Source organism: Nuphar pumila, chromosome 7, assembly GCF_984573655.1.
Source record: "Nuphar pumila chromosome 7, dmNupPumi1.hap1.1, whole genome shotgun sequence".
In the NCBI taxonomy this organism is placed as follows: domain Eukaryota; kingdom Viridiplantae; phylum Streptophyta; class Magnoliopsida; order Nymphaeales; family Nymphaeaceae; genus Nuphar; species Nuphar pumila.
The window spans coordinates 128,558,867-128,630,955 of record NC_143255.1 but is presented as its reverse complement, the minus strand read 5'-3'; the positions used below and the strand labels follow the sequence as shown (position 1 = coordinate 128,630,955).

Genomic DNA, 72,089 nt, shown 5'->3' with positions numbered 1-72,089 from the left:
GCCAATGAAAGAAACATGACAATTGAAGACTCATGATCATCAGAGAAAAATCGATTACTTGGGTCACGGAAATGACTGCATTTGGCGATTACTATGTTGATAAATTGTCATGTTTTTATTTTGCGTTGCTGCTGGTGCACGCGGCATTAGCATGAACACAGAAGGCTAAGTGGGAGATGCCTGCATTACACAGCATCCATGCAGTATGGCAAAAAATCTCCTCATAGATCAAATCATATTCTTGGGAAACATTTTTGCTACAAGCAGTGTCACAAGAAGCTTGAGACAAGGCAAAGCTGTAGGCTACCACAGTGGCATTGATGTGGGTTAGATAAGCATATTGTAACGTTACCTTGAGGCAATATACTTATGTTTACTTGGACTTATGTCTTCTACCTTTCTATAGCCTTTTGAAATGCTCGTAGAATTGTTGCTTTAGATTTGATCAATGTAGCCATCAACTTCAGTACTGTTTTTTCTTCTTTTGAGAACCAGTACCAACTTTATAGATTCCTATATTACGTTATGCTTAGATGCAGAAAGTACTTTTCATGTAGCTGCTGTTTTCTCACGATTCATATTAAATCACTGGATCAACTAGTAGATATTTTAATCGTTCATGAAAAGCACAGCCTTGAAGGTACTGTAACACATTGTGCATTACTGATATTTTTTCTCCAATCTGACAAGAAGTATTAGCTAGGATTATATTTTTCCCTTTACAAATTATTTTTTTGTTGGGTGAAGTTTTTATGGAAGGTACTTTTTTTTTCTTGTACTTGCAAGTGGCTCTATGCAATTTATATGCACATAGATGAATAGGAAGATTGTAGTTTTAGGATTATATTTGTCTGTCTCATCCTCATTCTTCTTCTTCTTCTCCATGGAAGCAAGGTCTGGAACTGGAGCATGAGTTAAGCCCAGGAAAGTGCAAACCAGACCCCCATGCAGACCTCCACCCTTCAACGACAAATCTGGGTATATACATGAAATGCATAAATATTTCGAAGCACATAGCCACGGAAGGCTAAAATTTAGCTTTTGGCATTATTGATGCTGTATTTTGAGCTCTTTGATGTGCTGAATGTGCTCTTCACTATAGAATGCATTATGGTTAGACTCCAACTGTATGGGGAGTCCTTGATACCAATTTCATTAGGGTGATTCTGTGTCTATAAGTTGATTCTGTTCTCCTGGTGGTGCTATAATAATTTGTGAGAAGCAAAAATTTCATCTCTTGTTACTTCATTGCTCTGATGAGCAGACATGAAGTGAAATGACAAGACCTTAATAAGAAAAAAAGGGAAAAAACTCAAGTGATTTTCTAATGAAGTTATTGTTTGGGATTTTGTTTTGTTGGTAGTGTTGGTAATCCTCTAGATGATTCTTATGTATTGTAGGAACTGTTATCTCATTAGCAACCAATTGGCACATGATTTTCTGCTCAGTCAATTATTGCATATGAACAACTTAGGTTGTTTATATAAAATAACTAACGAAAGTTGTCTGTCAGTAGGGATTCTGTTGCAAACATTATTCTATGTGCTGATTAAACTTTCACATCAATGGGGATGTTATTCCTCATAAAAAATAAAGCTGAATATCTTGACATTGCATTGTTTATAAATTTCGTGGAATCAATTGTAGATGATGGCTTAGTCATTATCTTTTTTCTGGATGCATGTGTACATGAAGACCTGCACATTTATGTCTGTGGATTTTTGTCTGGTATTGTCTTAATGCATTTGCTTATGCTCTAGTTTCTCCTAGTTTATTCATCGATATTATCTTCTTCTCCAGCATGAATGCATATTTTCAATATCACTTTCTTGGTTGGTCTCATCTTCATTCATTTACTCATTCTCAGTTTCTTCATTGATATTAGTCTTTTCCGATGTTTGTAGGTGGAGCAGCTACATAAGATCTTTAAGCTATGTGGGTCACCTTCAGAAGAATACTGGAAGAGATCAAAGTTGCCACATGCAACGATTTTTAAGCCACAGCAACCTTATAAGCGCTGCATTGCAGACACATTCAAAGCTTTTCCACCTTCTTCACTTCCTCTTATTGAAACACTTCTTGCAATCGACCCAGCTGAACGAGGCACTGCCAGTTCTGCATTGAAAAGTGAAGTTAGTTCCACAACAACATTTTGATTTCAAGGCTTTCATAAAGTGTCTTTGTCATATTCTTTTTGCAATATTTCGTATTACCAGGTTCATATTCTGCTACGGTCATCTTATCTAATTTTTGTTGGTGACTGGTTATTTTAAAGGGTTTATGTTATGTGGCATACTTTCCCACAGAAAATATTGGTAGTGGCATGAAAGGGAGTCCAACTTGCCACCTACTATGCGTGCCTAGTGTAGTTTCTGGTATAATGTAGTTCTTGTATTCATTAACTGGTAGTTCTCTTCAAAATGATTTTGCTGAATGAGTGCAGTTCTTCACTACGAAACCTTTTGCTTGCGAACCATCAAGTTTACCTAAATATCCTCCAAGCAAGGAGATGGATGCTAAATTAAGGGATGAAGCGGCTAGAAGGTGGATCTCCATTTTTTATCATATTTCAAGCAGTTCCATAGATATCTGGGATACTTTTCAGAATATCATGATATTCTCTATATTTTATTCATGAATATTGCTTCATGGATATTGTTTATATTTTCTTCATGCCATATTGCAATCATTTGAACATGTTGTGATGTTATGATTAGAACATTGTTTCATGATAATGTTCTCGTTGTGATATTATTTTTTATATAGACCAAAAAATGAAAAACTATAAAGAAATACTTAGCCAAGAAGATTTTCAAGCACAATAACATGTCTTGGGATCATGAATTTCTCCTGGTTTTACCATCAAGAAATTGGAAAAAAAGAGGCTTACTTGAGATTTTAGATTTAGAATTTATCATAAGAATTGCAAATTGTACATTAGTATCTCTTGAACAATGTTTTTGATAGTTTTTTTCCTGTAATATTTGTTTTTCAAAATGAGACTGTTTAGTTAAATTTTCCTGAGATATTTGTTTTTCAAATGAGATTATTTATTTTCCCCCTATATATTCCTTTTTCTTTTCTCAAACTTAGAAGGTATTTACCCAAGATTGTTTTGGCAAAAGGCAATTTGTTTGGATCACTCAAGAAACTCATTGCCAATTTGCCAGTGATATCTTGGGAACAAAATTTGCCTGCTATAGTTTCAAAAACACAGCTTTGCTAGTCTGACAATACTTTTTCACTTTGGTTATTAGGCAAAGAGGTCTTAGTGGAAGAGGTAATGGTGTGAAGAAAGTACGGATTCATGAAAGAAGTAGCAGGGCCGTGCCAGCTCCTGAAGCAAATGCAGAGTTGCAAACAAACTTAGACGTAAGTTGTCTGAACTATATATATATATATATATATATATATATATATATATATGCCATCCTCGTGGGTAAGGAACCCTCTATTAAAAAATTGGAATATTTTAATTTTTTGCACATCTAATCCTCCAGATATGATCTACATATTAGGTTTATTTGAAACTGACCTTTGGATTATTTTATGAGGGTTGAAAAATCAATGGCCTACAATGTACCAAAATTTCAAACTTCAAAAAAACTTATTTTTACATCGAAAAACTATGATCCAAGGGCTAATTATTACTATTTTGACCATGCTGAACATATCCATTAAGTTATATTTGGTCAAAACAATCTCTCCCTTTGAGTTCTAACTAGAGGGTTCGTTACCCACGAGGGTAGCAAATATTACCCCATATACACGCATCCTTTGCAGTGTGCACTGATGATAAATGCTGTTTGTTATTTGAAAAAGGATGTTTTTTGTCACCTTGGTTTTACCAGATCCATGACTAACAAATATAAAACATTATTTCTTTGTGTAAGTGAGTGGATAAGAGATACAGTTAGAGAACTTTTTATTGAATCTAGCTTGACTCTTGACCAGTTTAATTGTTTGATTAGATGGATCTTATATACGGTCTTACACTTGGAATATCTGAATAGAACTTGAGAAACATTGTCGTTCGAAGAACCCATGAGTTTGTTATTTTGATGCCAACAACCTTGTTTGATTCAAACAAGTTGTAAGTCAACCTGGATAGTTATCAAAGGTCGTGTTGCATACACTGGAATCTGAATCATTCTGATTCTTGGTTTGTGAAACTAAAGCACGAAATGCCAGATAGGAATCATAATTTTGATTCGACTTGTTTGATTCAAACAAGTCATGAATCAACATGGAGAGTTATCAAAGGCCGTGTTGCATGCACTGGATCATTTTGAATCTTGGTTTGTGGAACTAAAGCACAAAAGGCCAGATAGGAGTCATTTGAAGATGTGAAACTTGTTCTCGGACATGGCTTTTGTTAATGCAACATTATCTGATGGTTTATTGCTTTTCTTTTCAGCGGAGGCGCTTATTCAACCAAGCAAATGCTAAGAGCAAGAGTGAGAAGTTCCCACCTCCTCATCAGGATGGATCTCTTGGCTATCCCATGGATTCATTGAATAATGAACAGTCCTTTGAAGTGTCTGATGCATCATTCACGTCAACCACTTTCGCTTTTGCCAAAGCACCAGCAGTGTCATGGTCTGGTCCAATAGCGAACCCTGTGGCTGCTGGACCTCCTCAACGTTCATCAGCATTTATCTCAAAGCTCTCTTCAGCTGCGTTTCCTATGGGACTTAGGAAAGATAAAATTGATGGGGGGAGAACAAAAGGTAAAGAGAGAGTCTCGGAGGTTTTTGGTGGCAGTGGTGGTCACGTGTAGAAAGATCTGCAAAGAAGGTAGCATTTCCTATGGGCCACAACTCAGGTTGTTTTCCTCACTTTTCCTACCATTATTTTAACACTCACCAGCAGATCGGTGCCAGCGGTTGTTGGTTTCAGTCATGGCGAAACCTGCCATGATCTTCCCTCCTGTGAATGTGTACAGTCATTTGAAGCGAGGTTGGGCATCTACCTTAGGAACTTGCTAGGGTCTTCCAAGGTGAATAGCATTTTTTGTTGCCCCTCCCCTTGTTATTTTTTGTTAGTAGCTTTTTTATTTTGTAGTTCTTGGAATGCTCCTATAGGCTAAGGTAGATCATCATCATTATGTTCTTTTTATTCCTCTTTGCCTAAGATGGAAGATCATCCTTCTGAGGGACCTTCCCCTCAACATTAGGAAAACCTTGGTCTCTTTGCTGTTGTAGGATAAAGAAATATCTTGAAAAAATACAATAAGTGTATAAGCGTTTACTGAGCTCTCTCTCTCTCTCTCTCACACACACACACACACACATGCATAGAATACTATGTTTTCATCCATTTTGTCATTCTATTTGACCGTAAGTGTCATGTCTGTCATGTGGTGAAATTAGATAATTTTTGTGATTCATGCTCTCTTTTCATCTCCTCAAACAACATATGTATTGGTGACCGTGACAGTTATACTTGCTTCAGTGTGCACATTTCCAAGGACATCATGTCCTGGACAATCCTCATATATAATAGCATGTGCTTCATGTTATAGCGCATTGACAAAGTCCCACTATATTTAACTGGACACGGTTGAATCCCACAGGCCATGTTCATTACAAATTAAAACTATAGTCGCAGAGGAAGAAATGGGTGTGAGAAGTGATGGGCTAAGCATGAACCGAGAAATGTTCAGAAAATGTCTTGATGTGAAGCATAAAGCTTTAGGAATCATAAGGGAAGAAATTGTTTAATTTTGTGTTGATGTTTGAACAGTGTATTGATGTATTTAATAATGTTTATTTTTGTTTTGGCGCTTGAATTAATTGTTTTAGTATTGCAGTTATCTTTTGAACCATCGTTAACATACTTCTTTCTTGCTCTAATTCAAGAAAAAAATCCATTTAGGGGTCCACTTTTTTCCTCTAATTCTAAAATGAGCCTCACAGCTCTGAATTTCCTGATATGGGCCTCTGGTTTTCTGGAAGCTGCCAAATAGAGACCTACCTTTATTGTTATCTATTTATTTTAGGTTAAATTTCAAGTCAAAATACAATAATACTCTTGGTAATCAAACGTTCAAAAAATTTATGTCATCTTATGAGGGGAAATGAGTTTTTTTATTCTAAAGGACAATATGGGAGATAAAAAAATCACGTTTCCCAAGACGATGTTTGTCAACCTGGGGTCTCTATTTGACAGTTCTCAGGAAACCTTTGGCCCATATCAGGAATTTCAGAAAAGAGAGGTCCACTCTCGAAATTAGTGCAAAATTTTGGCCTCTAAATGAAATTTCCCTAGGTTTAAATAGAATGCAAAGCACGGTAGCTGTCCTTATTGATCATCACAGCAAATCATGACTGACTGGAAAAGTAATTGGTCAACCTTGGCAGTCAATTGTTTGCCTAATTGTGATTAATCGGCATTTGCATGCATCATAATTAATTGGTAATAATCCTTCGCATCGAATTTTTGTACATAATTCTAAATAATTAAAGAAAAGCAATAAGTCCTATAATGTAAAGCTTAAGAAAATGAAAAGTTGAAACTAGTGACAATGAAAGCCCATGATGTATGCTAGCCTATTTCATAGTAAACGTAATTAGTTTTCATCTATATTACTAGATGTTAGGGTAAGATCACATTGGAAAACATGGTCAATTTTTTATTTTTATATTTTCTTTTAATTGAATACGTTTAGATTTAAAAATTGTTCAAAATAATTTATAATACAAAACAATAAATTTGATTTAATTCATTGTTTGTAAATATATAGCACAGTTGTATTGATCACTGATAAACAATGAAGACAAGTACATGAGACGCACATAACAGATGTATGCCAACGGTTCTGTTCCATGAATTAAACTTTAGACATCCCTGAATTTACGGTGGAAACAAATTTTCTTTTACAATCTCCTTATAAAACATTATGAAAGGAAACCTGACATTAGATTGATAAAAGAAAACCATACCGATTACTAGTGGAACATCTGCACCAAAATTTATGCTTCTTTTCTGTTGGAAAGTTACAGATCATATTTATCCAAATAAGCAGTAACACAATGGATGCATGCAAGCGCTTTCACTCCATGTTGAGCGTTGCTGTGTTAACATCTGACCTTGTTTTTAGACGGAACCAAAAGGAGAAATCACACAAAGAACTTAAAAAATAAGCCTCTTCTCATTTCATACTAATCCAGTACTTTACATACATCGCCACTTACATGCCTCGTTATTTTGATACTGATTCAGCGCTGAACAGAATCTAATAGCTCACAATATTGAAAAGAGCAAATTGAATGGTACATAGGTTATTTACATGGGGATCTTACTCAGCCATCATCATGCATCGTGCAAAGGGCATGAATACCAGAGGTTTGGCAAGAGACTGGTCATTCCACATCTACGATAGAAGAACATTTAGTCAGAGGTCACACAATTTTTGCCTTCACCAACATGGATAATGAAAGCCTAGTGTTAAAGAAGCAGCAGGTTTCACTAACGTTATAACAAAAAAAAAAACAAGAAAAAAAAGTTGCGCCAATACACAAGCTGCTCAATTTTGATTAAAAATGTTGGCATGAATTCATAGGTCCACAATTAGTATTTACTGTTCAATGTTTAGAAACAAAATTTATCAGTAAGCTATTTCCAGGACTCTCTCCCCACAAAGTAATACGACCAATGAACATTTCCCTACAAGGGGCAGACTTCCTATATATGATCACCCAAAGTTTTCCCTCTATTTAACTGAAGTTCGCTTTTATATATGAGTAAATATTGGCTACTAATGAAGGTAAGGAACTAATGAGTAGAAATCATTCCTTCAAAAAAATTTCATTTTTTTGTAGATCAAATCTTATGGATGTGATCTATAGGAAACTTGCTTTGAATCATGTGATTATGACAATTAGGTTTTTAAAGGGATCAAAAAATCAATGGCTCACAATGTGCCAAAATTTTATAATTCAAAAGATCACATTTTTACATCAGAAAAGCATGATCCAAGGTTTGATCCTTAGCAAACAAACCATGTTGAACACATCTGTGGTTAGATTGAGTTGAGACAACTAGCACTTATGATTTCTAGTTCATTAGTTCCTTACCTTCATTAGTAGCAAATATATATATATATAGTAATGATAGGGTGCTCCCAGAGCACCAACTCACACCTAATAGAAGCTTTAGATTTTCAAATTTCTTGAACTTTTTTTTTGTTGATCAAACCCTCTATATATATATGATCTACAAGCATTATTTAGCAGAAAACAAGTTTTGGATCATGTGATTATATATATATATATATATATATATATATATATATATAGAGAGAGAGAGAGAGAGAGAGAGAGAGTAATGGGTCCGTGCTAAACCCATTTGGTACTAAACCACATGCTAAATGGGTTCCGCCCCCATAAATGTGTTGGGCATGGTCAATTTACTAAGAATCCATCATGTGTTTTCAATAAAAAAATGATGTTTGGAGCCTTGAAAATTTACAAAGATTTTGGTTTTTCAAACTTTATAAAAACCCACCCATGTATTGGAATCAAACGTTTCAAGAGCTGATCCCTATAAAATCAAGTACATAGATCACATTTGTATGGTCAGAATTTAAAAATAAAATGAAAAAGTCCGAAAAACCCATTTAGCACGTGGTGTAGCAAATGGGTTTAGCATGGACCCATTACTCTATATATCCAAAATCTTTGTAAAATTTTGAGGCTCCAAAATCCAGGTGTGGATTCTTAGTAAATCGACCATGCCCAACACATTTATGGAGCCGGAACCGCATAAAAGCATCGGAGAAGCCCGAAAAACCTATTTAGCATGTGGTTTAGCACCAAATGGGTTTAGCACGAACCCATTTTCACACACACACACACACACACACATATATATATATATATATATATATATATATATATAGGTGTGTGAATCTAAAAAAGCCAAAAGGAACTATATTTTAGGAAAGAACAGCGGTAATATCTTATGCTGAATCAATAAAAGAGCAAAAATACCAGTGCCCATTGTTGAGCACCATCTATTTTTAAGACAGATGAATCAGGGGACCAAAACGATAGTACAATTCTCTAAGATGGCCATCGAAACATCTGCCAGATAGGAAAAAAAATCAGAGGGAAAAAAGAGAGAATCTGGATGCCTTTTTTTCATTTATTACACGAGCAACCACACTCAGGATTGGAGACATGGCTACGCTGGTGTTGGCCTGCTGTACCTACAGTCGCTGCCCTGGCAATGTAAAACTCCGTGGGCACCCCCCCTTCGACCCCCAGGGAGCCTCCTGCTTTGCCTTGCAGAAGCCCCCCCCCCCCCCATGGGAGCTTGAACTCGGGGTAGAGGGAGACCTCACTACCCACGAGCCCAAGACCATGTGGAAAACCCCTTAGGGCCATTTAAGGAAACAATTTTGAACTAACAAACAAAAGCAACAGAAAACATAAGAAAGAATTCAATTCACCTGTGGTTCTAGTGACCGTCAATCGGCTGTTTGGAAATGCAATTGGTGTCAAAGGAGGTGAAGCAACCTCCACACTCAAGTCCACAGGAGATTCTTGTGCTCTCTGACCACCTCTTGAAGGTATTGAGAAACTGCGGGGCACTGTCGCAGGAGGTCTTGGTAATGGAGATGTTGGTTGTGCTGTCCTCACAGAATATTTCTCTGCCAAAGAACGTTGCTGACTCCTGGAAACCAAAGGGGCTGAATGGGTAACCAAGCCAGTTTTAGGTGAAGCATCACTTTTGGCTAAGACCCCAGGTGGCCTTGGAAGCTCATGAAGCTCACTTATTTTTGGTGAAGAACATGGAGATACTTTGGAGGACGCTGCTCGATGAGATACAGGGATCCGGGAAAACATTCTGGATATCAACACAGGGCGTTCTAGAGAGGGTGTAGGACCACCAGTAGGAGTGTGTTTACTTGACCAAGGCTTACCTGTCAATGGCCCTGAGAAGGCTTGCCGTTGCATCTTTTTATTATCAGAAAAGTTTCTCAAATCATATTTGTGTGGTGAAAGCCCCTCTCCTAAATGAACAGAGGCCCGACCAGCAACATTATTCATATTGCTCTCTTTCAGAACCGAATGTGATTTTGACAAGTGTGGTGTTCCTGATAATTGATCAGCACCATAACCTCCTGGCTGCTTTTTCGGCGCCAAGGGTAATGAATGAGATAAAGAATTTGTTTGCCAATTTATGTTGGACTGTCTTCCAGGAACTTTGTTTGAACCAGCCGCCACTGCATTTTTGGCATCACCAGGAGTGGGTAGCACATACGTATGGAATTTCCTCGGTGTTGATGGATTTATGTCTCTCAAAATTTCAGTAGCATCCTTTTTATTATCACGATAGGCCAAAATGGGTGCTGAGAAGCTACCATCCTTGGGCTCACCGATCATTGCATTATAATCTCTCTGGACTTTATCTTGATTTCCCTACAATAAGGTTTAAAAAATAACAAAGGAAGATGAAACAAGCTTCACCATTACATAATCAGAGAGCTACAAAACAGAACAGGGGTGAGGTACCCTGCTCTCTCTCTCTCTCTCTCTCTCTCTCTCTCTCTCTCCCTCATATGCAAAGCATACCACACAAACAGAAAATCCCAACCCAGTTAGTCCATTACATAATCAGAAAGCTACGAAACAGAACAGGGGTGAGGTACCCTGCTCTCTCTCTCTCTCATATGCAAAGCATACCACACAAACAGAAAAACCCAACCCAGTTAGTCCAGACCTGGACATAAACTTCCAGGATCAGCCTGGGCAGAAACAAAAGCTCACTCAGAGCCAATCCCAGATTGTATAATCACAGTCACCCAGGTTTTTGAAGAGTTGAGCTGGATATGAAAAAATTTGCATGTAATATCATGATATCATGGGAGACAACATGAGAGTTTACCTGATTATGAACCTAACCGGATCCAAACCCACCCAGATCCAACCTAAAACTAAACTATTTATATCTCTAACAAACAATTTGAAATTCAATATTTAGGAGAACCTAGGTTTTGAAGTTGGAGGGTCAAGAATTTAAGGTTTCAGTAGCTTGATCTAGAGTTCGACTGCTTTCAAACCCAGGCTAAACAAGTGGAACAGAGCTGATCTAATTTCCCCACTTTTACAACCAAAGCTCATGCTTTGGTTATTTCTCTTTAACCTAGCATCACAAAATTTCATATGGTAGGCAGTTGGTCAATCCATTCATAACTCAAAATAATGTGCTTGCATATTGGTTAAACATGATTTCTTCGTATATCCAAATTCCCATTCTGCATTTAGAAAGGGATTTACTTGTGTATCCACGGTTGACACATAAAAGATATGATAGAGAGACTTTTACCTTAGCGGTTTTAGTTGATACAGATGGAGCAAAGGCATGATCCACATGATCTAGCTGCATGACCAACAAGTGGGATTAACTGCTTGGAACCATCAAAGTACTTATCCATTACCAATAAGCAAAAACACAAAGCCATGGGAACTAAAACTTCTTCATGAACATATTAGGGTAGTCAAAGCTATCATAACTTACAAGTAGGGCTGGTAAATGAACCGAGCAACTCATGGCTCAGCTTGTCACAAACTTGTTCAATAATCAGTTCGTATAGTTGGCGAGCCGAGCCATGATCAGCTTGTTTAGCTTAAATGAATCGAGACCAAACACAAGGTGTTCGACTTAGGAGGGCTCGTATAGATAAAAAAAATTTATGTATAATATATTTTAAGTGTAATCTATAAAAAGAAGAACACATAAAATATATATACAAAGAGAAGGATGCATAGAAAATATACATAAAAATATAATATAGACTATTAAGTGTAATATATAAAATATATATTTTAAGTGTAATATATAAAATATATATTTTAAGTGTAATATATAAAAAAATTATATATTCCATGTATAAATAAACATGGAATGTTTTTACATAAGCCAAGCTCAAGCTCGGCTCAGCTAAACATGAACACAAGCCAAGTCACGAGTTCAATCCACTGGTAAATGAGCCGAGCCTGAACAAACTCTGTTCAGTTTGTTTGGCTTGTTTACCAGACGTAATAACAAGTAATTAATATCACATATCCAAAAAATGTAAAATTTAACTGCAAAAAAGGGAAAGAATTACATGTGCACTCTCACCTCCATGGAATGCCTAGTAGTAATTATGGTGTCTGATGCATGTTGCAATTGCTCATAGTCAGAACTTAGTTCTCCATCATCACTGACATCAGAACTATCATCATCACCATCTTCAGAGTCGTCATCCTCAAGTCCACTAAACTGATAATCGATATGTTGCTGCTCTGTAATCACTTTTATACATGGCTCAACCGACTCTAGAAACTTAAAACTCTTCTTGAAAAAGTTCATCTGCTTTCAAGAAAGAAAAATGTAATAAAATTAGATATGATGCACCTTCACCTTAATAAAATTAGAAAACTGATCCGTGTTTTGAACAAAACATAAAAGAGTGAGACCTGCGCAGCATGATGCCGGACAGCCTGTGTCAAAAGACTCCTGGATTGTCCTTGCTTCAATGATTTCAAACGGAAAATAAATAAATTTGCCTCATCTTCATATTCATCTAAAGCAGCTTGCAACTTTTGAGGCAAAACATTTTCCCTAGAATGTCTAGACCTCCCTTTTTCTCCTTGAGAAGCCAGCATATATTCATATGCATTTCTGTAGGGACGGATCATTATGTGAGAATATAGTGGTTCGGAAAAGTCCATAGAATAAACAAAATAACTAAATGATTTCATACCTTTTCACATCACACTGGTGCTTCATTTCCTGCATCAGTTATGCAATCAGTTGAAAAGAAATGCCTAAAATCAGCATTCATGATTGATATGCTTGTTAAACAAGAAAAGCTAAAGAACTGCAGAAAAGCTGGGAGAAAGAAGGATAAAAGCAATTTAAGCAGAATGTCAATGAAACATATTGACTAATCATTCTTACTCTGACAAGTTTTGCTGAACCTATTCGAGTAATCAGTATCATTATAAAAGAAAAAGCTACAATAGATCTACTCTTGAATAAGCTAAGAAATATCTAAACAGTTTTGAGGTTCAAGGTTAGCTCTCCTTTTCTATTCATAAACCTTTTTGATTACCTGCCACTATTTTTTGTGTTTTAGTGCAACTGAATTCTTATTATGACAACTATCACATCATCTGTTAACAAGGCTGCTTTATGAAGAAAAATATCACCTTCAAATGCATAAAATAAAAGTTTGGTTTATGAATACGAGGCATATCAATCTCCGTGAACGATTGATATATATCTATGTATCCAGATGCATGCAGAAGCATTGCCCATGAATAACAAATGCATAAAGATCAGATTATACATGGTTAAGTCATATAAAGAAGAAGATAGAATATTCAAATCACAAGTATAGCAGCCCAACAGTTTAATGAAACATAAAAGGGGGTATCTTGGATAAGACATCAGTTTTCAAGAACAGGGAAACCATTAAAAGCATAAGAACATACCTCTACTGTTTGTAGTTCACTGAGAAGAGACTCAGATGGGATTGTAATTGTCTTATAAATATGTGACCGCTGTAATAAAGAAATAAATTAGTTATAATATGCACATGAGAGTTGCCATAAGTTAAAAAAGTAATTATAAACAAGAGAAGCCTTGGTCTCACATAGCTATCAACAAATTTCTGAATCTGATATTGTGCTTTCCCCAGCATTAACAAAACCTTACCTGCAAAATATTGCAGTTTCAACATATTCAGCAATTAACAAAAACATGTCAGTGACAAAATGCACAGGTTACTGTCAAACACATTAAAATAACACATGAATTTCACAAACCATTAGATGGATAACAATTATGGACATGGTAGGGCAAAGAAATCAGCAGCTAATACCTCAAATACTTGGCAGGACAACATCAAGAAAAGCTTGGATCAAGAAATTCAGGCACCAATCAAACATTCAAGAGCCCATAACCAATTTACAAGGACACCAGCAAAACTTGCATTGGAACTAACCTATGTCACACGGACACTTCCCCTAGCATGTGTATCCCGTGTTGACACGACACAACACGACACTCAGACATTTCATGGAATCATGACACTTCATGGACATACTCAAACCAGTTTCAAACACGGTCAACATTGTGTCATTAACGTTATATTTTCTTTTATGATTTCATTTACTTTATTTCATATTCACTTCTTTTTCTTTTAAAATTTGTCATCAATTATATTACATTTCAATTTCAACTTAGTTTCATTATTCGATGTTCTTAATTATAGAGATTTAGATTTTTTTTTATACACATACTCACATATATGCATACATCTATGTGTATGGCCATGGCCCTATGTGATAATTTTATAAAATTTTATTGTATTGTACCAAGTGTATCCACATCATGTCCCACTCCCACATCCATATTCATGTGACATAGGAACAAACTCCTTTGGTATGTGATAGTTATTTAGATTTCTTGAGTTCTTTCATAAATTTCCAACTATTTTTTATTTCATATAGTTTTCTCATTAATTTTAAGTTCATTACAATGCTCACATAAAAAAATTGAGACAAAAGGTAAGTTATAAAATTGTAACAAGAAATCTACAGTAAAAGCTTCCTAATAGATAGGCACTCCTGTGACAAGAACCCCTCACAAGGAATTGGTTTGTCATTCGATAGGTACATGAACCGATCAGAAACATTGATGTGTTGCAAGTGAATAAGAGCATTAAGGAGATTCCATGGTATTGTTGAGGGTGTCTGGTTTGAGTGCCATCTACAAGAACACAATCTAATCTTAAGACCATCTTACCAGCAGCTAAATTGTCATGTTTTGGGAGCAGCACGATAAGTTGTTAGAGATGAAAAGGAAAAGATGAGCTCTATACCTCCTCCCCAATCCAACCCACCAAAAAATGAAGAAAAAAAGTCATTTGTCTCAGCATCATGTTTCTTTTTTTTGAAAGACAAGTTGGGGTTAGGCAGACCCCTACCAGTTATACAACTATATACCATTGGGTTTTGAACCTGCAACGTTCCAACACAAGGTGACGTGCACTAGCTGCTCCTACCAGACAGCTGATCCCCTGTTGGTAGTCTCTGCATCATGTTACCAATTACTGTAGGAACTACTTTTAGTCTTCTGCAATATGCATTTCATATTGCAGAAGAATATGTTACCAATTTCTGCCCTTCTATTTCTGATGAAACAATTAGATGACATGTTTAATTAAGAGCTTAGAATCTCCTAATGACTCATACAGTGAGTATCATGCATCTGTCCAACTGGCTGAGATAGCATTTGCTTTCTTTACGAGCTTGGTTTCATTTTAATGAGAACCCTTGATCATTTTTATTTTCTCCACTACAGGCCAATAAGATTGGGTCTATTTGGACATAGGACACTCAATGAAAAAGTAGACACACCCAATGCAATACTGTCATAGTCAATAATATGACAGACCAGATATGCGCTACCTTAAGTTGAATGCTTCTTTTTGTGAACCATAGTCACAAATATCAGTCTTGCAATAGTATTAGGCTATTAGCAAGCCCTTTTCTTGAAAGGATCTATACAGTAAGTGTTTTTTCTCAAAAAGAATCTTGGAGATTTTTTTAATCAAAATATCTCAAATTGAAGAAAATGCACAAAACTGAAATTCATAATTTTTTTAAAATTGTTTTTTCAAGATAATAACAAGATATCAAGATGCTACATTTTTTCAGTGCATTAGATTATATGGAGTTCTGCATTTTTAAAAAATTCTTTAAAAGTATCAAACTATTAACAACAAATAGTGTTCCACAAGTTCTTATCAGCAACTGCCTGGTTGGGATAATGATTTTATAGATCCAAAAGTTTCCAATACCAGATTATGCTTCCTGTCATAACACATGATCATGGGTCTATATCACTTGGAGCAATTTTTTTAGTACATCATAATCTCTTTAGATTTCCAAGAACATTAAGTACATAAGTCGATTGTGTACATTAACGAAATCGAAGAAAAGTTTGCAGCACATGATTTCAAATACATGGTTGCTCCAAGCTGATTGGGCTGGCAATGTCAAGGGACATCCAGTTGGAAGCAAACTGTCTCTGAGAATGAACAGGGATACATGGTCTAAAACTCCTATAGAAGAGCTGTAGCCACGTCACAGTTTCTTCTCTTTTTTTTGCCCCTATGAAAGTACTTGTTAGTGCATATTTATACAATCAAGGACATAATGCCATGAGCAACAAATAGCCCATGTATAGGATGATGATGTACACAAGCGAACAGTGACCTAAAGAAGGTTGTAGAATGTGCATCAAAAAGCGATCACATCGTACATGGATGTGTCCACCATTGACTGAAAATTGATGATATATCACAAATACGCAAGCATGAATTTATGATTTTTTGTGCTTACCGCTATCCTCATCATCATTTAAAGCATTCTTCTCCAGCAGACAAGAACCTAGATCCTTCAGTGACTCTGAAAATTCTGCAAACAATACCACTAACTTAAAAAGAAAAAGGGACATGTGTGGAACTAATGCCAACATAAAAAGATATATAATAATTCCACAAACAGACAAAAGCACACCTGGCAGTCCCATTTCAATATGCAAACAATACCACTAACTCAAAAAGAAAAGGGATATGTATATGTAGAACTGAGGCAACCCAAGAAGAGAGAGAGAGAGAGAGAGAGAGAGAGAGAGAGAGAGAGAGAGAGAGAGAGAGAGAGAGAGAGAGAGAGAGAGAGATGGAAACACACCTAGCAGTCCCATTTCAAACAGTATAAGAAAGATTCAGGTAGAAGCATATAGATATGTGTGTATCATAAAAAATGTGAAGCTCAAAATGGTTTAAAAAATTAAAACTAACTAAATAATGTCTCAACCAATTCAACAGAAGCTCCTCGTTTGAATGCTACAATCTGTGTCTCGGCACATCATGAATGAAACAAAACAGAACTAAATCAGCAGGAATTTCTACAAAATATAAGAATACTGAAGACAAAGGAAACTTCAAAAAGGTTTAAGCAAGATCCATGATAGTGTAAAGAGACACAGGATAAATGGCCGCATATCATTGTATTTTGGACAACAGTTGTACCAAATGCAGTATTTTTGGTGAAAGCAGCTGCAGCAAGTAGGCTGTCATAACAGTTCCTCATGTCTTGCATGTCCTACAAAAACACAAAAATATATAGTTAATAAAGCAAAGGCCATGCATACTTGGAGATTCATGCATTGCTTAGCAAATACAAAGTTAAAAAGGAAATAAACACATGAATTTATCAGTTATACAATATATAGATCTATTCATGTTCACAGCCTTTAGTGGACATCAACAAGTTCACTTAAATCTTTTCCCCTAGCAAATTTTGGATGCTATAGTGGTTTCTCACATTGATTGTTACTACTAGCATAATTAAGTACTACAAATATTAGTTTTAACTTGGTAACGTAAGGCATGTTTAAAACTTCACTAGAATGCCTGTGATAGTGAAAATTAAATATGTGCTTATTCTGATCGCTAAAGTTTGTCTTATCATAGGACTTCTTGCAGCAGTGAAACAAAAGATGCAATATTTTGATGAGCAATTTCATATCCAAGACATTTATTGACATTCTTTTTTAATACAATCTACTTGAGAAACTCTGTTACAGATACTGCACATTTTTATCCAGCAAACAAGTCTATGGCTGGCCAAGCCATTTCTTTAACCACATTCTTGTATTATCAGATATATCAAAGGAACCCTGTTAAAGCGTCTGCTTCCTTGGAAGAATTCTCTCGTCAAGTTAAGTTCCCACTTCTGGATCTATGACTCCTACATCAACTTTTCCCACTGTTAGATGGTCAAATTATTGCTTGTGTAACTTATCTGCTTTTCTGAAAAGAAATAGCAACAGATTAACAAATTCATTAGAGAAGCCAGAGGGATGTGGATCTCCACCTACTCAGTTTGTCGCATTTCCATAATGTAGTACTGAAAAAACATAATCAACCAAGAATAGGCAGTCGTAAGCAGTTACATTAACAGCAATTATATCCCATAGTACGATGACGAATACATAATAATTCAAATTGAAATCCTCCACACTGTAGGAGGGGAAATAACATAAGACATCTGAGCTAAAAAGGGCAGCAAATTGCTCAACAAGACAAACAAGTTCAGAGGCCTTTGCCTAAACAATTCACAGCCTCACTCATTCTACACCCTCTGTGTCGCAGTTTAACTCTGATAGGAGCTTCCCTATAGCGACTTCTCAAGATGTTACAAGGTGTTAGCCAAAATCCCAACCACTTCTATATAGAAAGGGAAGAAGAGCCACATCTCCGAGCAAGGAAATCCATGCTAACATCCAGCAAATCCTTCTACCTCCTATACAAACAAGCATAGAAGGGAACGAAATGCCCCACGCATTAAGTAATTAATCAAAAGTAAGAAGCAGGCGTCCTACACAGCCGAAATTTCGAGCACGGAATCAAGATAAGTTTCATCATCTAGCCACCAATCCCTTCTTTCTCCACAGATCCGTATCCAATGCATCCCTGAATAGATCGCCTTGACAGTTTTTTCGGACACTAAATCCATGAAACAAAGCATTGCAGAAGAAAACTAGCTCTGTCATGGTTATAATAATTTCCAAACAGGAAAAGTAACTTCCAAACACATTCCTAACATATCCTAAGAAAACTGTGCCGGAAAACACGGAAAACGAAATCTTTCCACGAAATTCACTAATTCAATAAGCATTCGCGCTCCTCATCCTCGAAACAAAAACGAAACAAGAAACTTAGAACCGTCCACGATCAGACGCAATCCAGAAGTCCGATCTCAAAAAAAATTCTAAAAAACCTGGAAAAAGAAGCATCAAGGATCCACGAACACCGTGGGAAAGAAAAGGAACGAAGAAGAAACGATCCAAAAAAGGAGAAAAGAAGCTCGCCTGAATCGCCTGAGCCAGCTCGTCGGTTTGCGTGAACTGCTGGCTCCGCTTCTCCCTCGCCTGGCCCTTGTGCAGGGCGAGGCCGCGGAGCTTCCTCAACGGAGACTTCATCTCCGGCACGTTTCCCCCTCTGAGTGCGCCTCTCCCTCTATCCTTCTTCTCCTTCCCCTGTCGATTCCGCGAACCAGAACGCACAAAGAAACCCTAATCCGCCACCAAAAGAGAGACCGATATCAAGAAAGCAAGAGAGAGCTCGAAATTCAATATGAATCCACAAATCCGCGTGGGGACGATCTCGATTCCCGCCGAGAGAGAGAGAGAGAGAGAGAGAGAGAGAGAGAGAGAGAGAGAGAGAGAGAGAGAGAGATTCTCCGCTGGGTCAAACGAAGACGAAGAGGAGGGGGCCAGGAATGGAGTCAGAACGTCGCAGAGGGGACGAACACGGAAGGGATTGGCGGTAAGCACGAGGGCAGAACCGTCCGTCCGGAGGGAAAAAATTGCGAATTGCGAGTGAGAGCCGCGTTTCCCACTTCTTTGGAAAATGAAAGCAGTTCGTCTTGAGCAGGGGTTAACCACGGTTAGTATTCCACCCGAGTCGATCGAGGCGCCGGGAGAACCGTGACGGTCGTGGCGAAACGATACGTAGTGACGGGAGCCAGCTCGACCGTACGTGCGTTGACTATACACGGGTGTTCGTCTTGCTTTGCCCCGTCAGCCGGTCGATGCTCGTGGCTGTCAGCTTCGCTTGTCCTGTCTGACGTGGATACCTGTACAGAGGGACACGTGTGCGGTAAAAACACGCCAATCTGACTCAAGACTTTGACAAGCAACAATAGATTTTACGGATAAAACAGTGGTCTCTAATTTCCAGCCCCCTTTTGTGTTTTTTTTTAATGAGGCTGAATACACGGTGCCGGATCCAAGACCCGGCTGCATTGGTCCCCTCTAAGACTCGGCCTCTTTGGTCTTAGCCTGCCCTACCTACTAATAGGGGTGTCAATGGGCCTGGTTTACCCGGACCCGACCCGAACCAAACCTTATAGGGTCTGAGTATGTGATAAATAAGAAGACCCAATTAAGACCCGGATTCACACCTAAAGGTCCGATTAATACATGGACCTGGGTATAGTTTGTAAAATTTTATACTAGATCCAGAGCTGACCCGAGTTTCGATTATGACCCGTAAATTTTCAATGTAAAAATAATAAAATTTGTGGTTTTATCGGGTCTGGGTTTGGTTCATGTAGTTCTTATCGGGTTCGGGTATGATTTTTTTTATAGTGGGTTGATTAGGCCAGAGTCCAGACCCGATACCATACCCAAAAATCTAATTCAAGTCTGATTTCATCTGGGTCCAAACCAAAACCCGACCAGTTGACACCCCTACCTACTACATTGCTCCTGTAGTAAAAGTTTGTGAGTATGCCTTTTTTTTTTTACCCTTAGGCCTTGTTTGATTCATTGTTAGGAAGGCTTTTCATGAGAATGAGCCGCAGATCTTTTAAAAAGCCTTGTCAGCTAATCCTTTATCATGAGAAAACTTTCATAAAGGAAAAGGTATGAAGGGATTTACGCATAAAGGTGTGGGGGAAAAACTGAAGGCCACATGGCACTTTCCCACCAATGATGATTTGATGTAGTCATTTCCCATGAAAGTTGCATGACTAAACCTTAGGTTTTATTACATCGCATCTCTCATCAACAAGGACCAAGATATGGGGCAAATTGCTTGAATCTAAGATCCGAGGAAATCAAATGCACCCTTAAGGCTGACACTCCTATCCTGCTTTGCCTTGTGGAAGGGGGCATTCAACCGAGAATTCAAAGTATGACTAAACCTTTCAATAAATTTTTTAAATTAGCTCAATAAAGAAGTATCGAAATACACATAAGGTTTAGGTTCAGCGGGCAACACTTGCAACAACTTAATGTAGTAAAAATGCTTTGGACAAATTAGTCAAGACCTACCAATTCTTAGTGTATTAATTTGTCTGTGATCTGTACTTTTTTTTTATGAGGAGGAACCTTCGCCGAAGCAAGGAAAAACCTGGGGTGAGGCCTCACAACCACCATGCCTTACGTGACCCACCTACGTACACCAAGGGGTTTGATATGGGGTCTTCAACTCAACACCTTGACAACCCCCTGTTGGCTGCAAGGCCCAGGTTTGGGCTTAAGAGATATCTGATAGGGGTCAGCCTAACCCAGCTTGCCTTTCAAAATAAATAAATAAATCATTATTTAGATATTTTACATATAAGTGTCTAATATATGGTTAAGAAAAAGTTAAAAGTACCATCTTATGGACTGAACTAGAGTTAAGTGATATAAAAAGTAATTAAGACCCACATCTGAGCACTTTCTTAAAAAGATAAATTTGCAGACATTAAGTGCCTATTTGTAATTGACTTATTTATTTGTTTTATAAGTTCATTTAATTTTAACTGTTTATTCCAATGTTACTAGTGTTCAATTTTTATAAAAATAGATATTTGAAAAACGCATTTGATTTTTTGTTTTCTTTCGAAACAAAAAACATTTTTTTAAAAAAGGAAAGCTGGGGTTACCAGATATCTCTTAAGCCTCATGTGGCAGAGGGATTCGAACCTGGGTCTTGAGCTTGGCACAGGACTCCGCTTACCACATGGGATACCACCTCGGTGGTATAAAACATGACCTTTTGTTAATTGCGAATATAGGTAGCTTTCAAGGAATAACTTATCCATGTGATTGTATCTAATTAAAACTGTACAGGACCTCATTATTTCAAAGCATTTTGAACATCTTTTATGACATAAGAACCAAAATATCGTTTGAATTGAAGACCGAATCTTGTTCCAAGATCAAATCTATGACTAGTTTCAAGAGTAAATGGGTTCAAATTGCAATTCCAACAATAAAATATAAATGATGGTCCATGTAGAACGCATGTTTTTTTTTTTTCTTTTTTCTTTTATTACACAGTGAAACCGCCCTCGTGATTGTTGTCCTAGTAGGGTAAAACTTCACAAGGGAGATGCCCGTATGATTGGGGGGCAAGGGTTAGCCCACAGAGTTTTACGCTGCTAGGACAGTGATCATAAGTATGGCAGTCCTAACTAGCGCAGCTAGGTCTCTGGTCCTGAGAAAGTTTCTCTGTGTAAATATAAAAAAAAGGTCTCTTAACCCAGTTCCCATTTTCTTATGTAATCGAAAAAATGATATTTGCCATGGATCCTGTTAGTCTCGTAGGTGCAACTGGTGAATGTCACCAAGTTGATGGAATGCCACAAGTTCCAAACTCGCAGGTAACATCCCTTGCTGCAAGATCAAAGTGAGGTGTATTATCCGGTGGGTAGGGACACCTACCAACTGTAGGCCAGTCAATGTGCAATCGGTGGATTTGGGTGGGGGAGGGGAGGTGTTCCCGCCATAGAAGAATAACTGTAAGACATTCGCAACCAACCAATCATGAGTTTTTTATAGTCATTTATGTTTTATAATAATAATAATAACTATGAAAGTGGGGGGACCAATGGTTTGATCTGGTATAAGAAGAGAATAATGTGGTTTCACAAGCAGTCTAGCACATTAGGCAGAGCCTAACTGGAGGCTAAAGTCTTGGTGTGGCAAGCTCATGAGTCCATTGTCAGAAATATAACTTTTCAGGGTGCCAATTTCAGCCTATTAAGGATAAAGATTAGATTGGTTGCTTCAAGGGTTGAATATGAAAGTGGCGTAAGATCGAGGCAACAAACATTAGATGAGGTGGGGGTGAATAGTACTTTTAAATAACGTCTTTGAAATTTTTAAGGATTTTAAGATTCGCAAAGCAATCACACAAAAAATACAAGAATTTATCCTGGTTCGGTCTTCCAAACCTACATCCAGTCCCCAAGCAAAACCCGCTTGAGATTTCCACTATCAACCTTGTGTAACTACAAGAACATACAAACCAAATCCGGTCTCACTTTCAGTAACAACCCTACTGAAAGCAAACAACTCCTTTAAACCAAGGAGTCATTTCCTTTTATAGAAAAATATAAGTAAGCAAACTTACAATACGAGTCTTTCTTATAAATGCAGATGAAATGCAATTGACTTTTAAGGTTGTTGAAATACTCAACTCACGAATTCACTATCTCTTAAAAGAATTTGAGTGAAAAACTAGAGTGAAAAGCAAAGAATTCGATCTTTGTAATTCAATGTAATTCGATTGGATTTGATATTTTTTAGTGTAGAATACACTTATATTTATAGTTGAAATATTTCTTACGTTGAGGGTATGAAGGGGTGTCAAAACAGTCACTTTTGAACGGTCAATTCGTTTGAAAAATGAAGAGAAACACCTTTTAAAAGTTACAAAAAATGACAATATTAGTCGACTGGAATAATAGTTAGTCGTCTGAAATCAAATATTAGTAGGCTGACAGTTATCGTCAGTCAATTACTATGTTTAACAGAGTCGTTTTCAAATCTAGAGTTTTGAAAATTAGTCGACTAAAGAAAAGTTAGTCGACTGATGAAATCATCAGTAGACTGAAAAACCTTTCAGTTGACTACTGTTAAATTTTTCTGAAAACAAACATTCTGTCTGGTCGACTAAGAAAACCTTCAGTCGACTCCTGCTAAATTTTTCAGAAATCAAACATTTTGTCTGGTCGACTAAGAGTCGATTAGCCGACTAATTCAGAAAGTTGATGTTTTTGCTTTGAAAAAATGGCGCAAAAAAGTTGATCGACTGGTGAATTTATTGGTCGACTAATAAACATGAAAAATTAAGTAAAGAGTTTTCTAAAACAATTTTCATGAAGGGTTCTTTTAGAATTTTTTTTTAAAGACTTTTTAGGTGAAATGAAATTGAAATACGCACTCTAAGTAAGGCTCTTACAAGAATCTAAGACACTTAATGAAATTTACATTTGCATATTTGTCTTCAAAGATTCTTCATTGAATTCTTCAATTCTTGTAATCTTTCTTCATTGCCTTAGCCGAAATGCAGTTGATTCACTTGTTTATCATTAAAATCTAGTTCTGAAAATGTCGTATACGGTTTCGTTGTCGTAACAATCTCTCCATTTTTTATGATGACAAACTAGTCAAAGATGGAGCATTTAGATGCATAAATGAAGATTTTACTCCCCCTATCAATATGTTGCAAAACATAAAAAGTTAGCACAATCAAAGCATATATATATATATATATATATATATCACATATTGATTTTTTTGCATTTTCATCATTACTTCATGCATTTCTATTTTTTTTCATGAAATTGGTATCAAGTTCTTATGCAATTTTCAATGCAAGTTCCATTGCAATTTTCATGTTTGTCTTTTTCTCCCCCTTTGTCATAATCAAAAGGAGTAAGTGCAATCATAGCATAAGCAAAATGCAAATTCAAGTTCAAAATATTACAACTCAGAAATTATAAAAGTTCAGGAAAAGAAATGTTGTTTTATCAAAGCAATAACAATAAACAAAGTTCAAGAGAAGTGTTGCTTGATCATCTCTTTGAGTTCAACAATATCATTGTGAATTGATGAAAGTTGTTGAATCACATCCTCACGAAAAGTGTGTTAATGTAGCTCCAAGGCTTCTATTCATTGCAAAACTTCATCATGATCTTGATCAATAGTGACTTTCTTTCATTTTACTTGAGATGTGAGTGCCATAGGAGATGGTGATGGTTCAGAGGATGTAGGAGATTCAAAAGCTGCAGGAGGTAGATAGGTGAGTTTCATTCGTTTAAAAACAGTTTGATCAAAGTATTCCTTTTATTCAATAGATTTTTCATTGGTTAGGGGTACTTTGAAATATTTAAAAATACAGGTAAGAAGACATCCATACGGAAGAAAGGATTTTTGTTTCCACAATGTAGTAAAATACACGTTGGCCCAATTTACAGAAATATTTTCAAATAAGACGTAAAGAGCCGTAGAGAGATCTGTAAAATAATAATCAAAAGATCCAGTTTTAGGTAGGACATTGTGGGCAAGAATTCATCCAGCAATGCGAGCGCGAGTTTGAAGATTGGTATTCTTGAAGGGAGGACAATGAGGTGTACCGGAAAGAAGAATTTGTTCAAAAATTCTTTCATCATTAAGTTTAATAGTATTGAAAAGAGTTTCTGAAGGTGAAATATCTAGGATTTGTCTAAGAATTTTAGAATCAAATTCAATTTCAACATCGCGAACAAGAGAGGAAAGAAATCCAGTTGCATGATCAATTTGTAAATTAGTGTAAAACAAATGAATCAATAACGGATAATGAAATCGATCAAAACTGGCATAAAAAAGATGTGAAATGCCTGTGAATAGTTTTTTGATATTGTAGTGAGAAAATAGGTGAAACAGAACATTTTGACTAGGCAATATAGGGAATGCAGAAATCGATCCAAAAGTATCATATAGAAGGAGATTTCTGAGTAGTCTAAGAGAAAATCTATGACGTGCTTGTGGTGTAGATGAAGGAAAACATTGTGCAGAGACTATTTTCTAACGAGGCATGATTGGAAGAGAAGATAAACTTGTCGAAGAAAGGCGATGTCATAGGGAGTGGCTGATCGACGAGGTTGAGACACTATTGAGGATGGCTTCCTATGAGGCAAGAAAATTCTAGTGAGTGGAAGACGGTAGCTTTCTATCAAAGAAGACTAGAGTGTCCTTCGTGCGATGCGGACGGTGCTCTGTTGATCACTGGGGAGGATATGATGGACAGTAGGCCATCCATGATCATGGTCACTGTTAGTGGCCAAAACAAGCAACGAGAAATAGGGAAGAGACGTTGTGGAAGACGACTCTCCAATGTTGCAAAAGATGTCGTCCAACACGCGAATGATAACAGATGCTACTGGTGCAGAGAAATGGTCGTCCGACGTCGCAGACGTGAGCTGTTGTAGAAGCACTCTGTCGCAACAAGAAGGATTCGATGAGGAGGAGAAGTTCGTCCGACAAGATATTTGAACTCCTAGGGTTTGTAGAAGATGGACAAAAATGTCAGAGGAGAGGTTATGAAGAGGGGAAAGCACACAAGAGTGTTTTAAAGAGAAAACGACTTCCCTGATAAAAATAAAACCAAGGGGTATCGAGTCCCTTCAATTTAAAATTTTAAAAAATAACAATTAGTCAACTAATCGATTTTCATCGGTCGACTAAAAAGTTTGATTTTGAGATTTTAAAAAAAAAATGTTTTATAAATCTAAAAATGAGCAAATGCCTAGATCTCATAAAATCTTCATTTTTAAGTGGTTTAGTGAAGATATCGGCATGTTGTGCATTTGTGGGTATAAAATTCAAAGAAATATCTCCTTTTAACACATTATCTCGTAAGAAATGATGTCTCACTTTAATATGCTTAGTTCTTGAGTGCTGAACTGGATTTTTCAAAAGATTTATAGCACTAGTGTTATCATAATAAATAGTTGTTATGGAGTAATTGAAACCAAAATCTTTTAAGGTTTGTTTCATCCATAGAACTTGTGAACATGCTAAACTAGCTGCTATATATTCCGCTTCAGTTGTCGAGAGTGACATTGAATTTTGCTTTTTACTAAACCAAGAGACTAAGGAATATCCTAAGAAGTGACAAGTTCTACTAGTACTCTTGCGATCAGATTTGCTTTCAGCAAAATCTGTATCACTATATGAAACTAAATCGAAGGAAGATAATTTCGGGTAAAACAAACCAAAGTCTGAAGTATCTTTCAAGTATCAAAGAATTTGTTTTACTGCAATTAAGTGAGATTTCTTCATATTAGCTTGAAATCTAGCACACATACAAACACTAAACATTATATCAGGTCAACTAGCAGTTAAGTATAATAGAGATCCAATCATACCTCTGTAGAGCTTAGTATCTACAATTTTACCATTTTCATCTTTGTCAAAAGTGGTAGTTGTGCTCATAGGATATCTTCTTGATTTCGATGAGTCCCTATCAAATCTTTTAAGAAGTTCTTTTGTATACTTGACCTGATTGATGAAAATTCCTTCTTCTGTTTGCTTTATTTGAAGTCTAAGGAAGTAGTTTAATTTGCCCATCAAACTCATTTCAAACTCTTCATGCATAGCTTTAGCAAATTCTTTACAAAGAGAATCATTAGTAGAACCAAATATTATATCATCAACATAAATTTGCACAATAAGAATATCTGAATCTAGATTTTTAATAAATAAAGTGGTCTACCCGACCAATGAAAAAACTAGATTGTTTTAGAAAATTTTATAGTCTTTCATACCACGCTCTTGATGCTTGTTTGAGTCCGTACAAAGCTCTTTTTTAATTTATAGACTTTTTCTGGATATTTCTCATTTTCAAAGCCTGGAGGTTGCTCTACATAAACTTATTAATTGATGTATCCATTTAAGAATGCACTCTTAACATCAATTTGATATAACTTAAAATTCATGTAACTAACAAAAGCAAACATCATTCAAATTGACTCTAATCGAGCCACTGGTGCATAGATTTCATCAAAATCTATGCCTTCTTCTTGATTATAGCCTCGTGTTACTAGCCTTGCCTTGTTTCAAATGACTTTGTCATTTTCGTCTAGCTTATTTCGGAAGACCCATTTTGTTCCAATTATTGGGTGATTCTTTGGTCTATCAACTAGATCACATACATCATTCCTAGCAAATTGGTTAAGTTCTTCAGACATGGCCAAAGGCCAAAATTCATCATCACAAGCCTTATTGATATTATTTGGTTCTATTTTTGATATGAAAGCAATATTTGCAATATATTTTTTCAATTGCCTTCTAGTTTGGACACCACTCTTTATTTCTCCAATAATATGCTCATGTGGATAATTGAGAACTTCTTTCTAAACTGGTGGAAGAAGAATATTTTCTTGAGAAGTGCTTTCTATAAAAGGTTCTCCTTAAAGTATAACTTCTTCTTCTTAGCTTAGAGGTATAAAAGGTTCTCTATGACTGATTTTAGTAAAATGAAGATTGTTTTCTTTGAAATTTAGATACGAAAAATCATAAAATATGCTTCATAAATTATGATTTTACCTTTGAGCCAAAATAAATCTGATCCAAACCCATATTAACCAATTTGCGATCCAATTTCCAAGAGAAACCAAGTTCAATAATATTAAATGTCAAATCTCAAAGAAAGGGCTCGCAAACAATAAATAAATTCACACTATTAATAAAGGTGCAAAATTTGGGGGTGTTACATCGAAAGGTAAGTGGGCTTCATTAGTTCAGATCTGACATGGATCTGAGAGTCTGAAACTGGGTCCAACATTATGCACTTGAGTCCAATTTACAGTCCAACAAACCGGGCTTAAGTAAAGTAGGCATATAAACGGATGGGATCTAGGCATTAATGAGTCCAACCTTATAGGATAATAGGATATAGCCTCATTGGATCCAGAGTCAAATAAGGAAATGCAATATCAAATCAGAATCTGATTAGATAACTGAATATATTTTATATGTGATCAAATTCGGTGCTAACTCATGATGTAACTCTGCATACCAAATCTTAAACCCATTGTTAACCAGATCCTTTTTGTCTGGGTTCAGATAACAAGAACAAGACCGAATAACATATATAGGGACAGTGATTAATGGGGTTTTCAGGGTTTTTTCATTTTATTTTTAAACTCTGACTGTACTAATATGATATATGTACTTGATTTCTATGAACCAGCTCTTGAAGTGTTCAATTCCGACACATGGGCAAAATCTTTGTAAATTTTTTAGGCTCCAAATATCAGTTTCTTCATCGAAAATACATTCAGGTGTGGATTCCTCATAAATCTACTATGCCCAACACATTTATGGGGTTGGAACTGCAAAAAAAAAAAAACACGTAAAGGGCAGAAAAACCCATTAAGCACCTATGCTCTCTCTCTCTTTCTCTCTCTCTCTCTCTCTATATATATATATATATATATATATATAGAGAGAGAGAGAGAGAGAGAGAAATGGGTAAGTGTGAAATTGATACATGCTAATTGGGTTTTTCTGCCCTTTCAGTAGGTTTTTCACAGTTTCGACCCCATAAATGTGCTGTGGGCATGGTTGATTTATGAAGAATCCACACTGGTGTGTTTTCAATTAAAAAATGATATTTGGAGCTTCAAAATTTTACAAAGATTTTGGATTGTTGATTTTATGAACCTTATAAAAACCCACCCATGTGTTGGAATCGAACACTTCAAGAGCTGATCTCTATAAAATCAAGTACATAGATCACATCTGTATGTCATAATTTAAAAATAAAATAAAAAAAAATCTTGAAAAACTCATTTAGCACATATCATTTAATACCTACCTATTATTTTCTCTCTCTCTCTCTCTCTCTATATATATATATATTACATTGAACTTTCTGCATCCTGATCATGTTAGTTTAGGCGTGGTTTGATTTGAAAAGCTTCTAAACTGAATCCGGGTCCATATGCCACTAAGTCCTTTCATGTCTGATATTCGGATCCAATGTATTCCAAACTAGGGCGTGTGCCTAGGAGTGTCAATGGGTTGGATATGGTTTGGACCCAGGTGAGTCTAAACCAAGATCTAACTTTTAGGTGCTGGTACCGGGTCCAAACCCAAGTCTACCATAAGAAAAACCGTACTCAGATCCTAAAAGAATACCTACACTCAATCACATACCTAGTAAAACAATACCTAGATCACATCGATTCGTGATTTCTCCTCTCCTTTGAGGTTCCGGCGCCAGGTGGTGAGAGATTTCGGTAACATGATGATGATGATGATTCGATTTACGCTTCCTCTTCTTCTTCTCCTTTTTTGATTGTTGTTTTTGTGATTATTGTTTAGGAATTTGGTTTTCTGAGAAAACCCTAAACTAAACCCTTCTCTCTCTCTCTCTTCTCTCTCTCTCTATATATATAGTAAAAGGTTGAAACTGTAACCAATTTTTTGCCAGAAAAAAAAATCTCTTCAAATATTGAAGATTTTTATTTCGGCTAGTATAAGTTCACATGAACTGCTTGTAAATTGGGCGAAATTCCTAAAATGAGAGAAATATTATGTCTAAAAGAACATAAAAAGAAGAGTTTATATCAACGGGAAACGAAGTTGTACAATTTCTAGTTAATTTGCTATTTCTTTTCTATGTCATTTTACGTGTTATCTTTTTGTTTGTATATTTATTGATTATGTATTCTTTGCCATTGAGTATGTAATCTAGTGATCTTTGTTTTAATACCAAAAGTTGCCCGCATAGATGATGCCCCAGATCACATCCAGTTGGACCGATAAGAGTCTGCTAAATCTTTGATTGAGTTCCATTTTTCAAACTATCCATGTTAATATTGCTGGGTTGCTCACGTATTTTTGAGATGTTATGATGCAGAGGAGCTGCTCTGGATGTGTAATGACCAGATGGATTGCCTTTTGCCAGGAGTCCGTCGACTGCTTAAAGGATTCTGCTATGTAGTCAAAAGTGCCAGTCGGCGCCTAGGTGGTACTGGTAGATGTCTAAATGACCCAGTCGGGGCCTGGCGGAACTAGTCGGCCCAGTAGACCCCCAAAAAACAAAAGATTAAGAAAATACAGAATTTACAATAATATATATTTGTATAAGACTTAATAGAATCTATACATGCAGTTACATACATATCATTGGTTGTAAGTTGTATCTTCTCAATTAAACATTATGGATGTACTCAGCATAGTTTATTTGATAAGAATCATGCTTTGGATCATGTTTTTTGGACATAAAAGTAAGATTTTTTAAGTTATGAAAATTTGATACATTGAGCCGTTGATTTTTAAGTCTTAAAAACATACATATATGCTATAACCACATGATCCAAACCTTGTTTTCTACTAAATAATGCTTATTGATCATATCTATAGAGTCTGATCAACTAAAAACTTTTAACAAATTTGACAATCTAAAGCTTCTATTAGGTGGGAGTAGGTACTCCGGGAGCACTGTTTCAATACCATGTATATATATGGTAAAAAAAGACAAGTTTTGGCCTAGAACCAGTAGGCCTAGGCCGGGACTAGTCGGACTAATTGGGACCTTTTAACTTGAGGGCGCCTAAGTGTCCTGAACTAGGTACTGACATGACGCCTAGGCCTACTAGGTGCCTAGTCACCAATTTTGACTACATACAGATTCTGTAGTTGTTGATGCTTCAATTTGTATATGTAGATAGCGACTATGCTAATAGGTTGTGGCTAGCGCTGGTTACTATGTTTTGCTGTTGGCTCCTGTCAGCTGATCTAACTTAAAGAAGCGATAGTATCAAACTGTGCCTATCTCGATTACATGTGTTGCTAACATATATTGCAAGCTTTCTTTATGCTTTTTCTGTATACGCACTTAAATGTACTTTCCAGGCAAAAATCACCCTTTACCGAAAAATAGGGATAATTGCAACCCCCACATACATTAAATTGTAAATTGTAAATTGCTGCTATTAGCTGGGTCTTCTTCCATCTATTTGTCTGTTGGAGCACCTTGTCGCGATGCCGAATGCCTGGATATGGATGACTCAGTCATCTCAATGACCATGAACTTGTGTAAAGGCATGATTTGTGTGCTTTTCAACTTGTGAAATAGGGGGACTGATTATGATCAATGGAGCAGGAATGCAGGATGTGCTCGTCTATTGATTGGCTTTCAGTGTTAGTTTTATATTTAGGTTTGCACTCCATTGGAAATGGGAAATGGAAGTTCTCCTGTCAGATATGGAGAAAACTGTTCCATGAAACAATAGTTTCTGGTGCCTTGGCACTGATGTTTTATATCATGGTTATCCTTTATTCTTTGAGGGCTATTTAAAATCAGAATGAGAATATGAATGACTGGTTTCATGATATAATAATTATAACAGGCTAATATACTTTGACAGAATAGCGCCAAAAAACACATGATTTTATGTTGGCAGATAGTTGGACGTTTTGAAACGATGTCCATGCTAATTGCTAAGGCATTTCCAGATAAACATGAAGTTGAAGATTTTGTTAAGTGGTTTCTTCTGTTGTGTTTTGAATTTCTTTTTCATCTGCCTGTTCCTCTTTGGCCTTTTCTAGCTTTTAATTGCTTTTAGTAAGTTTTATTACACATCTTTCGATCATGTGGCATATGTACAGTGTGTTATGTTGGGAGTGCTTTGTTTTTTTTACTTGTTATGGTGCCATGAGGTTTGTGGACATGATAATTGTTTGCAGTTCTATGATAAGCTAGGAAAATAAGAGGTGCCTTTGTTTGGAATTTAAGTAGGACGATGATTGACGTGACGTGTTGTTGCTACTTGCTGCAGGAATGGGTTTGTGGACACTATTTGAAGGATTTCTTCTTCTTGCAAATGCATTTGCAATACTAAACAAAGACAGGTTTCTTGCACCTCGAGGATGGAGCTTTGCAGAAGTTTCAGCAGGGAGGACAAAGTCACTAAAAGGGCAACTTGTAGGTCTTATCTATGCGGCTCAGTACATGAGGGTGCCTCTTATAGCTCTGAATGCCATTACCATTATTGTAAAGCTTGTGTCTGGTTGATGTTGGATGAAGAGACGAAGTAAAAGCAAAATCCCTGTATGTTTGAAAACAGAATCTTTTCCATGTAAATGACTAGAGCTAGTGAGCATGCTGTGATACTATTGTCTTTTCCATGAAGTTTGTCATAATGCTTTGGCTGGAACACTCTTTTACTAACAGGTAATTCCTTGGGCCTTCATATGGTATGGTGGCTTGTGGTTATAGAGTTGCTGTGAATCCCTGATTCTTTGTTTAATGTACATTTGAGCATTTGACTAGAATTCTTGGTTCAATCTGAATCTCTTTTCACTCAAATTGAGTTTTATGTGTTGAATCACATATAATAGTTCTGCTTTTATTTTTTGATATATAAAACCTTTACGTCTTAGTGCACTGGAAGATAACTTTGACTGTTAAGTGGTGCTTCATCCCTCGAGTTAATTGTTTCATTGCAGATACAACCCTTGGAATTCTACGTAAAAGAACGGATTCAGAATATTTTTGCTCTTCCCTGCAAAATCTGCTCCATCAGAGGACTGATCCTATTGAAGTTAAACCACATGGGCTACACAGACTCATCCATTTAAACTCTCATGTCATGTCTCTATGTATGCTACTATTAATATAAAATTACACAAAAATAGTTTTAGCCTGTGTCCTTTTAGCTATGTCCATGTGACAGAGATCTCCATTGATCAGTTGCTGTCAGTAGCCGCTTGGTTTGAGAATAAGTAGATGTCTATTATGATCCAACTTGAGAAGACTAAAGCTGCTTGTTTTTTAAACCTAGTATTGCAGAATTGAAGATATGCTTTGTAGTTCCTGTAGTGGATCGTTGCGATCCTTAGACTCCTGGCTTCTGTGACAGAGGCAGTTGCATCTCCTACTTAGTGTCTTCCTGCATTATTGATTGTGTCCATTATTGGTGCAAGCATGACACGATTTCGTTCGGTGCCTGATATGTGGCAGACAATTCTTCAAAAGGAACAGAATAAAAAACCAGAAGGGAAGGCATAATGTGACGATACATAGCTAGACTAGAAATTGTTGTCTTCACATTAAGTCCCTATATAATTAAGCATCATGAAAGCTTTCAGTTAGCCAATCAAGTTTGTTCTTCATGGTGATGTTGGTCGTGATATAATTAAGGATCATGAAGGCTTTCAGTTAGCCAATCTCATGTTGAGAAATTTTGACAAGTCTGTTCTTCATGGTGATGGTGCTTAACATGTTCAGGCTGATGGTTTTTACTGGCCTGTTAAAGCGTCCAACTTTTTTTTTTTTTGAAAGGCAAGCTGGGGTTAGGCAGACCCCTCCAGTTACACAGCATACCATTGGGTTTTGAACTTGCAACGTCCCAACACATGGTGACGCCCGCTAACAGCTCCTACCAAACAAGGGGAGCCCCCGATGGTTAAAGCGTCCAACTTTTGGTCTTATCTTGCAGTTTTCCTCTTTTCATTCACCTACCACGAAATTATTCCCATGTTTTTTCAAGCAACAAATGATGCACCTCATGAGAGAGAGAGAGAGAGAGAGAGAGAGAGCTTATCAAAATGTGAAATGCATTTCTACACCCCATATAAGGTGAAAGGCTTTGATAATGCATTATTAGAAGCAATAATAGCCAGGCCCCTTCTTTTGATGGACTGTTGAAACGAGTTATTTTGTTAAATTGTCCTAAACTTAAGCATGGGGAGGCTCTCCTAATCACCAAACACCCGAAACACAGATTTTTCTCTATCTAAAACTGATAAAAATACTTCAATGTTGTGGAAATTTTAAAATTTATCTAGGGCAGGATTGCCATTGCTCTATTTAATAAATTAGCCATACCTCTGAAGTCTGAACACACCCATTTTAGCTGGGCGATTGGGATCACAAAAAGTACACCATGGAACAATAAAAAAGGAAGTTCATCTCGCTACGATACCTCAACAGACTTCCCATAAATGCTGAAATGAATCAAAAGTGGCAATAAAAACGCAGTTTGGACCTTGGGCTTCCGCATTTTCAGAAGCATGTCACAAACCCGGTCTTCACAATTCTGGACTCAACAGAGATAACCATGTGGGACTTCCAGAAACAGCCTTGACAGTTTCCGGTCTTGCCAATGCGGAGCGATGCCTTGTTTCATGCAATTTTCATGAGAAATTGCTAAGCGCCCTTTTCCTCCATTATTTCCCATCATAAGTGAAAGAAACGTCAAATAACCATGGTGAGAAGGAGCCATGCTGGTACATGTGGCTTCATTTTTTTCCACTACCTATCACTTTTCATGTGCAAATCCTTTCATACCTCCTCTCATAAAAACATTTTCATGGTAAGGCTGAGCTGGCAGGAATTCTTAGAAAACTGTGCCCATTCCCATGAAAGACTCTTCCCTTACAAGGGAATGAAAAGAACGGGCTCAAAGAGTCCCCTTTGTTAGGTGGAGAGAGCCATAAACTCAGTAGTAGGCTCACACCTACAAGGAGGACGGATAGGGATGCTGCATCAATCGCTGCCCAATTCCAGCTTCACGAAGACCAGGATGGTGAAATGGTAAACACAGAACTCTATGAACCATAATTCAGTAACTTGATTTGTTCTCAGCTTAATCAAAAGTTCTAACATACAACAATGTAGAGCACACTTTGTATCTAAATCGGCCAGACGAAATTGGGATGCAAAGGCTCACATACACTTGCACATGAGCACGTGCTAAGTAATGCATGCACAGATATGCAAATGCGAATCAGATAAAGACCATTACTTTGCAAAGAACATGTTTCCATTTTCATCAAATTTACTGAAGGATGCTCAAACATTCAGCACCACATGAAATTCTAGACTTTTATCGGCTTATTCTACAAGATGGCTCAACAAAACCTTGAGAGGAAGAATGCAAAACAAAATGCAAGGAAGAAAAGAATACCCTTCCCTCAACAGTCTGCAGCTTTACATCTCAAAAGCAAGCATAATCAAGCCAATCCACAGCTTGAAGAACATTACTTGGGCAAAAGCTTAAGCAACGGCAGCCAGGGGAACAGAATGGAAGGTCCTTTTAACCGTTCGCACAATGTCATCAACCTGCATACAATTGATATTTTTTAGAGTGGGTGGTAAGATTTCAATAAAAAATTTATATTTGATCCATATATCATCAAACATGATTTCAACAGCATTAGCAGGGAGTTGAAAATTGATGAAGCAAAAACCGTCTAATTTATTGTCCAAATATGAAGCCAAGTATACTGCCAACAATTAAGAGAATATTATACCTGTGGAACAGCCATCCTCTCTAAATTGGCTGCATAAGGCATGGGTACATCAGCTCCAGCCACTCTATAAACTGGTGCATCAAGGTAATCGAAGCAGTCCTCCATCACTGATTGACTGTTTGAATAGAAGAGGAAATTAGAACGCTACAAACTTTCATATCAGGTGTACAAGTTGATAAAAATTTACCAAACCAAGAAAGACACAAACCCGATTTCTGCACAGACACCACACTGTGGGAAACCTTCTTCAAGGGTAATAAGCCGATTGGTTTTCTTGACAGAAGCAAAGATAGTGTCTCTATCAAGAGGCCTTATCGTTCGCAGATTTATAACCTGCAAAAGACATAATAATAAAATTTCATGAAAGATTTGATCTTCGTATTCGATTTAATAACAATTTGATTTTACCTCAGCACTTATTCCTTCCTTGGCAAGTATCTCCGCAGCCTGAAAATTAGGCAAAAAATTCTCGCAACAGAATAAGTCAAGAATATATAGATGGTGTTGCTATCATAATGTCACATGAAGTAATAAAGTGGCATTCTTGGAACAATATTGAGTTTAAACAGATATAGAATAGAAAAAGAAAAAAAAATGAATGACAAATTTTAAAGAAATATCATGATATTATTATAGTGATATTTTTAATTTTTAGAAAATTTCTCTATATATCATTTATATCTGGAGTTTTTTCCTTACTAAAAAAGTAATTAAAATGAAAACAAGAACAACTGATATTTTTAACTCTTTCCCACTATGATAACAAAATTATTGCCAACTTCCATACTGATATGCAGGGTTGAAAGAGATAGCAGGATGATTCGGTGATAGGTCGTGCCAGGGTTTTATGCTATCATAACACATGATACGATACCTATTGTATCGATAGGCAAATATGGTACGATACACAGTTGTAATTGTATTGGATGTATCATATGATACACCATGACATGATACAGGGGTGTATCATACAATACACCTTTGGCGCATCTTAAAAGGTGTCAAAAAAGGTTTTTTTAGTTTTAAATCCCCTTAGGGCCGGTTTCCTCACTTATTTAAAAGCCATTAGAGAGGAACCCATACACCTTAGAGGTCTAGGAGGTGTTTTGGAGGACCGATTCTTGCGCAAGGGAGAGGGATTTTGTTTTTCACGCACAGGAGAAATTTTCCACCCATTATTCACTCAAGAAAGTATGCTAAGGTAAAAAATCTCTGTCTTTGCTTGTTATTGAGTTTTGTTGAGGAAGATGACATCAAAAGCATGGTTGGCATTCTCGGAACTCGGTATCAGATCAGCCACATCCAACTCGGTGACTTGGACGACTCAACTCGGCGACTCGGACGAGTCAACTCAGCGACTCGGACGAGTCATGATTTTTATATAATTGATTAAAAACAAATTATAAATATGCAATTTATAATACAAAAATACATGTATTATTACTAAATTTAACATAAGTGTGTTTAGCAATCCTCTCAAAAAATTATATAATAATAATATAAATTTATAAAATTATAGAAGTGTCTGTGTGTGTATATATATGACTTATAAAAGCACATATTTTGTAAATATGAAAACTGAATATATTAATTTTAAATACAGATTTCTTATTTATATATAGCATAGTCACTTGTATTGTTAAAGGCAAATTCTCGGCGAGGGTATTCCTCAAAGAGAAATTTTCAAAAGTTGATAAATCTCGAGAGTTTAAAAAATAAAAAAAAATATAAATAACAACAAAAGAGCTAAGAAAACAATAAGTTTCGCATTATTTTTCTTTCAAAAATATAAAACAAAAAACAAAAAAATAGGAAATGCAAACTTAAAAAAAAGTTTTACCCAAAAATATCATGATATTTTCATGATAATATCGTGATATTTTGTCTTCTGGCGATATTTTGAAAATATGATGAGATACTACCTTTAGTATCGGCTACCTTAAAATATCAGTATTTCTCGCCGATATTGGTGACAATGATATATAGATATAAATATAACAAACATATGTAATTTCAGAGTTTTAAAGTTTTAATATTTTTCACTTATAGAAAAAAGTAACCTATATTTGTTAAAATGTAAATTGTAATACATATATATTATTTAATATTATTATTATATTTTTCCTTTTATTATTTTCTTATTCTATTTTCTTTTATTTTCTTTTTTAGCATCTAGTTCAATAGGAACTAGATATTTGATCCAATCAAGTTCAATAAGAACTAGATATTGGAACTTGACTGTGCAAATAGCCGTTGGACTGTAGTCCAAGAGCTATAATAAGAGTTGTTGGACTCTAGTCCAACCGCTATAATAAGAGCCGTTGGACTAGAGTCCAACATCACTTTTGGAGAGCTCAAAATGAGCACTCCTCTCTCTTTCACTTTTTTGTATATATAGGGGTGAACCCCTTCAATGTATATTACAATACTTCTTAAGCATTTTGTGCATGAATAAAGTATCATTTATTTTTCAAGTGTTCTTCTTTTTATACCCTTTCAAGGGTCATGCTTGTAGTATCTCCAATAGACACTTGTTTGTGAGTTATTTGTGCATTTGTTGAAGACCACCATTTCATTACATGGTATCAGAGCTACGAAATCCTTAGATCTTTAAGTGCTTCTGCCTCAATTTTTGTGCCACATTTATAAAAAGTGTTTCATCACCTTATTCTTGGCTCAAGAAGATTTGTTTGAAAAAAGGCACACTTGTGCTAAAAAAAATTGGTTTTGTATCCTCTCTCTTATTCCCTTATTTATCTACTCTTTTTCTTTTCTTTTCTTTTCTTTTTTTCTCTCTCCTCCTATCTATTCCTCTCTTACCCTTGTAAAAGATGGATAACAATGATAAGATCACCATCATTCCTATGAAGCTAAATGATACTAACTATGTAATGTGGGCTTCGATTATGAAGCACCATATTTGGGAAAAAGGTTTATGAGGTATACTGGATGGTTCCGATTCGGAACCTAAACTATCTCTTACCAAGAAAGAGGGTGATAAAGAAGTTCCTCTAACGGAGGAAGAGAAGAGTAAGGCGTTAGCCACTTATGAAAAAAAATGAAAAGAGTGGAGGATAGGGCATGCAAAAATTATGTCATGGCTCATCAATAGCGTAGACATTAAAAAATGCTCTAGTCTAGCTAAGTTTGAGCATGCTGATAAGGCTTGAGAATACCTCAAAAACATGTATTCCCTTAAAGATATTGCACATGTGTGCAATTTACAAGACAAAGTTCGGACAATGACTCAAAAAGATAAAACTATTCGAGAATATTACAATGAGTTGTCCGAACTTTGGGATGAGTTGTCTGAACTTTAGGAAGAGTTGTCTCTTCTTGAGCCCAAATGGCATTGTGCCGAAGATATCGAGCTTCGCCAAAAGCAACTCGATATGGAACATTTCTATCAATTTGTGAATGGTCTAAGGCCGGAGTTTGAATCCACCAAATCGGCCCTTTTACATCGTGAAAAAATTCCTTTTATTGTTGATACTATAGAAGAGCTCACTATGGAGGAAAATAGACTTAGAAAAAGTACTTCAAAAATTGATAATGCCTCAGTTTTAGTTGTGTCTAGACCAAAGAATCATACTCGTACTTGCAAGTCGCCTTATTTTGGAAGGCAAAACGGTGACTTTGATAAAAGAAAAATCATTTGTCATCATTGTCATGAACCGGGGCACTATAGGCCTCAATGTCTAAAGTTAAAAAGAAAGAAGAAAAAAGAGTTGCATCTGTTGAATCTGAGTCAAAAGATCAAGATGCACCAGTATCTTGGCTCAACTGATAGAAATCCTTCAACCTCTTCTCAAAAGGGTATCCTCCTCAACTGAAGCCTCAAGTAGAGCAGCAGTTGCATCTTTCTCTGGTCCAGGTAACTTTCTTTGGCTTTTAAATTCTGGTGTTTCTTTTCACATGACCTCAAATGTTAATAGTCTATTGACTCTATATGAATGTCTTAAAAATAACTTGTGTTAAAGGTTTTTACAGCTGATGGCACATCTCTTGAAGTAAAAGGAATAAGATGTTTTGAAAATCTTCAAAAATCCAAAAAAAAAATTATCCCAGAAGTTAGATATATCCCTAAACTTAATTTGAATCTCTTATCTGTCTCACAAATATCTGACTATGAATATAATATCTCCTTCTCTACTCATGGTTGTTGGGTACAGAATCGTCAGTCAGGGAAGTTGATTGGGGAAGGCCATAGAGAAGGAGGACTCTATTACATGGATTTTTTTAGAATTACCTAAGAATGCATTTTGTTATAATGTTCAGAAATTAGAATTGGATTTATGGCACAAAATACTTGCCATCCTCATATGTCTAAAATTCAATATTTTTCAAGTTTGGTACAATTTTGTAATTCTAAATTTTTTTCTTGTAAAGACTGCATTCTTGGCAAAATGAAAAGGTTACCATTTCTTAGTAAAACTTTTGTTTCTTCGCGACCACTTGAGTTAATACATTCGGATGTTTGGTGCCCCGCACCAGTTATTTCCAAAGGTAGTTATACATATTATGTCATTTTTGTTGATGATTTTTCTAGATATACTTGGATTTATTTTCTTAAACATAAATCTAAAGTCTTTGCTAACTTCTAAATATTTCATAAAATGGTTAAAAATAAGTTTCAAAATGATATTTCCGTTTTTCGCACTGATTCAGGGGGGAGAGTTTATGTCCAAAGAATTCAAAGACTATCTCAATTTACATGGTATTACGCATCAAAGATCATGTCTACACACTCCACAACAGAATGGCCTAGCCGAACGCAAACATCGGCACATTATGGAAACTACTAGGACCTTTCTAATTGCAAATCAAGTTCCAAAAAGTTTTTGGGCTGAAGCGGTCCTAATTGCCACCTACCTCATCAATAGGCTGTCATCTTCCTCATTAAAGAATACAACTCCAATAGAAAAACTTGTTAATTTAAATCCAGATTATTCTAGATTAAGAGTCTTTGGATGCAAATGTTTTGTTTTCACCAACAAAAATGACAAACTCTCTCTCGGGCAATCCCATGTGCCTTTTTAGGATATGTTGATAATCAAAAAGGCTAAAGGTGTTTCGATTTTCAAAATGACAAATTATATGTTGCAAGAAATGTACCGGTGGATAACTGTTTCAAATATTTGGGATCTATCATTCAAAAGTATAGAGAAATTGATAGAGATGTAAATCATAAGATAAAGGTTGAGTGGATGAAATGGAAAAGTGCAACTGGAGTGTTGTGCGATCATAGAATGCCATTGCAGTTGAAGGGAAAGTTTTATAGAACGACTATTAGGCCCGCTTTACTATATGGTACGGAATGTTGGGCTGCCAAGAGACATCATATTCAAAAAATGAGTGTAGCTCAGATGTGTATGCTTAGATGGATGTGTGGAAATACAATAAAAGATAAGATTCGGAATGAGGAGATACGTAAGAAGGTAGGCGTTGCACCCATTGAAAATAAGATGAGAGAGAATCGTTTACGATGGTTTGGACATATTCGGTGAAGGCCTAATGATGCTCCAGTTAGAAGGATGGAGAAATGGGAAAATATATTAGTTAAAAGAGGTCGGGGTAGGCCTAGGAAGACTTGGATGGAGATGATAGGAAAGGATATGAATGCTTTGAACCTCACCGAGGACATGGCATTGGATATAAATGATTGGAGGAGAAGGATTCATGTGGAAGACATAGAATGATTTTCTTTGTTGGTTCATATCGCAGACCCCAATTGTTTTGGGATGAAGGCGTAGTTGTTGTTGTTGAAGAAATGTATCCTTTTTTGAAAAAAGAAAGCTTCTTTGAATTTGAAAAATCCAAGGATGTCACTGAATACTCGTTTTTAATTGATCCAACTTCAAAATCCAATGAATGTGATTTTGGATGTGACACTGACAATGATCAAAGTCCTATTGTTGTTGAAAATGATGATAATGAAGAGCAAATTCATAGGGATGTTAGTCTAAAATATTCAAGACGTAGAGAGCAAAATCTTCCATGTGCATTACAAAAATACTCTGAAGTTTCACCCAGAAGAACGTCTAGAATCTCTAGACCTAAAAAATGTGTCTTACAAATCTTTTTCACCCACATATAGGGCAGCCATTACATTAGTACAATCATATGTTGAACCATCACCCTATTCTCAAGCCAAAAATCATATAGAATGGATAGAAGGCATGAAAATAGAATTGGATGCACTAGAAAAGGTCAACACTTGGATGATCCAAGATATCCCTCCAGGTAAGAAACCTATAGACCGTAGGTGAGTATACAAAGTCAAAAGCAAAAGTGATGGGACCCTGGAAAGGTATAAGGCCCGTTTAGTGGCAAAAGAATATGCCCAAGAGTATGACATCAATTATGAATAAACATTTGCTCCTGTGGCCCGTATGACTACTGTTAGAACTTTAATAGCCTTGCCTCCATTAGAACATGGCATATCTTTCAATTGGATGTCAAAAATGCTTTCCTGAATGGGAATCTCGTTGAAGAAGTATACATGAAAGCCTCACCTGGTATTAGTATCCCTAAGGGTAAAGCTCTTCGTCCAGAAAAAGTTTTTTATAGTCTTAAACACGCTCCAAAAGCTTGGTATGACCGATTTAGTTATGTTATGCTTGATATTGGTTTTCAACCTTGTTTAACTGACACTGCTTTGTTTGTTAAGAAATTTGATGCAAGCATCATTATTCTTCATCTCTATGTGGATGATATGATCATCACCGGAGGCGACAAACAAGGAGTTGCAAATATAAAATTTCTTCTTAAAACTCACTTTGAAATGACTAACTTAGGTTTATTAAGATATTTTTTAGGCATTGAAGTCGCTTATTCCCCTCAAGAGTATTTGATATCTCAATCTAAATTTGCTCTTAATATTGTTTTCAGGTCTGGAATTACAGATGATAAGAAAGTGGACACTCCAAAAGTTGTCAATGCTAAAATGAAAATTGATGATGGAGAACTTCTTGATGATCCTACTCCTTACAGACAGCTTATTGGAGTTCGCTCTTATCTTTCCATTACTAGGCCAGATATAGCTCATGTGGTTCATACAACCATTCAGTTTCAGCATGCTCCCACTTCTGTGCATATGGGAGTAGTTTTGTGTATTATTAGATACTTAAAATCCTCTCTTTCACGAGGACTCTTCTTGCCTGCTTCATCTTCATTAAATTTAACTGCATATACTAATGCTGACTGGGGAGGTGATCCCAATAACAGGCACTCAACTACTGGTTTTTGTATGTTCCTAGGTGAAACCTTAATTTCGTGCAAGAAGCATCAGAAAGTCTCTCTTTCCTCCACCGAAGCTGAATACAGAGCCATGGCAACCACCACTATGGAGGTTGTTTGGCTCAAACGATTTCTAGCGGATATAGAAGTTGAAACAACGCAAACTTCAAAGATGTGTTGTGATAATAAAAGTGCGATCTACATTGCAAGCAACCAGACATTCCATGAGCGCACTAAACACATTGAGATGGACTGTCACTATGTCAGAGAGGAATACTTACATGGAACCATTGATTTGTCATATGTTACATCAGAATATCAATTAACAGACTTCTTCACCAAGCCTCTCGCTGCTCCCAGATTTCACTTCCTCTTAGGCAAACTTTCGCTCATTGTACCGTAAGTTTGAGGGGGAGGGGAGTGTTAGAATGTAAATTGTAATACATATATATTATTTAATATTATTATTATATTTTTTCTTTTATTATTTTCTTATTCTATTTTTCTTTATTTTCTTTTTTAGCATCTACTTCAATAGGAACTAGATATTTGATCCAGTTGGAACTTGACTGTGCAAATAGTTGTTGGATTGTAGTCCAACAACTATAATAAGAGTTGTTGGACTCTAGTCCAACAACTATAATAAGAGTCGTTGGACTAGAGTCCAACGGCTCTTTTGGAGAGATCAAAATGAGCTCTCCTCTCTCTTCACTTTTATATATATATAGGGGTGAACCCCTTCAATGTATATTACAATGCTTCTTAAGCATTTTGTGCATGAATAAAGTATCATTTATTTTTCAAGTGTTCTTCCTTTTATACCCTTTCAAGGGTCATGCTTGTAGTGTCTCCAATAGACACTTGTTTGTGAGTTATTTGTGTATTTGTTGAAGACCACCATTTCATTACAATATTTATAGGTAAAAAATAAAATAAACAAAAAAAAGAAAAAAATCATGATTGGAAAAACAAAAAGGACTTAAAGTTGATTATTGTGATTGGCAAATGGAGTGGTGGATATTTAAGAAGCAATTAAAGGAAGCATGCTTAATTGGGTACAAGGATGGTGCCAAAGTTTATTCAAAACAATAATTAAAAAGAAAAACGACCTAAAAAATTGTCAACTACCTGCATCCACAAAAGTGAAGCCATTAAAAAAGGGTAAAAGCCATCCTTAATTGGGCCTAAGGGATAATGCCTAACATTTTGAAACGAGATGGACTTAATTACACCTAATTAGAAAATCAAACTTTCTAAAAAGCTGTGAACTACATTCAAGGAAATAAGTCATTAAAGAATGTATGTCTAATTGGGTGTAAGGGCGGTGACTAAATGTAGTACAAAAAATAATTAAATTCGCTGCTGAAAACAAAAGTAAACAGCATTTTGCTGACTTAGCCGAGTCTCAAAAAACTTGGTCAACTCGGTTGAGTTTTAACTACTCGGATGAGTCAGAAGATGGACTCTGACGAGTCTAGACCTAACCGAGTCCTACTGTTTTTATGACTCGGTTAGGTACCGATACGAGGCAACTTGGTCGTCACGAGTTGACTCATTGAGTTTGCCAACCATGATCAAAAGACCCGACATGGAAAAGAGGCACTTAAATAAAGAGTGGAAACTGATTGAAAATCAAGTCCAACTATTATTACAACACTTTTTCTGGTGGTGTTAAAGCATCATTTAACCAACACACATCAAAATGTTGCCCATGCATGATAAGGAATTTGTCGGAGGCCATGAAATGACAATGTCAATAGTTGCTTAGTGATTTAAGAGAAAGAAATCATGAAAATGCTATGATGCAAAAACAATGTATATGCAACCGTAAGAAGGTGATTAAGGTGATGATGAGCTTCATAGACCATAGATGGATTGGGCAACTTCATCAACCACTTCATGCTGCAACATACTATTTGAATCTTGCATTAAGATACTCCCAAACATTTAATATGAATAGGGAAGTGAACAAGAGAATTTTGGATTGCATCGAGAGGTTGACCCTTGATCATCGCATCCATGATGAGATTCATAGAGAAATGAAGATGTATGATGGTGCATTGTATGACATAGGGAGACATGTGGCAGTGTGGAACCTTTCCACAATGTGTTGAGGTAATTTAATTTATTTGTTTATTTCAATTTCATTTTGTTATTTTCTTAAGATGTGTATCTATTATTGTTTTCTTTTCCTTTTATACTTTTAGATATGTGGTGGACTAAGTTTGGCAGTCATTGCCCAGATTTGAGAGTTTTTTTCATTCGCATTCTTAGTCAAACATGTAGTGCAAGCGGACGCAAAAGAAACTATGAGTCACGTGGCATGATATTTCATAATTTGCATTTTTCTTGTGAGATATGCATGTATTCATAGTATTTTTACTTTATTATTTGATGTTTGATGTCTTATGCAGGTCATAAATGCTTGATATGTGATATTAGGATTTGTGCAATTCATTATTGTTTCATGTGTTATGAATGTTTTGGATTTTTGAATTTTTTATTAAAAATTATGATTTTTTACGATACAATACCTATCTTATTTTGGGCTTGACTGATATGGGTTATGATACGCTATTTACAACCTTGGGTCACACTATTGTAATAAAGAAGTCTCTGGTTTGAATCTCATGAGGGTTATCCCCCAGTTCTTTGTCGGTTTACCCACAAAAAAAAAAAACTTTCGTGCGTATATGCATTATATTTGTCCTTCACTTCGCTACAGATTTCATTTGAGCAGAAAATGCTAAATTAAACAAACACTTTGGGAAGCAAGTAGATAGAATTACATGTATCATGTAAATGTGCACAAAACTAGAACAACTTTGCAGAGGTAATTATGCAGCTATTCATCCAAAGATGTCAAAATCCACAGCCAATAGTGTCAATCAAGTCCCACATTGCCTTCTACTAATAGTTCCAATGAAGATTTATCCCTTAGGTCATTTTTTTAGAAGCCAAAATATCTTTTTAAATATTCATACATAAGCCATTCCAAGTAACTTGGGTTAGAGATAGAGCAGTCAATTTGCCATGTAAAAGACCATTTTTTCACATTTCTGAACCATGGTCTAAAAAAGTAGAACATTTTATATGGTACTCCAAAAGCAAACAGAATCAATTACAAGCACAAGACAACAATAGTTGTTCATTACATACTGATAAAACCCCTACAAGCACCCGATTCAATGCTTTGAAGAAATGGACTCAAAAGGCAATCCAACTTTAGATAATAAAAGAATCAGCTTTGCCACATTTTAATTAGTGCTAGGCTATTAGATAGTAATAGTAATTACAAACATATCATGCTTAGCCTCTGTGGTATACATCTATATTTGCAAAGAATGGTCAACCGTGCAAAACAGACCAAAACACACTGACCTGAAGTGCATACCCAACCATCTTAGAGAAAGCTGTAATGGTCACATCATTTCCAGACCTTTCTATCTGCCAAAATGAAAAGTGATATATGAGAATAAAATGAAGCTTCTTGATTAGCATGCAAATTCATGCAAATTCATGCAAAACACACCTTAGCCTTCCCAATTGGAAGACAGAAATTAGAGTCAAGAGCCTCAGCCGAAACAGGAAAAGATTCACCATATCTGCATCAACACCATATTTGTCAGAAACAATAAATCATTACAAAGTTACAAGCTGGTGTTTCTTTTTCTCTAATATGAATGAATAACCTAACACATACAGTAATTCGTTTTCAAGAAAAACAACAGGATCTGGGTCTCTAATAGCGGCTTTAAGCAGTCCTCGAGCATCTTCTGATGAGTAAGGAGCCAGCACTTTAAGCCCGGGACAAGCTCCATACCAATTGGCATAACACTGTAAACAAAATCATCAAATAAATATCATCCTTAGTTTCTTCCTAATGTAGTGGTAGTTTGATAAAAGAACATGCAAAACAAAGCAGACAAGTTTTTGCAGCAAACTGGTCGCTCAACAAGTATAAGTCACAAGAAAGATGTAGGGAGAGCCCCAAGGGGTTTGGTGCAGTGGAAGGGGCCTTGGCCACTAGACGGGTGGGTCAGGATTCCATTCCCGTAAGTGCCAAACCTCTTGCATTAATGAGGGCAAGGGATAAAAGTCAAGGGGTAAGCCCTTGCTTATCCCTTGCTCAGCCGAAGCGGGGCGACTCCTTGGGGGCAAGGGGTTCGCCATGGGTTTACACCGTCGGGAAAGCAACCGTAAGTATGGCAGGCTTAGCCAGCGATTAGGTCTCTGGTCCCGAGGGTTGTTTCTCCATCCTTCATGGAAAAAGAAAGATGTATGCAGTTCTTTCCAACTAATGCCCAAAAATTAAATGCAAAATGCTAAGATTAAATCCATACACTTCAAGTGAAGGTCATAACATGCAAATGGCAAGTGACAGGTCACTTAACTAGTAATTATATAAAGAACACTTTGATATAACACAATGTTGAACTACTGTCAGATAAATGGCACCAAATATTGCGTCAAAAACCCAGATCCATTACAATTCAGCTTTCTTGTATTTAAATAACAAAATGTCAAAAACAAGGTGGAGGTAGAAGTACAACAATTCTGAAGGCTTCACCAGCCATAAACAAAGTACGCTTGAGTACAATCAACAATCACAACAATGGTCAAGTCAGAGAACAGCACCAAACCTGGGAATGTTGAGCACCAACTCCTGCTGCTGCCCCATTAGGTCCCCTGAAAACAATAGGCACGGGGATCTGACCGCCAGACATATAACAGGATTTTCCAGCAGAATTGATGATGTGATCAATAGCCTGTTAAAGAAAAGACAGTTTCCAAAATTCAATGGACATGGAAGGAACATTATCATGTAATATGTGAGAACCACGGCCCACTTAGCAGACACCATGCCTATAAATAGGCCAGAATTTGAGCATTAGTCACATGCATATACTATGATTACTGCCAGAGTTAATTGAGGTTATAGATCGTGAATAAAGCAGCCATCAGGCGCACATGCATTAGCACATATCTGGACAACAACAACAAAACAACAACAACAATAACTACGCCTTCATCCCAAAACAATTGGGGTCGGCGATATGAACCAAAAAAGAAAATCATTCTGGGTCTTCCACATGAATCCTTCTCCTCCAATCATTTTTATCCAATGCCATGTCCTCGGTGAGGTTCAAAGCATTCATATCCTTTCCTATCACCTCCATCCATGTCTTCCTAGGCCTACCCCGACCTCTTTTAAGTTTTAACTAATATATTCTCCCATTTCTCCATCCTTCTAACTGGAGCATCATTAGGCCTTCGCCGAATATGTCCAAACCACCGTAAACGATTCTCTCTCATCTTATTTTCAATGGGTGCAACGCCTACCTTCTTTCGTATCTCCTCATTCCGAATCTTATCTTTTATTGTATTTCCACACATCCATCTCAGCATACGCATCTCAGCTACACTCATTTTTTGAATATGATGTCTCTTGGCAGCCCAACATTCTGTACCATATAGTAAAGCGGGCCTAATAGTCGTCCTATAAAACTTTTCCTTCAACCGCAATGGCATTCTACGATCGCACAACACTCCAGTTGCACTTTTCCATTTCATCCACCCAACCTTTATCCTATGATTTACATCTCCATCAATTTCTCCATACTTTTGAATGATAGATCCCAAATATTTGAAACAATCATGCACCGGTATTTCTTGCTCACCAAGCTTCACTACACTCCCATCACTACTTCGTTGCTTACTAAACCGACATTCCATATATTCTATCTTACTCTTACTCAACTTAAAACCTCTTGCTTCCAATGTTTGTCTTCATAATTCTAACTTAGCATTAACCCCAGCTCTAGACTCATCAATCAAAACAATATCATCAGCAAACAACATATACCATGGCACATTTTCTTGAATTGATCTCGTAAGCTCATCCATCACTATAGCAAATAGGAAAGGGCTTAAAGCAGATCCTTGATGTAACCCAACCGTTATAGGAAAATTGGTTGTCACCCCTCCACAAGTGCGGACATTGGTTACTACTCCTTCATAAATATCTTTAATTATACTAATGTACTTGAGAGAAACACCTTTCTTCACCATTGTCCACCAGAGAACGTCCCTAGGTACTCTATCGTATGCCTTCTCCAAATCAATAAAAACCATATGCAAATCTTTGTTCCTCTCTCTATTTCTCTCAATAAGTTGTCTAAGAAGATGTATAGCTTTCATAGTTGATCTTCTAGGCATAAAACCAAATTGATTCTCCGATATCATGACAACCTTCCTCAACCTAGACTCAATCACCCTCTCCCAAAGTTTCATAGTATGACTCATGAGTTTTATACCACGATAGTTTGTGCAATCCTGTATATCACCCTTATTCTTATATAGAGGCACCAAAGTACTCTTCCTCCAGTCATTAGGCATCTTATTTGTCCGCCAAATCTTGTTAAAAAGATTTGTCAACCATTCTAAACCTTTCTCTCCCAAGCACTTCCAAGCCTCGATAGGTATACCATCTAGGCCAACTGCCCTTCTTGATTTCATTTTCTTCAAAGCCTCTGCAATTTCTTTCTTTTGAATCTTGCGCATAAAGTCACGATTCATCTCATGAAAAGGAATGGAGAAGTCTCCAAGATCTTGAGCATGACTTTCATTAAATAGCTTATCAAAATAATCTTTTCATCTCTCCTTAATCTCCTCATCTTTGACTAGAACCCTTTGCGTTTCATCTTTGATACATCTAACCATACCAGATCCCTCGATTTCCTATTTCTCATCTTTGCAAGCCTATAAATATCCTTCTCGCCCTCTTTGGTATCTAACTTGTCATAAACCTCCTTATATACCTTATCCCTCGTGTTTCGAACTACTTTTTTAGCTTCCTTTTTTGCTATCATATACTTCTCCAAATTCTCATTATCACAACTCTTACTTAGATTTCTATAACACTCTCTTTTAACCTTAATAGCTAATTTGAGATCCTCGTTCCACCACGATGTATCCTTACCTAGCGGTGCACCGCCTTTAGACTCACCCAATACCTCCTTAGCCACCTTTCTCATACCACCCACTATCTTATTCCACATTGATTCTGAATCCTCCTCGAGACACCAATCAGCTTCCTTAACTACCTGCTCTACAAACATTTCTTGTTTAGCTCCTTTCAGTGCCCACCACTTAATTCTAAGATCTATCCGATGTCTATCCCTTTTGCGGCATTGTCTAATTCTAAGATCTAAAATTAAGACTCTATGTTGTGTAGCTACACTTTCTCCCAGTATAACCTTACAATCGATGCAACAACCCCTATCTCTCTTTCTAAGTAGGAAAAAATCTATCTGACTCGTATTAACCCCACTTTTAAAATAGCCTCCATGGATACTCTCAAATCCATCTAATGCCTACGTGCCCATTAAGGTCACCGCCGATGAAAAGCCTTTCTCCATAAGATATCCCTTGTACTACTCCATCTAAATCTTCTCAAAATTGACGCTTAATGAAATAATCTAAACCTACTTGAGGTGCATAAACACTAATAATATTAATAATATCCGTACCTAATACTAATTTAATAAGTAAAATCCTATCACCCTTCCTACGGACCTCAACTACATTATCTATAAACTCACGACTCATAACAATCCCTACTCCATTCCTATTTATTCCTGTATACCAAATCTTATATCCCCAAGGTTCTATCACTTTTGCTTTCTCACCTACCCACATTTTACATTTTGCTTATGAAAAATACAACACAGAACTCAGGAACTACACATCAAATACACAAACATCCAGCATTAGTGAACCCACAGAATTTTCAGGAGATTAGACTTATGTGGGAAATAACATGTGACAACATGCTTAGAGGGTTTTCAGGCATCCTACAGTTCAATTAACAACAGAGGCCACATTTTAAGTGTTGCTTATGAAAAGTATGACACGAACTCACGAACTACACACCAAATGCACAAACATCCAGCACTAGTGAACCCACTGATTTTTTAGGAGATTAGGCTTATGTGGAAAATAACAAGTGACAACATGCTTAGAGAGTTTTAACTACATCCTGCAGTTCAATTAACAAGTGAAGCCCGATAAACTCAGTCTGCAACCGTTGATTGACATATTTCAAAACATGGGTTTTGGATCTAAGATATATTAATTAGAATCTTGGAATGCCAACCTACAGCCTATCAAATCCAACACCAGACAGCTTCCAATTTGTCATACAAGTACTCAAGGTAAACTTTGCTCATTCTCAATGTTTTATGTCATTTAAACAATTCAAAGCAATGGTTTCGAATATCACAAATGCATGAATTTTCTAGGCACAAATGCATGAATATAAAGTACTTGGTGTGGATGTTTCCAACTTAGATCAGACCAACACCAGGTGGAATATATCATGCCACCAAATAGATTTAAATTTGACCAAGTCTGTAACAGCTGGACTTGGATTCAATAAGAATCCCGCAATGTCACAACTAGAACTGCTCATACTTAAGCCTAGGGATGCACATGAGCTGGGTTCGAGACGAGCTTGGGCTGGCTTGGCTCGGCTCGAGAAGAAAATCTGGTTGTTCAAGCTCCGCTTGAACAACCTTTGCCCAGGATTGGTTTGAGTGGAGCTCGAGCAAAGCTCGGGTCGGCTTGAGCTTTATACCTTTAATTTAAAAACATTTTCAAAGTTTTTGAAATTTGTGTAAAAAGCCTCCTTGAAATAGAGGAAAATGGTGGGATTTGAACCCACACCACTTCCAAAGATGACCAACAACTTACCCGTTAAGGTAAGACCTCTCTTTGTGACCACATTATGAACAAAGTACATACATATATAAAATTAAAATCTAATTTCTTTATATAACTATGTGAGCCGAGCTTAATCAGGCTTACCGAGCTGGACTGCATGTTCAAGATCGGCTCATTTATTTTTTCAAACGACTTTGAGCCAAGCTTAAATGGGTCGAGCCCGAGCTAGCTCGGATCGTTGTGCATCCCTACTTGGGCCTGGTCACTGGTCAGGATTCAACCAATTGAGAGTCCTACAGTCATTTCTAGGTCAAGCTAAGTTCCAGGTTTGTGTCAGGTCCTTTTTGAGTGAAGATCCTCTAGCGATCATCATTCCTCAAGAACTTGCAGCAGCTGGAATGACTATTATTTTAGATATGCTTATAGCACTTTTACTTGACATAAGGCCACTGAAACTTTTATCCAACCACTACAATGAATCATAATGATTCATATGAACTTCTACTTGCCAAATTAATATGATTTATAAAAAATACTTCATTACATGCATCAAATCAAATTCCTGACAAATTGTATAAACTTTATTTTAGGAGCAGATTGGTCTACATATCAGCAGTCAAGGGAATCAGTAACTCTTTATTTGTTTCAGACATTAATCAAGAACATCTGTTAACATATTCTATAGATACCAGTATACACTAATGTCCTATGTCACAGGGACTCGCCCAATTGGGTGCCGCACCCGGTGCGGTCAACCTGACCCTGGGTGAGTTGACCACACCCAGGGTCATTTATGTCCAACTTTTGGACTTTAACTTTATATATGTCACAGGGACTCTTCAACTGGGTGCCACACCCGTGTCGCACCTGATGCGGTCAACCTGACCCTGGGTGCAGTCAACACACCCAGGGTCATTTATGTCCAACTTTTGGACTTTATATATATATATATGTATATATATATATGTATATATATGTATATATATATATATGTATATATATATAATTTTTTATATTTTTGCCACACCCGGGTTTTTTGAAAGTGCCGCACCCCCACACCCGCACCCATGTGACATAGCTAATGTCCAAAATGTTCATTGGTCCACATTCCAGCAACCACAGACATCATTATGCACTAATTTCAAGGCATATTCACAAATCTATTTCTTGGGAAAATCTTGGTGAGGGAATTTTTTGTACTTGAAATCATAGTTAGTCTCCCATATAATTCTAGTTCCATACATCATGTACTTATTTAAAAATGGAAAAAAGTAAAAGAATGATGGTAAAATTAAAATGTCTGAAAGAAGACAACATAAGAAAATAACCCTAACCTGCATCGAGAAATTAAAAGTCATAAACTCCACTACAGGCCGAAGCCCATAGTAAGCTGCGCCAACACCAATTCCAGCAAAACCAGCCTGCAATCAGACATCATCGAATACCTCAGTGACAGACTTTTCAAAATAAAAACATCCCAGATAATTTAACATGCATTGCACAATTATTTCAAAACTCATTAAAGTCAATCACATAATGACATACATTACCAATTGTTATGAAAGGCGTGCAAAACTGCTAAATAAGGTTACTCTTATAACACATGAATTACCTCTGTGATAGGGGTATCAAGAACTCTGTTAGGACCATATTTCTCAAGGAGGCCTCTGGAAACCTACAATGAAAACCATGACATGGTAAATTCTGGAATTGCTTGCAGAGGAACAATCCATCTACCTACACACGTTAGAACCTTATCTAACCTTGTATGCTCCCTGATATTCACCAACCTGCCATAAAAATTCAGCATTAATGCACAGATTAACAAAAACTTTTCAGAAACTTTAATCTTATCACATCCTATAGATACCTCCTCGCCCATCAAGAAAACTTTGGGATCTGCAGCCATCTCCTCATCAAGTGCAGAGTTTAGAGCATCACGTACTGTCATCTGTAACAATCCAAACACGTCCCCTAAAGACCGTAACTCACTATAACTAAAGCTAAAAAATTAGAGGATATAAGGATTTTGACAAAAAAAAGATAAAGATAAAGAAAACTGGGACAAAAATATCCAGTATGTAGCCATGCTTTCAACATTAAAAACAGGAGGGAAGCAAAAACGCTTGCACGCATGATTCTCAACAAGGGTGATCATCACATATTGACTTCTGTTCCTCTTAATCCCCAACTCCATCAGAATCCAAAGTTTCAAAGTCTCATAAACCACCACTGAAAACTCTGAATCCTTACAAAATGAGGATTTTATGCCAATTTCAACTACTTGATAAAATTGATGAGTTTGAATGTCAGCCGGTCATTTTAAGTGAATTATAATGAACCAAGTGTTGAACACTGTTACACGCCCTAGGTCTTCCTAGCCAGATCCATCCCAGACCCGCCCAACAGGGATTGCGCAAGAGAGAGTTCCCCACTCCTCCTGGGATTCTCTGAGTATTTCACCCAGCCTGGAGTCCTGCCCAGGCTGGGACTCTAGTGGGATGCCCACCTTGAAATCTCATCCAGCTGTGGATGTGTATTTTACTCTTTTATCCATCTTTTGTTCTATAAATAGGCATGTACAGTTACTTTATTTCTTAATGAGATTTATTGAGTTCAACCTCTAAATTTTGTTTTGGTTTGTGTGATTGCTCCCTGAGGAAAAGACTTTGCTCCCTCACCCGTTCGTCCATCCCTGATCATCATCGGCCAGTTAGAAACGTATTTTTCCCTTCCAACCGTACCTTCACCTTCTGCCTCGATTCTCATGCCCACCAGGTGAGACCCCCCCATCTTTCTCCCTGTCATTTTCCCTTGGTCCTGTCCCCTTGCCTTGGGACATGCCTCCCTTTCCACACATCTCTAGTCATGTCCCGTATCTTGGGACACAGATATCTCACTTCCCCGTCTAGCCGTGTCCCTGCCTGGTGACATGCCCTACTCATTGCAGTGTGTCTGGCACCTACTGGACACGCCGCTCCTGTTGCCGCAACAGCCCTACCACGATCTTAGATCCAATCTAGCCCCCTTAGCCATGCAAACCCCGTTTCTTTCTGAGCTTTGATCTATGCTCCGCAAGACCATAACCACATGACTGACCCCTCTGGGAATCGAGTCCTGACATTTGGTATCATAGCAATCGTTCCTGCGAGCCACGCCGATCAACCGACTGCCCCGATCGATGCAGCAAGGGCCCACACCCTTCCTGCTTCTGCTCAGGTACGATTCGACATGCGTGTTAAATTTCTTAGTTATAATTTTCAATTACGTTGCATCGGATTTTATCGTGTGGAGTGTTAGATCAGTTCCAACGCTGATCTAACTCGAATCCAGAGGATTCAATTTCGTTTATCGTGCTCATGCGATTTTTGAGTCTCCAAAGAGAAAAAATAGTCCCAACGACATTTTAGACGTGTGGCTGATTTTTTTCTCAGCCTGCACCAAGCCGAATACGTAATTTGGTGCAACACAGGCACTTTGGAGAGGGTTTGACCAACCCAAGTGTTTGACCGTTGTTACAGAACGTATTTATTTTGTTTACGGGGGCTCCACCCCTACCCGATCGTTTGCGCACATGGTGCTACCAGTACCATTAGTGTAACTCTTTTACCGTATCACGAGTCTAGTCAGTAAGGGCCCATGCCCTTCTTATTTCTGTAACCCTAAAAACCCATGATATGACTCGAGCACAGAAGATGTACAGTGAACTCCACACCGTGTTTGAAACAAGATCTACTCAGGTTGATGAGCAACTCGCTAAATTGGCCAATGACGTGGCTACGCTCAATGGAAAGTTGAATGAGCGATTTCGGAAGCTTCTCGTGCTTATAGATGAACACGATAACGATCGAGATGATCGTAATGGGAAATCCAACTCGGGCGGCCAAACCTCGGGGTCCACCAACAAACCTTATTAAGCACGCCAACAACGGCTGAAATTTCCTAAATTTGCAAGGGATGACCCTACAAGTTGGCTATTTTGGGCTGAGCAATATTTTAGTATTGCCAGGACGCCTGAGAAGGATCGGGTGGCCTTCACCTCGATCTACCTCGAGGAAGATGCCATCCGCTGGTATCACCGGTTGGTGTCTCAGCTAGGGACACCTACTTGGGAGGGTATTTCCAGTGCTCTAGTGATAGGATTTGGTCCATCTGCCTATGCCAATTACCATGTCTCGTTGTCCGAGATCCGCCAACTAGGGGTGGCCAACCGGCCCGATGGGCCAAGTCGACCGTGCCCGCCATGGGCTGGGTTTGGGCCATGATTTTAGGCACGGGCCCGTTAGGTACCGGGCAGAAACCTGACCTGTTATATACGTGGGCAGGGCTCGAGCCGACCCACGGGCTACCAGGCTAGCCCGATGGGCCTCAATTATTTATTATTTTTTTAATAATATAATTTTTTTTAAAAATAACTATTATATAGTAACTTGAATAACTATTATTATTTACCTAATTAGTTGCATGGAAACTTGCTATTTATTACTTATTACTGTTTACCTAATTAGTTGCATAGGAAGTTGCTATTCTCTCATTAACCCATAATTTCAGTTAAGCATTTATGCATTTTAGGATGGGGCCAAGTCGGGCCAGGCCCGCTTCACATTCGCCCGTTGGGCTGGCCCATGGGATTCTCTTCAAACCCGAGCCCGTTAAGAACTGGGCCAAAACCCAGTCCATTAGCGGGCCGGGTCGGGCCAACCCGATGCCTACCCCTGCTACCAACAGGGCAACATTATCGATTACCAGCAGAGTTTGAGAGGTTGAGTAACCTTATTACCAGTTGGTCCCAAGAATCACTGATTAGGAGGTTTATTGCAGGTCTTAAACCAGACCTGCAAATCGAGGTTCAGGCCACGAGACTAATATCCCTGATGCAAGCTTTCGAATTGGCATGCATGGCCAAGGAGAAACTGTCATGGATAAACTCACGCTGGACACGACCAGGTGGGATGTCCAGTCAGACGTAAATGTCCTCAAGGAACCCAGCTTCTAGCAGGATTGTGTCCTGCCCCACATAGGAGGTCGCCCCTCCTAGGTCTATAGAGTGGGCCACAGGTTGCTCCCAACCACCTAGTCGAGCGTCTGAACCATGGCCTAATATGCAAGTGAAGCAACTCTCTCGCGAATACATGAAAGAGCGTTGCAAGAAGGGCCTCTGTTATCACTGAAATGAGATATAGACCAAGGACCACAAGTGTAAGGTCTTGAATATGTACCTTCTCAATAGTGAGGCCGAGGACGATGAGCCCAGTGACCTTGAGTTGACCGATACGAGTGATGATGCTCTGGAGGAGGTTTAGGAGATATTGTACCATGCACTAGCCGGCGTGTAGGGTACCTAGTAGAATCAGTCTGTTGATGATTTCAGTGTTGATCAACACTGGTTCGACGCACAACTTTGTGTGTACTCAGACGGCTAAACGAGCCAAGTGCACGACTATCCTTCAACAACCCTTTAAGGTAGTGATCGAGAACAGTAGCAAACTAAGATGCATCGCTTTATGGTCTGGAGTTCGATTGGAGATCTAGAGAACCATCCTGACCACAAATATGTATGTACTGCCGATTAAGGGTGCAAACGTGGTTCTAGGAATGCAGTGGCTCCGGTCCTTGGGTTCTGTCCATTGAAACTTCAAAGACATGACGATAGAGTTTGAGTACAGGGGTCACCAGGTTTCGATTCGAGCTTCTCCCAGAATACCTTCTTCTTTAACCGAGTCTAAACAACTTGCCAAGGTTGTTCGAGAGGGTGTCTCTCAGGTGTTCTTGATGGTGGCGGCAGATGGGGTACCCACAACCCCTATAGAGACCCTAGCTGGCCTGGAGGCCTTGCTTCAGGAGCCGAACAAAGTGTTTGACGAGCCCAAGGGCCTAACACCCACCCGATCGCACGATCATGCGATCCCCATTGAGTCGTAGGCCAAGCCCGCAAATGTAAAACCTTACAGGTACGTGCACGCTTAGAAGCTGAAAATTGAGCGGTTAGGCAGGAAGATGCTTTCTGACGGGATCGTTCGAGCCAACAAGAGTTTGAATTCTTCTCTAGTTCTTTTGATGAATAAGAAAGACGAATCTTGGCAGTTCTACATCGATTATCGGACCCTGAATCAGATTACAATTAAGGACAAGTACCTAATTCCACTAATCGACGAATTGCTGGATGAACTCCACGGGGCACGATATTTTTCGAAGCTGGACCTCAGGTTCAGTTATCATCAGATCTGCATGGCCCCAGAAGATGGCATTTCAAACGCACGACGGCCACTACGAGTTTTTGGTGATGCCTTTCATTCTCACCAACGCTCTAGCCACTTTCCAGTGCTTGATGAATGATGTTTTTTGTCCCTACCTACAATGATTCATATTAGTCTTCTTCGACGACATCCTGATCTACGGTCCTTCTTGGGAATACCATATGCGCCACCTGCAGATTGCCCTGGAGACCCTCGATGAGCATCGGTTATATGCTAAATGGACCAAATGCAACTTTGGTTAGACCCGTGTCCATTACTTGGGACATGTTATCTCGGGTCAAGGTGTAGAGGTGGACTTCGAGAAAGTCGCGGTAATATAGAGTTGACAAGTAGCCTAGCCGCTCAAGGGACTGCGGGGGTTTCTCGACCTTACCGGGTACTACCAGAAATTTGTTCAGGGGTACACTCAGATAGCCCACTCCCCTGACGGCCCTCTTGAAGAAGGGTGCCTTTCACTGGAGCTAGGAGGCTACCGCAGCCTTCGAGTCTCTCATGACTCGAGCATCTGTTTTGGCACCATCGGATTTCATGAAGACTTTCGTGGTTGACACCGACGCATCCGAGCTCGGTATAGGGGTTGTTATTATGCAACAAGGATAGTGGACCAGGAGTGGGGTTGACAAAACGACCTGAGAAAAGGAAGACCGGATAGCAGTTCAATATCCGGAGTTCCCACCTTGAGGACAAGGCGTATTTGAGAGGGGTGGATTGTTACGGACCCGCACGCGCCCCAGGTCTGACCAGCCAGATCTGCCCAATTGGAGTCCCGCAAAACTGGGATTGCGCAAGAGAGAGAGCCCCCACTTTTCCAGGGATTCTCTGAGTATCCCACCCAGCCTAGAGTCCTACCTAGGTTGAGACTCTGGTGGGATGCTCCCCTTGGAATCCCATCCAGGGTGGGACTATGGATGTGTATTTTACTCTTTTATCCTTCTTTTGTTCTATAAATAGACATGTACAATTACTTTATTTCTTAATGAGATTTATTGAGTTTAACCTCTAAATTTTACTCCGGTTTGTGTGATTGCACTCTAATGGAAAGACTCTGTTGCCTCACCCGTTCATCAATTTCTCTTCATTGTCGGACAGTTGGGTACGTATTTCTCTCTTTTAGCTGCGTCTTCACCTTTTGCCTTGATTCTCGCATCCACCAAGTGAGACCCCCATCTTTCTCCCTGTTGTTTTCCATTGTTCGTGTCCCCCTGCCATGGGACACGCCCTAGCCACTCGCCTCCCCTTCCATGCATCTATAGTTGTGTCCCCTACCCTGGGACATGCCTATCACTAACCCGCTGAGTCGTGTCCCTGCCCGATGACACGCCCTACTCGTTGTAGCGTGTATGGCACATACCAAATACATTGCCCCTACCTCCGTTGTTGCACCCTCTCCTATTGCCGCAACAGCCCTACCACGGCCTCAAATCCAACCCAACCCCCTTAGTCGTGCAGGCCCCATTTCTTTTCGAGCTTTGATCTTCACTCCGCAAGGCCAAATCCGCAGGACCGATCCTTTTGGGAAGCAGGTCCTGACAAACACCCTTGCTGAGCGAGAGTGATGAATCACTCCATATCCAAGCATAAAGTTTGAAGAAAGCTGCTAAAATAGTGAGTAGAAGCTATAGAATATAAAAACAACAACAACTAGATGAGGACAAAAGAACCCAACTTCCAAACAACAATAAGAAACTACTATTTCTATTATTAAATTAAACATATCTTCCTTCAGGTTTCAACTCCTACTACTCATTCACGTATAATTTCAACCAGTTTACGTTGGCTCTTTTTCTTTCTATCAAATGTATAACTTGAAAGGCATGCTTAAGAGTAACTGTTATTCTACAAAGTTTTAGTTTCTTAGACAACAACCGATTCATAGAGAAGAGAACTGTTTCCTTATCGAGAATTAATATTGACTACCAGGATGTAGCTTCTAAACCAGCTAACCAGACTGGACACCATCTATTTGCTACTTTTAGGATTTATCTTTGTAGGACTGTGCCAGCAAATTATGATAATATGATTTGACATTTTTATTGTGCCAAGGCAGTCTTTCATGAATGGCTTATTCATATAAAGATTGAGTAGCACCTTGTTGTTTAAGAATATACATGTTCATTGAACAAGGGATTCTGGGTTCACACTTCAGATTTCTGAACAGATTCCTGGTTTCCTCAGTTTGCTGCAAACGTTGGCCATTGCAAGAAGTAAATAGCAGATATGATTTCCTTGAATATGATATTCGCTGCATCATTTACTATGTAAAAAGGCACTTTTCCAGTTACACTTGAATGAATTGTTGCATTTGCGGTTCACCATTGAGTATGATTATATGGATCCATACACTTAGCTATGTTTGCTCAATAAATGAATCAATAAGGATCAGAAAGTTTATGCGGAAAATTCAATGAATAAAGAATGTGGCAACAAGAGAAGTCAGCTATACCTCCTTTGCAGCACTTGAAAAATTCCTTTGTAGCATAGACAGTTCAGGAAAAATCCTGCGTAAAGACTGTTCACGAGCCTGCAAGAAAAGCCAGGAAACACGCACACAGATTTCTATGTTATGATAGAGTTGATTAATACCCATCAACAGAATGATCATAAGGTCCCCAATACAAACATGAGAAAAAGTCAATCTTATTCTCGCAGTTTCCTTAATGAATGAGGCAGAAGTGTTACCAAGGTGGATACAGCGGCAGGGAATCCACTGCGCCCAACTTTTTGCATAATAGTACTAAACATTTTTGCTCTTTTGAAGCTCTACCAGGCATAGAATGAAAAAAGAACATCAGTGAAGGCTCTGATTTGGTTATTTAACCACACACACACATACACAGGGAAAAAAGCATGTTAGCCATTTCACATGAAAACCTAACTTTTCAGGTATCAAAATTAACTGTTAGTACCCATAAATAAAGCCACAAGACTGCTGGTTTCCTCATTAGGCACAACGCGCAGGCAAGAACATAAACCTTACATTTATACACAAACAGAAAACTTGCAAACGGCAAATCGTTAACCAAGGGACATTCGTCTAACACAAGTTCGCTTAAGAAACCCCTCAACAGGCAACAAAAACATGCCATTAAGTCAAAATCGGCTTTCCTTTTCTCACAGTTCTCACAGAATTTACATTAAAATAAAAAAAGAAGAAAACAACGCACTACCATAAAGAACAATCCATAACCCAACCCCACAAAAAATTTAGCGTTCGATCAACAGATGTAAACAAATACTTATCCTGTTCACTCGATTATTCAAAATATGTTCAACGAGGTTTACTATAATAACATAAACAGAATATCATTCATAAAACAATAAACACCATCTTCACGCCCAATTTAGCTTTGGAATCGTGATCCCACTCACGTAGCAAATACACCAAAAACCACAACACCTTACTCAAAAGCGAACCAACTTCCAAAAATTTCGCAGACTGAACGCTTAAGTGATGCAAACCCAGAACCGATTCAAAAAGTATATTAATCAACCGACACCAATTAAGTTCCACTCAAACATTTAGATACCCACTCGTCTCAAAAGGCTCATACGTTACTTTTAAGCTATGATTAACATAAATTCAAGCTTTAACACAATAGGATTTCCTATAATCTCAAAGAAAACCACAAACTAAATGTTCACAATCGCCCAAAAAAAACAGGTAATCGACGGGAAAGGTAAAATTAAGCCAAAAAAAACGCCACCAAGATCACAAGAATCGCTTCTTTTCATAACATCGAAGTCAAACACCCATAAACTTAACCATAGAGATCGCCCCATCAAATCCTTATTTGATTCAATCACGATCTGATCAAACATACCACCAAATATCGACTTAGTTGGCACCAAACCACCCATCAGAAGAATCGGAAACCAAGAACAAGACCAGTTATCACAAAAAAAAGAAGACAACAACCCAACAACAAAGAAAGACCAAAAGAAACGCGAAATCATCAATAAAAATTCACCCAGTAATATCGCAACGATCGACGAAGACGATTCGCTTCCTCGAGGAAAAAACTGTACAGGATAGAATCGAAATGAACGAATGAGAGAGAGAGAGAGAGAGAGAGAGAGATGTTAACCAAACCTCCTCTTTTCTTTTTTTCTTCTTTTTAATCTCTTCTCCATCTACGAACCTTCTTGCATTTACTTATTGTTTCTGTTAATTGTAATTAAATCATTTTAAAATTAATTAATCCCTCTAACCCTTATCTCATCTTTTGCAATTTGTATAGAGCCACATTATTGATTTTGTTCTTTAATGGCGAATCATTAAAGCAATTTTAAGTGAAAATTATTTTGATTATATGAAGTCTAAGTTTGACGGACCCGATCCATGGACTCGCCAACTATCTTCGTCCATAGTCCTTGGTCCTTCATGGGCCTGCACAACCGCACCAACCCATTGTGGTTCCAACACGAAAACTCGATTCGCTGTGGCCGATGATTAGGGATGATAACGGTTCGGGTTCGGAACGGGTGCTGCCAATACCATATTCAAATGATTGGATGTTGGCTAACAGATTCGAATTTGAATTCGGGTTTGGATGGTGAAAAGCTCATAACATGTAATGGGATTCAGATATTTTCCCGATTTGGTAGCAAAAAAATTTAAACGGAATCTAAGTCGGTCAGATATCGGATAAAGTCCGATTCATTAACATCCCCACAGATGAACTTATGTTGGGCTGGTTATATTTTATTAAAGATGTGTTTGTGTATTTTTTCTTGAAAGGCAAGCTAGGGTTATTCAGATCCATACCCGTTATACAATAATACCATTGGGATTCGAACTTGCAACGTCCCAACAAAAAATGCTATGCTGGCGCATGTGACCGAGCAGAATTTAGTTTGTTCCGTCACCTATCACTTTTTATGTGTAAATAAATCCTTTCATACCTGAAAAATCTGAACTCACCCGATTTTTTTAGAAATCAGTGCTCCTTCCGGTGAAAAGCATTACCCTTTCATGGGAATGAAACTAACGGATATAAGGGTCTGGGTAACTAGATCACGATCCAGATGTAGTGGTTAAGTTTAACATGAGTAAATCCATATCCTATGAACCTTCAGGCATCTAGTGTAACTTATCCTATCAACCCTCAGACAATACATGCCCAAACAAGAAAAACCTAAATCAGGTATCTCGGTCTGGGTCTAAGTACCCACAGGTCCTACTTGATAAAGTTATTGGACCTTGCAGGTGTCTGGGTAAAAAAACTCACATAAGCCGTACATTATTTTTTTTTAATGACCAGGAATCCTTGCCATACAGATACTTTTTGAATGGATAATATCGTCATCAACAATGGGGCCCAGATGGATGGTGTGGTTTATGTGGACAAGGACAATGCCCCCCACGAGTCTAGAACTTAGCCATGGATCTAAGAGGATCACAAACATATTTTGGGGTCGTTGGCCTTTTGTTGTATTGACAAACACACCATGGACCAATGTTGTCAATATCGGTATCGGCCTTGAATCGTTTGGTCAACGATTCAGGTGAATAGGCTGATACTGATTCTCAAGTGAATCGTTTTGAATCAGTTAAAAAATAATTAAAGAATATTTTACATCAATCATAACGTGACACACATTAAAACCATTAAAATAATTTTAATTTTTTTCTACATTTATTAAAAAATAGCAGATTCAGGTTAGTATCATATTCATTTTATGTCGATACCATTTATATCCGATACGCGCCGATGGAGTGTGGGCCACTGCTGACGTTGCATAAGGCACAGAATTCGAGCCATCCAAACACACAAAAAGGATCCCATCTTTTTTACATACGTTGGGTTTCATTGTATGTCAATCCTATATATTGAGTTAAAGCATTTGGACGGTTAGGATCAGTCAATATTCATGACAATTCTTGCCGTTGATTGAACGACTAGGATTAATGTAGGATGAAACCTATCTTATGTCAAATGATGAGATTTGTACTCCTTGTGAATGTTATGTCACAAGTTGAAAACCCATGAGTGGCGTCTCTTATGGTAATGATAAGGGACCTCAAGAGTTCTATCAACTGGAGGGTAACTAATGTGCAGTCGAAGATGGAGAGTTTTTCCCTAGAATTATCAAAAAAAGAGAATTACCAATTTAAATACTCATTTCAAAGGAAAATAAATGGGATTTTAACTCCATAGGAAAATTAGTAACCCAAGTCCCACATTATAGGATTAAAACTTAATAAATTAACCGCATCATTTTTTTCCTTCCTTTTTTTATACCGTTGGCAAAAGTTAGTAATTTAAGGGTTAATTATGATCGGTTTTTCTCCTTTGTGGGTTTCATTGGTTCGATGCACATTCTGTATCGCTTCAGAATTCTAAGCACAACACTTGAACTTTTCGAGGACGATTTGGAGTATTCACTGGATAGCGATTTGTAGAAGTTCTTTCAGCTGAATGATGATTCAGCTGTTCAGAGTTTGAGGTTCAGCGATTTATCGATTACGATTTGTGATGAGTGCCTTCAGCTGTATAGCAATTTGTGGTATCACTGGATAGCGATTTGTGATAAGACGCTTAAGACGCATCATAAGTGGTGCAAGACGTTTAGTCTTCCACATTTAATGCAGGTCTCGTCCTCTGTTTAAGAGATGGATGAGAGAGAGATCAGAGTAGCGCAGCATAGCAAAAAGTAGAAGAGAGAAAAAAACTCTTTTAAGACACCGAAAGGGTGTGGAGAGAACAAAGCAAGAAGTGTTGTTGCACTTCTTGCTGGACAACCTCATGGAGCTGATTCTTCAGATCATTCGTTATTTGTTCTTCAGTGAGATATATCCTCTTTATTTATTTCGTTACACCTTTGTGTGTTTGTAAGGCGTATACCTTTTGGCCACTTTGTAATCTTTGTTTGAAGATAGTAAAAGGTGTTGACCTATCGGTCGCCGTAGACATACCTTATCTTGAGGGAACCACATAAATCTTTGTGTGTTTTTGTTTTCGCTGTTGGTTTTTGTTTTTTGTATTTTTTTCCATTGTCATCGTTGTATTGCTTTCATCGATTCATACTTGTGGGAAAAACAATTTTTCTCAACAATCTGGTATTAGAGCCTTAGCTCATATATTTGTGTGTGAAGTCATGAAGAACAACGTCGATCGTATGATCAATTTGAATGGCACAAACTGGATCACCTGAAAAACTAAAATGAAAAACCTCTTAGTTTGTAAAGATTTGGATGGACCCATTGACGGTGTCAGCGGCAAACCAGAAGAGATGAAAGATGACGAATAGAAAAAACTAGACCGAAAGACAGTCGATTTCATTCGACAATGGATATATGATAGTGCCCTTCATCATATATCCACATAAACTTCAGCATATGATCTTTGAAACAAACTAGAAAGCCTTTATGACAGAAAGACGACAGTGAATAAGGCTTTTCTATTTTGAAAGCTTGTAAACCTCAAGTATAAAGAGGGTGGCTCTATTGCAGAACATTTGAATGAGATCAAAAGCATTGTGAATCAGTTGGTTATAATGAAAATCGCTTTTGATGATGAGTTGCAAGCTTTGTTGCTCCTTAGTTCTCTTCCAAAGAGTTGGGAAACCTTGTTGGTCACATTCAATAACTCCACACTTGATGGAACGGTAACGATGAGCCAAGTTATCAGCAGTTTGTTGAATGAAGAGACAAGAAGAAAGTCATCAAGTCATTCTACCTCTGAGGCACTTGTGATTGAAAACCGAAGGAAAAGTAGGAGTAAGAGCAAGGTTCCACACTACCGTGGAAAATCCAGAGGCCACTCACACTCGAGCTCAAAGAAAGACGTCGAGTGTTATTAGTGCCACAAGAAGGGGCATATGAAGCGGGAGTGCAGGAAGCTCAAGTTTAAGAAGCAGAGCAAAGAGAAAAGCTTAGAAGAAAAGCAGGGTGTCACAGCCGCAGTCACAGATGGAGAGCTCATGGTTGTCTGTGATGGCACCAGCATAAATTTGATTGGTCAAGAGACTAATTGAGTAATTGACTCTGGAGCTTCATTTCATGTTACCTCGCGGGCTGATTTCTTCACTTTCTACTCGCAAGGTAATTTCGGTAATGTCTGAATGAAATATGAAGATGTGTCAAAAATTGTTGGTATAAGAGACATTTGTTTGGAAACAAGCGTTGACTGTAAATTATTGTTAAAAGATATGATGCATGTACCAGACATCCGACTGAATTTAATCTCTATCGAAAAGTTGGATAATGAGGGCTACAACAATACCTTCTGTGATAGAAGGTGAAAGTTAGCTAAAGGCTCCTTGGTGGTAGCTAGAGGAACAAAGACATGTTTCCTTTACACTTTGCAAGCGAAGATCTGCAAGAGTGTTGTGAATACGGTGCAGAATGACTCATCCATAAAGTTATGACATAGAAGGCTTGGGAATATGAGCGAGAAGAGACTGCAAGTCCTAATTAAGAAAGAGCTCCTGGCAGGTGCAACAGATACATCTTTAGAACTTTGTGTTCATTGCTTCCATGGCAAACAGAACAGAGTTGCCTTTCATAGAAGCATTGCATCTAGAAAATCTCATGTTCTAGATCTCGTACATTCTGATGTGTGCGGACCTTTGAAGGTCAAGACACTTGGTGGTGCATTATACTTTGTGACTTTCATCGATGATCACTCTAGGAAAGTCTGGGCTTATACACTGAGAACTGAAAACCAAGCTCTAGATGTATTCAAGCATTTTCAGACTATGGCTGAAAGAGAAACTGCCAGGCAATTGAAGTGTGTTCGCTCGGATAATGGTGGCGAATACATTGGGCCATTTGATCAGTATCGCACCAATCATGACATCAAGCATGAAAGAACTGTGAGGATGACACCTCAACAGAATGGGGTTGCTGAGAGAATGAATCACACCATTCTTAAGAGAGTCAGATGTTTTCTGTCACGCTCAAAATTGCCAAGATCTTTTTGGGGTGAGGCAATGAGGACAATAGTTGATCTTATCAACTTGTCTCCTTCTATTCCCTTGAAGAGAGATGTTCTAGAGAAAGTTTGGACGGGGAAAGAACCTTTCTATGGACACTTAAGAGTGTTCAGCTGCAGTGCATTTGTTCATATTCCAAAGGAAGAGAGGTCCAAGCTTGATCTAAAAGCCAAGCAATGCATATTTCTTGGCTATGAACATGAAGAATTTGGCTATAGACTGTATGACCCTGTTGATAAGAAGGTGGTCAGAAGTCGAGAGGTTGTCTTCTTGGAAGATCAGACCATTGAAGACATTGGAGAGATTGAGCCATCAGAGCCCAGTACAGGTGATCTTGTTGATATAGATCTCCTTGATACACCGACTGTTCAGGATTTTATGGAGGAGATGCTACCTCCTCATGATGACGCAGAGCAAGGAAGGGTTGAGTCAGAAATTGATGAGGAGCCAACACCCAAAGAGTCACTTTCTCAGACTCCTGTAAGGAAGTCTACTGGAGAAAAACAACCATCCAAAAAATACTCATCGAATGAGTATGTGATGATTACAGATCAAGGTGAGCCAAAAAATTTTGAAGAAGTTTTGGAGGACGAAAACCGAACTGAGTGGCTTAAGGCAATGAAATAGGAAATGAATTTATTGCATGAGAATCACACCTTTGATATGATAAAGACACCTAAAGGGAAGAAGGTGTTGAAGAACAAGTGGGTCTTCAGGCAGAAGACTGATGGGAACGATTCTCAACCCAAATTCAAGGCACAACTTATCGTGAATGGTTTTGCTCAGAAAAGGAGAGTTGACTTTGATGAGATCTTCTCACCAGTTATAAAGATGTCCTCTATTTGAACTGTGCTCGGTATAGCTGCAAGCATGAACTTAAAAGTTTAGCAGCTTGATGTGAAGACTGCATTTCTGCATGGTGACTTGGAAAAGAAATTTATATGGAGCAATCTGAGGGCTTCATTGACAAGAGTAAAGAGCACCTAGTCTGCAAGTTGAAGAAGAGCTTATATGGATTGAAACAAGCACCAAGGCAGTGTTATAAGAAATTTGATTCTTTAATGATTGAGCATGGATATTCAAGAACCTTCACAGACCATTGTGTGTTTGTGAAGAAATTTTTAGATGATGATTTTACTATTCTCTTGCTTTATGTGGATGATATGCTGATTGTGGGACAAGACATCAGCAGGATAAACAAGCTAAAGTTGGAGCTGAGTGAGACCTTTGCCATGGATGATTTAGGTCCAGCAAAGCAGATTCTTGGGATGAGAATCGTTCGTGACAGATCACATGAGATGATCTGGTGATCTCAAGAGAAGTATATCAGAAAGGTTTTTAAGAGATTCAACATGGACAAAGCAAAGCCTGTTAATTATCCACTTGCAGACCATTTCAAACTTAGCTCAAGTCAATGTCCTACAAATGATGAAAAAGGAATCGAGATGCAGAAAATTTTCGATGCTTCGACAGTAGGTTCTTTGATGTATGCTATGGTCTATACTCGACCAGACATAGCTCATGCTGTTGGAGTTGTTAGTCGATTTCTGTCAAATCCCGAGAAGGAACACTTGGCAACAGTGAAATGGATTCTGAGGTATCTCCAGAGCACTTCGAAGTTGCGTCTGTGCTTTGGAAAGGGTGAACCTATTCTTGGTGGCTTCACAGATTCTGACATGGTTGGTGATGTAGACAGTAAAAAGTCTACTTCTGGGTATTTGATTACTTTTGCAGGGGGAGCAGTTGCATGACAGTCAAAATTATAGAAATGTGTAACTCTCTCCACTACAAAAGCTGAGTTCATCGCCATTACAAAAGCCAGTAAGGAATTGTTATGGGTGAAGAAACTCTTGCAAGAGTTGGGCTTGAAGCAAGAAGAGTATGTTCTTCACTGTGATAGCCAGAGTTCAATTCATTTGAGTAAGAATTCATTGTTTCATTCAAGATCAAAACATATCAATGTTTGATACCATTGGATTCGAGATATCTTGAATGAAAAATTGTTGCAACTAGAGAAAGTGCATACTGATGACAATACATCAGATATGCTGACCAAGTCATTGCCCAAGGACAAACATGAGAAGTGTCGATTCCTAGCAGGAATGGAAGAAGCTTCCACATAAATTGGGAAGGAGAAAAATTGTTGGGTTTCCCTCCTTTGTGGGTTCCATTGGTTCGATGCACATTCTGTATCGCTTCAGAATTCCAAGCACGATGCTTGAACTTCTCAAGGACGATTTGGAGTATTCATTGAACAACGATTTGTAGAAATCCTCTCAGTTGAATGACGATTCAGTTGTTTAGAGTTTGATGTTCAGTGATTTGTCGATGATGATTTGTGGTATCGCTGGATAGTGATTTGTAGAAGTCCTCTCAGCTGAATGACGATTCAGCTGTTTAGAGTTTGAGGTTCAGTGATTTGTCGAAGATGATTTGTGGTGAGTGCCTTCAGCTGTGTAGCAATTTATGGTATTGTTGGATAGCGATTTGTGGTATCATTGGATAGCGATTTGTGATAAGGTGCTTCAGACGCATCGTAGGTGGTGCAAGACGTTTAGTCTTCCGCATTTAATGTGGGTCTTGTCCTCTATTTAAGGGATGGATGAGAGAGAGAGAGAGATCAGAGTAGCGCAGTAGAGCAAAAAATAGAAGAGAGAGAAAACTCTTTTAAGGCACCAAAAGGGTGTGCAGAGAACAAAGCAAGAAGTGTTGTTGCACTTCTTTCAGGACAGCCTCGTGGAGCTGGTTCTTCAAATCATTCATTCTTTGTTCTTTGTTCTTTGTTCTTTGTTCTTCAGTGAGGTATATTCTCTTTGTTCATTTCGTTACACCTTTGTGTGTTTGTAAGATGTATGCCTTTTGGCCACTTTGTAATCTTTGTTTGAAGATAGTGGAAGGTGTTGACTTATCGATCGTTGTGGATGTACCTCATCTTGAGGGAACCACATAAATCTTTATGTGTGTTTTTTTTCCGCTGTTGTTTTTTGTTTTTTGTATTTTGTATTTTGTATTTTCTGCCACTGTCATCGTTGTATTGCCCCCATTGATTCATACTTGTGGGAAAGCCAATTTTTTCCAACAAATTATGGTCGGTTAACTATCTAGAGATATAAAGCAATCGCTCTCTCTACATTCTTTGCCAACATAAAATCTAGAGGCATCAAGGCTTCTTTGTGCTCCTGCTTGAGAATCACTTATGCATGTATTCATTTCAATTATTTATTTTATTTTCTCTTTCCTTCTCTACATGTGATTATTGGATCTTGGTATAGATCTAGTGTGGCCATTGAGTCTCACACATAGAACCCATAAGTCAAAAATGGATCCAGGTATTAGATCTAAAATATGAATCTAGGTATTAGGTCCATTTTAGTGGGTCAGGAATCTTATGACCCATTTACGTAGTGGGTCATTGTATTATGAACCACTACGATAGTGGTAGACCGCACATCACATTGGATTTTCAGCATGTTTGGAAATTCAATGAGATGATTATGGCTGAGTAACAACTATCTAGGGGAAGATAAGTATTTCAACCCCTACCTCTGCAAAAAGATGAAAAACAGAAAACTCGATAATTTCATCAAGAAACCCCCCCTAAAGCAAGCTATCAATCTCATCCAATTTCTTTCTCCTCTATCACCTAGAGCTTGCCTTCATTGCTCACACCACATTACTAAATCCTATAGTGGTATCAAAACTAGGTTGTGTGTGCCCAGATCCTTGATGCCGATCATCGCTTAGAGTCATTGATCGATGTAAAGGAAGGTGGAGTTGTCGGAGGCCGACATTGTTGTTGGCATCAGGGGCATCAAAGAACCCCTCTGTCAGATGGTTGTCGGTCTCCAACAATCCTTGCTGACAAGGACAGAGGAGGAGGAGACCCCTGTAACAAGTATGTTTGTTGTTAGAGTCAAAGTCGATAGAGCCACCAAACAAGTGGTTCTAGGTAGAAGGTTATAAAAAAAAAATGAAAAGGGGACCTTTTTTTGTGCAGACGACCTTTGGTGTCGGCAACAGGTGTTGCGAATGACACTTGTCGCTGATCAGTGGTCCCCTGTGGCTTGTTAGGAGCCGTTGTCATGATAGAGGTTGCGATGGTGCAGTGAGGTGACAAAAAAAGAAGAAGAAGAAAACCCCCTGCAGCTGCTACCATCACAAGATGGAGTTCGCTGGAGCTGGCTGAAACCTGGCCTCGAATGCCTGGCTCACGTGGTTAAGGACGAGTTTACGGTAGCGAACACCATCATTGACATGCTTTGCCACCATCTTTGATTCATTAGTAGCCTCGATCATCAGTCGAAATACGACCATATAAGGAGCTAACAAGGATGAAAGAAAATGATTGAGGATATCTAGCATCTGGCCTTTAAGGCCACTGGCAGAGATGGAAGCGATGAGCGATAGAGCCACTTCTGCAAAGGCTTAATGTTGGTACGTGTAGGGTTAGTGCCGAAGTCAGGTCTCGCACTATAGAGCTAGAGATCGCCAACATCCATCAAAAGAGGCACCTGACTGTCATTGACGAGGGGGTGCCAATGGTGGCTCGTGGCTCTCGTCGATGGGCAGGGGCCACACCGGCCAACCATGGCCGATGGAAACTCACTAGATAGGATGTGGTCGATGAACGACGCCTTTGTCAGCATGACTCCACTGTCAATTGTTGTGGTCTTCAACATTGACAACAGAGAGGATGATTAGTCTATTCCAACATATGGGATACACCCCTTCGTTGGATGGTTGCCAGAAAAATGCGAGCGACAATGGAGGATGGAGTCCTCACGATGGCCATACCCAAGGAGGAGGTCAAGAAGCCCAACGTCAGGTCGATCAAGATCTCTGATTGACCATTTTTTTTGTCGTCTCCATCTTCAAATGTAGCCTGATCTAAATCTTTTAGACGGGACATGTCACATCTTCTGGAGCTACTCGTTGATGCAAACGATGTGGAAGCAATGGCGGTAGTTGGAGATCCACTGGAGTACGTTGTTCAAATCGGTGTTGGTGGTGAGAATGTCGTGGATCATTACAAAGAGATTCTGGCTAATGGGCTAGGGTGTTGTGGTTCGTGACAAGAGATGACAACACATTGTTCATGCCAGAGAACTTGGCGGCGACAACGGCTTCGTGATGAACCTCGATGATGTGGTGGCACTCAGGCGAAGGCAACGGCGACGACCGCCCCACCATCTCTTCATCATGGTTTCCCCTTTCATAAAAAGGGAAACCATAAGAATCCTCCCTTTTTACAGGGGTAGGTAAATAAAA

General features: G+C 38.0%; 3 protein-coding genes and 1 pseudogene across 9 annotated transcripts in view; 2 read left to right on the top strand and 2 right to left on the bottom strand.

The window, feature by feature from the left end:
* The window catches only part of LOC149833478 (putative serine/threonine-protein kinase At1g54610), a 19,764-nt gene extending 14,513 nt beyond the window's left edge, over nt 1-5,251 (top strand). The window contains exons 4-7 of the mRNA XM_090015150.1: nt 1,905-2,132; nt 2,444-2,544; nt 3,258-3,372; nt 4,418-5,251. Coding sequence (XP_089871276.1) covers nt 1,905-2,132; nt 2,444-2,544; nt 3,258-3,372; nt 4,418-4,780 — 807 coding nt within the window. The 3' untranslated portion in view covers nt 4,781-5,251. The remainder of the gene's footprint in view (nt 1-1,904; nt 2,133-2,443; nt 2,545-3,257; nt 3,373-4,417) is intronic.
* Nucleotides 5,252-7,134: 1,883 nt separating this feature from the next.
* Nucleotides 7,135-19,470, bottom strand: LOC149833477 (uncharacterized protein At2g33490-like). 3 transcript variants are annotated; one of them, XM_090015148.1, is made up of 11 exons: nt 18,952-19,470; nt 17,099-17,171; nt 16,407-16,481; nt 13,652-13,713; nt 13,491-13,559; nt 12,758-12,786; nt 12,471-12,675; nt 12,133-12,363; nt 11,335-11,388; nt 9,455-10,427; nt 7,135-7,375 (listed from the first exon to the last, which is right to left on the bottom strand). In XM_090015148.1, the coding sequence occupies exons 1-11, from the start codon at nt 19,051-19,053 to the stop codon at nt 7,365-7,367; spliced, it is 1,884 nt and encodes a 627-aa protein (XP_089871274.1). In that variant the 5' UTR covers nt 19,054-19,470; the 3' UTR covers nt 7,135-7,364. The 3 variants fall into 3 exon arrangements, with proteins under 3 accessions (XP_089871274.1, XP_089871273.1, XP_089871275.1); XM_090015147.1 differs by having other exon boundaries at nt 18,943-19,404; XM_090015149.1 differs by lacking the exon at nt 11,335-11,388 and having other exon boundaries at nt 18,943-19,404.
* A 10,084-nt stretch (nt 19,471-29,554) lies between these two features.
* LOC149833476 (uncharacterized) lies at nt 29,555-33,347 on the top strand (annotated as a pseudogene). Of its 3 annotated transcripts, none has more exons than XR_016433171.1 (3): nt 29,555-29,639; nt 32,187-32,581; nt 32,857-33,347. The product of XR_016433171.1 is annotated as an uncharacterized LOC149833476, transcript variant X1 (transcript). The 3 variants fall into 3 exon arrangements; XR_016433173.1 differs by having other exon boundaries at nt 32,187-32,458; nt 32,857-32,888; XR_016433172.1 differs by having other exon boundaries at nt 29,571-29,626.
* A 1,809-nt stretch (nt 33,348-35,156) lies between these two features.
* LOC149833475 (pyruvate dehydrogenase E1 component subunit beta-1, mitochondrial-like) lies at nt 35,157-62,019 on the bottom strand. Of its 2 annotated transcripts, none has more exons than XM_090015146.1 (15): nt 61,975-62,019; nt 60,564-60,644; nt 60,328-60,405; nt 53,498-53,578; nt 53,391-53,417; nt 53,240-53,302; nt 52,962-53,048; nt 47,547-47,672; nt 46,607-46,740; nt 46,436-46,508; nt 46,285-46,350; nt 36,073-36,111; nt 35,873-35,997; nt 35,665-35,779; nt 35,157-35,473 (listed from the first exon to the last, which is right to left on the bottom strand). In XM_090015146.1, exons 2-15 carry the CDS (start codon nt 60,624-60,626, stop codon nt 35,408-35,410), a joined length of 1,143 nt encoding a protein of 380 aa, XP_089871272.1. In that variant the 5' UTR covers nt 60,627-60,644; nt 61,975-62,019; the 3' UTR covers nt 35,157-35,407. The 2 variants fall into 2 exon arrangements, with proteins under 2 accessions (XP_089871272.1, XP_089871271.1); XM_090015145.1 differs by lacking the exon at nt 61,975-62,019 and adding an exon at nt 61,853-61,904.
* Nucleotides 62,020-72,089: the final 10,070 nt, after the last annotated feature.

What these genes read in the sequence shown, in the direction of transcription:
- LOC149833477 (XM_090015147.1), bottom strand. Translation starts at nt 19,053, where the DNA reads ATGAAGTCTCCGTTGAGGAAGCTCCGCGGCCTCGCCCTGCACAAGGGC. An exon ending in CTACTAGGCATTCCATGGAG is followed by an intron (nt 11,389 to 12,132) that starts GTGAGAGTGCAC and finishes TTGGTCATGCAG; the next exon opens with CTAGATCATGTGGATCATGC. An exon ending in TATCAACTAAAACCGCTAAG is followed by an intron (nt 10,428 to 11,334) that starts GTAAAAGTCTCT and finishes ACCTTATTGTAG; the next exon opens with GGAAATCAAGATAAAGTCCA.
- LOC149833475 (XM_090015146.1), bottom strand. Translation starts at nt 60,626, where the DNA reads ATGTTTAGTACTATTATGCAAAAAGTTGGGCGCAGTGGATTCCCTGCC. An exon ending in CTGCCGCTGTATCCACCTTG is followed by an intron (nt 60,406 to 60,563) that starts GTAACACTTCTG and finishes CTTTTCTTGCAG; the next exon opens with GCTCGTGAACAGTCTTTACG. An exon ending in AATATCAGGGAGCATACAAG is followed by an intron (nt 53,303 to 53,390) that starts GTTAGATAAGGT and finishes TTTTCATTGTAG; the next exon opens with GTTTCCAGAGGCCTCCTTGA.